The sequence below is a fragment of the Spea bombifrons genome, chromosome 1, assembly GCF_027358695.1.
Source record: "Spea bombifrons isolate aSpeBom1 chromosome 1, aSpeBom1.2.pri, whole genome shotgun sequence".
NCBI classification, from domain to species: Eukaryota; Metazoa; Chordata; class Amphibia; order Anura; family Pelobatidae; genus Spea; species Spea bombifrons.
This window is the reverse complement of record NC_071087.1, coordinates 136,910,772-136,976,542: the sequence shown is the minus strand read 5'-3', so window position 1 is coordinate 136,976,542 and position 65,771 is coordinate 136,910,772. Positions and strand designations below refer to the sequence as shown.

The following is a 65,771-nucleotide window of genomic DNA, read 5'->3' as shown; positions in this document are numbered from 1 at the left end:
TATTCTGAAATGTAGCAATATTCATTATAATTATTACTTGACATTTATTGCTACGGTTCCTTGAATTTATGCAACATAAAAGCAACCTTCCTCATAAACGTGCAGTTGTTCCTATAACCTTTCAGTGAGCTTTTTATGGGCAAGTGAATATAAAACGGTTGTAGAATATATAAAAAATAATTCAAATTAGTTTAATGTCAGAAAGACATGGCAGTAGGCAGACTGAATTGCAGTTCATTTAGATGATAACACATTCATTTGGACAACATATTATTTGTTGAACAAAGAGCATACTTAATCTAGAGTTCTACAAGGTATTATAGTAAAATGATGCAGTCTTAAATATCACCAGACAAGAGTACAATGTTATGGTACACCTGATGCTAATTTGTGGAACATAATAGTAACTTGTAGTGTTACATATGTTCATTATATGAGCAGATAAAATAATTAAATATTAGTACTAGACTTGTGCATTTAGATTTGTACAAAACGTATTTTTAACAAAATATGCCAATTTCATGCATTTCGTACAAAAAAAAGGAATGGCAAAATCTCAGAATATAAGATTTGTCTTTCTGTATCTGTCCAACAACCATTTTAACTGCTTAATATATTACTGTCTATATTTTAATTAATTTACGACTCTTTCATTTTCTCTCCCTTCCAGTACTTATAGGTATGTGTACTATTTAATTATTAAATGTCCCTTTTGTGACCTAGCATTGTAGCTGCCCTCAGAGTCATGTGATCTATACTTGTAATGCTGAGTTTGTGTGATATTTAGTCGTTCTATACCTGCATCGTTGTGTTTCCATGTGTTGTTTACTTGATCTATACCTGAACTACATGATTGAGGAAAAGAGAGGTGTGGTACAGTGCAGAAAGGGACAAGGGAACTCTGGGGATGATGATGGGGAGGGGGCACCACAGGGTTTCAGGTCAGTCGCCAGACCCGCACCATTCATGTGCTATGCGATCTGCATTGTATTGTGCTCCTTTTGGGAAAGACCAAGGAATATAGCTGTGATGTGCGGCAAAGGCTTGTTGAGTTTCACAATATTGGAAGTAGCTATAAGAAAAAAGTAAAAGCATTGGAAAAACCAATCCAAAAAACAAACTCAACTCCTTGAACTTCAAACTGGATTGGGTTTTATTGTCACATGAAACCGAAATAGAGCTTTTTGGCTTTTTCTGTCCGAGGACCTGGACATTTTGTTATAGGACACACGACATCTTGGACTCAAATATCACCTGACTGCCTCTGCCATAAAACTTAAAATGGGCAGTGTTTCAGCAGGGCAATGATCCAGAACATACATCAAAATCAACACAAAAATGGTTTACTGACCATAAAATCAAGATCCTACCATGGCCATCCCAGTCCCCTGACTTGAACCCCATAGAAAACCAGTGGGGGGAGGGGGGCTTAAGAGGAAAGTAATTTATAAACATATGAGTTCATGCACATATATCTCTTTGAAATGTGTATGTGCATCACAGGCTAAACTGTGAACCTTGTAAAGCGTCTGGCCCACACGTTTAATAATGTTTGTGGGTGGAGCGGGAGCCGCATGTCTGAAGTTGCCGTCACAAGCAGGAAACAATGCACAGTCAGGCAGAGCAACTCTGAAGCCTTCAGCTGGTTAGGCTGGCAAGCTGCAATATGCTAATATAAATATGATGACTATAATGATACCCCTTCATCTGGCTCACCGTCTCTTCTGATCACAACATGTGTGTAGGATGAAAAAAGTAGTGTTTACCTCTTACCTCATATTTCTCTGTTATGCTGGTCTGTTTGGCAGATGTGTAAATAAAGCTTTTATGAATAATTTGATCTACTTAATCTCATAAACCCATAAGTAAAATAATATAGTTATTTTCAATATGGTGTTGTATATAACTATGAGGCTGTGAAGTCTACAAATATGTTGCAGGATCTCAAAAACTCATAACTCTAAACTACTATGCCACGTAATAGATAATAACAGACCAATTATGTTCTTATGCAAGAACAGGCATCAGAACAATATTTATTAAACTAATTCTAACAAAGCAAGTAGCATTGTAAATGAACCCACATTGCATGGTATTGGTATCTTCTCAGATTCAAAAACTTATTTTAGTTTAATGTATTTATACATTTCTTTAATTAAAGTTATATAATACAATTAAAGTAATTAAAACATCAATGTAATTTTCATGATGCATTGATAAAAAGGAGTATAAAGGACTGGCTGTGTTGATATGTAGTGTGTATGTATAGCACAAATGGTGTGTGAATGTACAGTGACAGCGGTTGAAGCCTTGGTGTTGCATAACTGATGTTGAAATGGTGCACAAAACAACAAAATATACAAGTAGGTGCTCTGTATCCACGCTTAATATACAGAGAGGAAAGGGTGGAGCTTAAAGAGGAAAAAGTGGCGCCTCAAGAGGAAGGGGTAGAGTTTATAGATGAAGGAGCGGATCATAAACAGGAAGAGGTGTGATCTGGGCAGGAAGGAGTGGGCCAAATGAAGATTAGAGAGTGTGTGAGCTTACTCAGCACAAAACCTAAATCAACCACCTGACAAGCATTAGATACATATAAGTCTGCTGACGCCATTTTAACTTGTCAGTAGTAGCCACACACTGATGGAATTTCCTTCCTTACTCTGGAGTGGTCAATTATTGTTGTTTATTTCTAATATTTGGAAAATGTTGTCCTATACTAAGTGGCTGGATGTGTCTTTACCTCTGTTGCTGCTGCAGCTCAATCTCCTGCCCTACTCTGAGGGATGAATTCTTGTTAGTTCTTTTTTTTAATATTTTTAATATATCTTTTTAATATTAGACAAAGACAGCATGAGTAAGCACAAAATGTAGCTATTACATAATTATTTTGTTTACTGAAGGTGAATATTTAATCAAAACCTATATCACCCATGTGAAAAAGTAATTACCCCCCTAAACCTAATAACTGGTTGTGCCACCCTTGGCAACACCTGCAATCAAATGTTTGTGATAACTAGCAATGAGTCTTTTACATTGCTTTTGGGCAGAATTGGTTTCATTCAGCCACATTGAAGGGGTTTTTGAGCAAACTGTTTTTTTTAGTTTGTGCCACAGCCTCTCAATTTAGGTCAGGGCTTTGACTAGGCCAGAACCTTCATTTTGTTTATTTTGAGCCATTCAGAGGTAGACTTGCTTGTGTGCTTTAGATCATCGTCCTGCTGCATGGCCTATGTTTAATCTTTAGGTCAAGAACTGATGGCCGGATATTCTCCTTCAGGATTTTCTGGTACAAAGTAGAATTCATGGTTCCATTAGTTATGGCAGGTCCTGAAGCACTTTGACTGTTGGTATGATATATTGTGGAATTTTGTGTTAGCTTTACACCAAATGTAACAGGACCCATATCTTCCAAAAAGTTCTACTTTTCACTCATCAATACACAGAACTTTATATCAAAATTGTTTGGAATCATCAGGATGTTTTTCGCAAATGTGAGTCTTTGTGTTTTTTGGTTAGCAATGGTTTTGCCTTGCAACTATCCCATGGATGTGTAGAATACCATTTTTGCACGGTCTTTCTTATTGTTGAATCGTGAACACTGACCTTTACTGCAGGAAGTGAGACCTGCAGTTCTTTATATGTTAATCTTGGTTATTTTATGACCTCCTGGATGAGTCATTGATGTGTGTCACAGAGCTGGCTAGTCCGACCGACTACCTCTGCTGTCTTGTGCTCCCTTAGCCTGGGACAACACACTTTCCCCGGTTCCCCAGTCACTAGCCGAGACTCAGTGTAGGGTAAAACCAAACGAAGACTGATTTATTTTGGACACACAGGGCTGGATATATCCAGCAAAACACACATTAACATAAAACAAGATATTGGGACACAAACCGCCCCCTTAATCTGCCTCCCAGAGACAACAGGGGCAGTAACGAGATTAACGATAGAATAGGTGGGGGGAGACTGATTTATACAACATTAAACTGAAACAATGGCGGTCACTCCCTGGTGGCAGATCCTGGCTGTCTGCTGGAGATAATCCCCTCAGCCAGTGATGATATGATACTGCTGGGGGTAGCCACAGAAGCCAGGGCCCATAGTCAATAGGGAGGAGGCTGGCAGTCAGGCCTCTCCAGTGGTCCCAGTGATGGAGGCTTCCGTCACAATGTGCACTTGGAGGGATTTTAGTAGGATGACCTCTCCTGGGAAGGTTTACCACTGTTCCAAATTTTCTCCACTTGTAAAACTTGGTGCGCTAGAGTCCCTTTGTAGCAGTAGAGATACAAGGCTTTGTAACCCTTCACAGTCTGATAGATGTCAATGACATCATCATTTCTTAAATTTCTTTAGATTGCTTCTTGAGACATTTTCACCTACTTAATTTGCAATACAGATTCTATTTAAATGATGTTTAGATTCAACAGGACTGGCAGTAATCATAGCTGGGCAAATTGAACCCAATTACCAATTCAATTTGGTTAATCGCTTGATTTAGTAACTAAGGGGGCAATTACTTTTTCACACGGTTCAAGGCAGGGTTGGATTGTTTTTTGCTTCTATACGTGAAGTAATCAAAAAACTCTTACCCTCCCAGTAGAAATATTTATTTGTTAAAAACCCCTTCACTGTGCCCCAACTGAACAGTTTCAATTAAAAAAATCATGTATTACGTAGGTGAGCATTTTACTGATATAACTTACTAAATGATGGACTACACATATAAAAATTTTCAAATTGTGTAGGTACACTAACATAAAAAAGTAAAAATGGTTAAAAAAAACAAAGAAGTTTTGACCGTTAGGGTGGAAAAACACTGTTCATGAAGAGGATACATTCCTTAAGACTTCTTGAAAGTCATCTTACCAATTAAAATATTCACTAGACTTGTGCATTGTGATTTGTATCAATTGCAAACGTACCAAATTTTGGTAAATTCAGCGATTCGTACGAAGCCCTGAAAACAAGATCAGACCCCACACAAATCAGATGAAAGTGAAGCAAAAACCTCTGAATTTTCATCCAAACTTTGTGAATCCACATTTACTCACACTCTCACACACACTCTCATTCTTGTTCACTCTCTCACGCTCTCTAAATTTTTCCCTACCTTCACTTCAGCATCTTCTTCTTCATCTTCTATCTTCTACGTTCAATTCTCCTCTATTTTTTTTATTAGAAGAGATTACAAAGAGAGTCAATTACAGAAGGGGCAATGGTAGGCAATGTTATATCTCAGATTCATAACATTACAATGAACCAGTAATGCAAAATAATATAACCAAATGTGATAGGAGTGTCAGGCTCACACAATTATATAGAAATGTAAAATACACTAGCATTATATACTTCCGAGATGCTTTTGCCTTTTTTTGTATTGTAGTATGCTCTTCCAGAAATGGTAAAAAGGAAAGAAAAAAAAAGAAGAAAGAGTGAGTTGAGTAGGGGGGAGAAAGGGGTATGATGTATGTAAGGGGAGACATAAAGGCTCTGTGTATAGGCTAGAATACTCTTCCACAATGAGAGATTGATGGGATAGATTATGATTTCCAATGTTGCACTAATAGGGTCTTCTCTTCTGTTTTCAATCTTCTGTGGACATAACCCTGTTGGAACGTCCACCAAAATGGTGGTGCTTGCAGTGACGTCCTATCCCGGATCATCCAATCGGGGGAAAGGACGTCACCTAAAGCCCATCTTGTGGAGACATCCTCTGGATAAATGGGCCAAAACTAAAGCTGAAAATTTTGTTTTTTGGCCGAATTGCACGTCTAAATGCATTATGCTGGGTCAGCCCACACTGTCCTACTATGCAGAGTAGATTTGTGGAGTGAAAATCATGATTTAACTGCCAAGTGCTATTTTAGTGAATAAACTAGAGAGAAACAAGGGTATGTATTTACTAAAATGTGAAGGACATTTTAGAAGCACAATATCTAATACTTTACAATGCTTTATTCAGGAAATATATGCATTATGTTCAAATTTTTACTTTTTTACTGGGCGACCTGCGAAAAGCATGCCGGTCATACTTAAATCTCTCTTAGGTTACCTGACAGAATCAGTTACTTAAGTTTAGATACATGTTAGTGACATTAGGCAGGGTACTTAGGAGTTTAGTACTAGTGATTCTCCCCCCCCCCTTGGTTTCCCGCTCTTTTCATTCGACAAAAGTTGGTGTCAATATTTTACTGACAGGCCCAGACATGCCTTCCACGTGCCTTCATCATGTAGGGGGGTAATTGTTTCTAAGACTTTTACATTTAGTAAGGCTTTATTTTATTTTGTGTTAGTGGCAAAAGGCAGCACAATGAAAGATTTGGGTTTATGCACAAATATAATTTTGTATATATATATGTATAGAACTAAACTGAATATATATATAGTTTAGGACTAATTTCAGAAAGATGTAGTGCAAATTTTCAATTTCATCCTAATATCACAGTTAATTAAACATTCCCCAAGGTTTTAACTAATGTTAGACATTCTTTTTATCCTGTTTTTGAAATGTAAAATGTTAAACGATTTACATTTTGGAATAATAAAGTAATAATTCTCCCATATACTGGGCTCTCTGGGAAATAATTTGTGACCATCTTGCAGTGGATTAAGCTGTCATTTACAGATAAAATGTAAATGTTTCAACAGCAATGGCATTCCATCATTTTTACACAAAGCAGATATTGAGTTGAACAATCCTGTGTAGAATGATAGTGATTCACAAATGTGACATTGAGTGCTTGTGAAGGATTTTTATTATCCTATACCAACACTGACATGCCAATCAGAAAATTAAGCAATAATTCAAGCATATGAAGGTTGTGGAATAATGTTATGTTTATATTAGTAACGGTGCATCTTCTTGGTTTCTCTACACATAGCTGATTCATTTACAAGACACAAAGATGCCGTATCTATTTTTCTACAATGTGTTATATATATTTGTGTTTGCATATGTATTTATATATTTAGCTATTGTGATCTATAGAACAAAAAGGTCAGCTTTGATGGGCATATTGAAGCCTCCGAGCGTCAGACTAAAACTCCTGTCACCCAAGGGTTAATCAGTAAGTATATTTTCAGGATTATTAAAAAAAATAACAACATGCTATTTACTCTAAACCATATAATAGACGTTATAACACATAATTATATTTGCCTAGGAAACTTAAGTGAATTCACTGTTTGTTTTGTTCTGTACAAACTATCTGATCATTCTGTATTAAGGTGTTTGGACCCCTCTGGGGATTTGACAAGTTATAATGGAATGTAATATTTAAAGATTCATATAAATAATTACTATACACTGTGGAAGTAAAATGATTGCTTTGGAGCTGCATAAAAAAAAAAACCCAGAAAGAAATAGTTATTCTATGTTTAATCAGATTATAGTGACTGCATGTGAAAAAATGTTAAACTAAAATATGAAATGTATTCAGTAGACTTTTTGCAGGTATTGAAAACACATACCTAGTTCTAAAGTTCTAAAGGTAATCCAAAAGGAGGCAAAAAAAAACCCTACTTGAGGCAATTACCAATTCTTATTGTTCTTACCGTGAAGAACCCTTTTCTATGCTGATGCTGAAATCTCCTTTCCTCAAGTCTCAACTGATGCCCCCGTGTCTTTTGTAGAGACCTTTTGGTGAAGAGTTTACTAGAAAACTGTTTATACTGACCTTGTATGTATGTATTTGTACAAATCTTAGACGTCTCTTTTCAAGTGTAAACAAGTTCAGTTTTTCTAGTCTTTCTTCATAACTAAAATTCTCCATTCCTTTAATTAACTTTGAAGCCCGTCTCTGCACTTTCTTCAGCTCTACAACATAAACTGGTTCTCAAAATTGCACTGCATTGTCAAGGTGAGGCCTCACCATTGTTTTATAAAGAGGTAAAATGATATTTACCTCTCGTGATTTAATACTCCTCTTTATGCATGCCAATACCTTACTGGCTTTTGCAACCACTGACTGGCACTGCACTTTGTTGCTAAGTCTATGGTCTACAATTATACCTAAGTCCTTCTCATTTTTGGTACCAAGGTGCATTACCTTACACTGATTTATATTGAATCTATTCAATAGATTTTGACCAAAATTTTCAATTATGTGTCTAGCAACACAATATATATGCGGAATTGGTATCAAGATGATTTTTAAAAACTTATCAGCCAGTGTGTTCCACACCTTTCTGACAATTGGTTAAATTAATATTGCTTTGGCAATATACTAATACTGTATTTAATGTTATGTTGTTTTCTCCTGTTAAAATATCATTTAGCTACAAACTGCAATGCAATTGCCCCGTATGTGCTGCTTTAAAACTTGGCATGTATGCATGCAAACCAATGATTAATCAATTGAGTTTTTATATTGTTCTCAGCTGATATAAAGTACAGAGCAAAGGAAAATAATTTGTGAGTTGTTTTATAGTCTTTGTACCTATTACCCAAAGCCACAAATAACTTGCTGCTTGTAAACCTTACACTCTGAAGGTCATCACCGTTTTTTTTAAATATTTCCCATCCTGTCATTGCACCCATAATTCATGGTTTCTTGTTTAATATTGAAATCGTTTTAATGTTTGTATTGTCTTATTCCACTTTGTTTTCAAACCCATAGGGAGTGATCAACCAAAATAAAGATGGGCATAGGGAGTTGGCTCCATCATAATTTCTTTTTCTTGCATTAATATTTAATTAAAAAAAATTCCATCATAATTTCTTCTGCAGCCAAAGACAGTAAGTGCAAAAGGTCATAAGGCAAAAAAGGGGCAACAACTCCCACTAGTGCCCAGCAAATCTATCCCCCACCGAGCCTTCAACTTTGTCCTCCGAGGACAAAGATGCGGCACTTGGTAGTCTGTCTTTGAGTAGCTTTATTGTCCATCCAAAATGTGTCAATACATATGACGAGACATATACAAGATACTTTAAGTTGAACAGCTTCCAAGCAGAAGTGGTAAAGGCTAATGTAGTGAAGGAATTTAAACATACCCGGAATAGGCATACTGCTATTTTATATCTAACACTAGACCAAGGACAGGTTTGGATCCATCAGGAAAAATGGGCAGACTAGGTGGGCCAAATGGTTCTTATCTGCCATCTAACACATATGCCCCAGCTGCCTGGCCAGTATAATGTGAGATGTTCACACTCAAGTTGTTCAGTTTTATTATGATCTAAAATTGGTTGGTTTTACTTAGCTAAATGTTACAATCCAGAATTGAAAAAATGCAAAATGTCAAACAGATTTGTGTACAGCTTGCATTAAAATAATTAAGTGAACCAAACTGACCTGTACCAGTCCCAATCTTGTTTTAGATACAAATGGAAAACCGTTTTACAAGTAGAATGCACTTATACCAAATTGAGCGCACAGCAGTGATGTATGTAATGTTACAGATGATTAGAAAGAAAAAAGCAATAATCATCTGATCTACTGATGCTCTCAAATTCCATTAATGGTGCTGTTCCACCTATTTATCCAAATTTAACACTCTCTGTCTAAATGTAGCATAAGAAAGACCACGTTTTATGTAAAAAAAAAAGTGTTTTGCATTATTCATAATTTTCAAGGGAATCTTAATTGTTGTGTGACATTTTTCTTTATTAAGTGATTAAAACACCAAAAGAAACAATAAAGTAATATATTTGCTAAGGTCAAGGGATGGTTTGTCTAAGTTAAACAGCATAATTTAAAGTAAAATAACCCATTAACAATGAAGGAGGACTGATAATGTTAACACAAGCAGTTGATATTTCACACAATCTTGACTCATTTATAAAGAGGACCTGTAAAGTGTATGGATGCTATTGCCACCTGTGCTTCTCTTTTTCAAAGATTGTGGGATCAATTGTGTGGGGCAATTATACAGGGGTGGCTAGGGCAACAAGATCTTTAGGCAGCATTTAAACTCTGGGTCATTGTTCTGCCCTTTACCATGTTTCTTGGTGGATGTGTGCTGAATTGATTGGAATATGCACACCAAGCATGTTGACAGACTCCTATACTGGTTTAACTTAAACATTTTTGGGTTACTTCCTTTGGTTTTTCTAATATTTTTATTTTTCATAAATAGACACCAGATTGTCTAGAGTAACAATGACCTTAGGTAGTATCTCCATTATGAGATAGTCCCTTTTTGTAAATTTGGTTGCGCTAGGACCGCATAATGAAATCAACACAATATTATGCCATACGGTATATTCAATTTGCACTTTGGAATTAAAAGTGGTCCCAAGCATCAATAGAGAAATAGGATAATCTTAGCATGTCCGGCAATGTGAGGCACAGAAGAGGCACAGAAAATCCACACCATATTTGGGTTTATCTTTAGTGAACACAATTTATATATTTTTGTAAAATATATAGTGCATATTTTCGCAGATCTACTCTCTGTTGTGACTCATGGATTCTGGAATTTTTTGTCTCAATATAAATATAAATCCAAACTGCCTCAGTGATTAGGAACATTGCCGGCTTGGCCACAAAAAACATATTCGTTCCTGAATAATAGTTGAAGCTTTAGCTTTAAGGATTTTCAATGCAAACCTCACACTGTTTCTAAAAATGGTTTAATTGCATTTACCTTAAACCTAAGCCACATCATTAAAGCTACCTATGTATAAGATGCTATGCTGTCAAAGTCCTGTTCCTAAAATAAATTCCTTTGTGTCATGAGGTTCGTAATTAATGTCAGAAGGCAGCTACTGTAATATTGTTAGCCCTATTTTAATGAGAATAAATCACTGTGGTGATAGCTTGGCATATTTTAAGTCTGTAGATCTATGTGACTCAGGAAATTATTCCAAAAGCTTCATCAAGCAGCAAACTGACAAGACAAATGCTACGTGGCAAGAAGTTTACATTATAAGACATTCAGGTGAATGATCACACGACTGAGGAGGAACCAACGCCTCCCATGTAATTTGGTTGTCGACGGAATTACTGTTGAAATTCATCTAGCAATCTTATTGTTTGTTACATGCTACATGCAACATTTACTTTGTTTCCTCATTTAATTGTGCCAAGGCTGGGAAACTATGGGATGATTTATAAGGCTGTTAAGTCACAAAAAATGGGGATAAAACATTACGAACTGCAATTGTGGAAATGTGTCATTGATTTGGCTTAAAATTTTTCCAGAATACGAGTCAAACAAAACATTATGAGGATGAGTAGGTACACACACAAGCCATGGAGCATCTCATGTAGGGCTTTTGTGGTCTACAATATTATATTTTGTCATACTTTCTGTCCATACTCAATGGAATAAAACCTGGTAACCTACTTGAAATGGTGCCAGGACTTACAAGTGAGACAGACCTGTCAATAACTGTCGAATCACCACGGACTCATCCCTTCACTGGAATTTTCACAGCATATTTTTCAAACTTCACCAGATAATGGTGCTTATCAAAGACTTTAACCATGCTGATGTGTCAGGATTTACTTAAAACTGCCTGCATTCAGTGGTGTAAGTTATATTTATTTAAAGAATGCCAACAGATTCTATAGCACTATTACAGTAGGGGGGCAGTGAAAATGAAGAAAAACATTAAAACTTACAATAATATCAGGACATATCAAGACATACCAGTACAGAAGGAGAAGCTTACAGTCTGTTACATTGATGTACCTTAACAGTCAGGAGCAAACATAGCACTATGAGGATATTTTTACAATGCTCCAGTCCAGGGGAAGAACTAGAACTAATCAGCCAAGGCAGAAATACTCAAATCAGTGGCGCAATAATAATAATATCGATCAAATCATCTGTAAACCCTACAGGCTTGGATGAACCTCCTACTTCCCTACCTCTGGGTTTCAAGTGATCTATTTTGTCTTTTAATTTAATAACTACTCCCTCCATAGAAATGAAGGAATATACAGTGGCACAGATTGTGGTCCCTGTCTCTCCTTTAGTTTTTTTTCTGAGCGTTTTAATGCAAAGGGCATTTGTTTTTTTTTAACTCTCCCATCCCTCTGGGGATGGGGCTGAGAGGGAGCTATGGGGCTGGGTCCATGTGTCCTATGGGGTATTTTTATACATTTTAACCCCCTCACTGCACATTGGGGTAGTTGTGGGACCCCTTTTTCATTTAGCCATCTAGGAATGGGAGGTTAAGTCATCTCACATGCTGATGCCTCCCCTCCCTAGCAGTTACCAAAATTGACACAGGCACTTGCATGCACTCACAAACAACTCAGTGTTTAGTAAATGTGTAAACTATTTAGCATGCACCTGACTTTTTAGTGAATAAAGGAAAATAAAAACAAATTTGGGGTAATTGAGATTTTAAACTAAAACGTATTGTATTTGTGAGCGTATCAATCGTCATTGGATGAGCTCACAAATATGTAGACATCAACGCAGTTTCCTTGTATTACTTAAAAAGGCAAACACTGACATCTAGTGGGTGTATATGAGCAACAGGCTGTGGTTGCCAAAATTCTACAAAAATTGTTCTACATTATATATCGATCTTATCTGCAGACCACTTTGTTACTGTTAATAAAAGCAGCTAGAAAGCAGCATAACATGACAGCATGTCAAAGACATTCTAGTTCAGTATTCTTGGTAAAATGTGTATCTAGCTAAAAGCTGTAAAAACATTTAAATGTGTTACTATTTTTATATTAACATTTTATTTTCACTAATTGATTGTTAGTCCGTAGATAAGATTTCCATGTTGATATGGGTACGCCTATGATTTTTTTTATTGGTTTTGCTCTTTGAATAAATAAACTTCCAGGTGTTTCATAGTGTCTTTGAAAACATAATGAACTTCATGCTATGCTGGATGTGTTTAAGTACAATTAAGTACTACTGCTTTTAGTAGGACAAAGAATTCCTCTTTGGACCCTAAATCTGTCTGTCCCCATTCCTCCCCTTGTGTCCGTCTCCCAGGCTCCATTTAGTCTCTCTTCCCGTTACATGCTGGTTGCAAGGTTGAAAGAGATGCATACATTGTTCTCGGCTACACATAAAAGAAATTCCTGAGACCCCATAAAAGCACACCCATATACATGTTTTATATGCAATGTATACAAAGGCAGTTACACAGACTACTTACTGTACCTGTATGTCTATATTTTATATTTATTCACTGTTCAAGTAATTGACAAATGACAATGACCTCATGAAAGTTTCATATAAGTCATGGTGCTAGGTTAGTATCATACTTAAGACAATAATCTCTTACAATGGGAAAATGTTCCTTATAGCTGGACCATTCCATCAGTTTATTTGTAATTTAATGCAAGATACCCAATGCGTTCTTTAAACCAGAACTTTCAGGATGTAAAACATTAGTCTGTACACAAAATCAATGCTATTGAACAATGTGGCAACGCTTCTCTTTTATTATCCATTTAGAAACAAAAGGCAATTAAAACAAACACTTGTGGTAAACTCAGTTCGGTATTTCTCATTTCCTCACTGCACTTATTGTAACGCAGTCTATTTAACTCATGAACAGGCCTTGGAACTGTTCAGGGCAGACTACCTAGAACTCTCCCCCTTCTAGGGGAGTGGCATCATGAGGGGGCAGGGTTATCCCATTGTATGGGTGGGGCTAGACCCAAACAAAATTGAGTGTGATTAGAGTGGGTGTGGCCAAACACCACACCCCTGCCCAGAGAAAGAGGGAAGTGACTCAGTGACCCAGGGAAGCAGGGCTTCACCTGGAGACTCTATGTCAAACCCTGGTAACAGTTATGCTCATGAGGTGGATCTTCAAACTTGAATGCCTGATGAGCCAGTCCCAAGTGATATAAGAACATATAGACACCTCAGAAATGCTGATGGCCCTAGAGAACCCCATGTGTGCTACATCTAGCAGACCAGTGTATTAAACTAAATGAGCTAATATTCTTGCCTCTTACTAAATGATCCATTATTAGACTGCGATTTCCTTGCGAAACTACTCACAAACTGTATTATAATAATAAAAAATAAATCCCCTGTACACTCAAGTCATCTTAAGTTATTAAAATAGCATATTTCTACCAAATGTGTTTTAATAAGAGGTAGCTGTATTATGAGTTGTACACATTATAGGCCTAAATTTGAAAAGGCAATTACTGCAAAGTAATCATTTTGTCATTTATGACAAAATTACTTACTTTCAAAGTACTCAAAGTGTCATTTATCAAAATCACACGAATAACAACGGTTTCATCATATACAGTGATTCTTAATGCTATCAAGAAGCTGTTTTATTTTGTGTGTGCTAGATTATTGTAGCTAAGAGCGACCTTGATAAATGATACACCGGTTGCATTCACACGGTATGCTAGTTTAAAAGGTTAATATAACCTTTGAGTAAAATTCTGTACAGTGTTTTAAAACTTTTCAGTAGAACATTTCATTCATTCCAGCAGAAGGCTTTTTCTTCCTCTTTGTAAATTGTGCGCATCTTTCTTCCTTAAATATTTCCGAAACCCTTGACATCTGATTCTTCCTGTTTTGTTAATGAAGACAATTATTTACACCAAACATGTCCATTATTGCTATTCGATAATTCCTGAAGTGGTCGCATGTACGAAAATTCCCGTATTCAAAGGGACACGGAAGAGATAACCTTATCGTTATCGCTGTCCTTCACAGTCTCTGCATTGCCTTGTGGAGGTTTGTAAACAAAATATGCCACAAACAGGAAAAGTATAGTTATGGCTTTGCTTGCAGCACCTAAACAAGACAAAAAAAGCAGAATAAACTTAGTGCACAACACTTTGAGGGGAGCATGGCTATGGGGCAAGACTTTCCAGAGACAGAGAAGATGCATACTGTTTTTATTTACATAATTTTAATTTGTAAACCCATAATCTGCTGTTTATATGTACATTATTGTAACTTTTAGGTCTCTAGAACAATGTCATGATACCCAGCAATACATACCAGAGCTCTTAGGAAAGAGAGCATCAGGGAAAGAAACAACGATAGAGTGATTTGTGTTCTTGAGGGTCTCCTAAACAGGGGTACTTGGCAGGTATGAATTTTTTGACTCTTGACGTAATGCTATCTGTCTAATTAGGGAAGCCCTGTGGTGTTTTGCAAGCTTCCAGCCCTTGGGGACATTTATCAGTAAGGCCTCCAATTGAACATCATGTGTGGCAGACAAAACCGTGTTATGCACCGTGTTTTTGTAGGAGGAGAAAACAAAACTCTGTAATGTGTCATATGGTAAGGGATGAAATGCAAATATTGGTACCTACTTAAGGAAACATATGTTTTTATTCAGAGAGGCCTTAAATATATTTATTTCTCCTTCCACACATTCTTAAAATTTTAACCAGTTTCTTTTCCAAATTATGAAAATGCAAAATATATGCATTTTTGTAGCTGTTTTTCCTCCTTCATTTTGATCATTAAAATGGGTAGATATAGATGAAATGAAACCATATTGTTGGGATTCCAATATAAAATAGAAATTAAAAATTATGAATATGAAGTTTAAATTCAGAACTGCATGTTTTAGCCTGCATCTTGTTCAGGCCAGACTGGCAAACCTGGCAAATGCCTGGCAGGCTTGGGCCTAATGGTCCTGTAATTGTGTGGCCACAAGCTTGATACACATCTGCACAAGTGTAAAGGAGGCCTGCAAAAGTAGCTTGAGCTGCAAGTAGCATAGACATGTGCCTATTGTATCTAAGGATTAATTGATCACCGGGGAAATGATTGAGACATGCAGTTAAAAGAAATCAACAAACCAAATTAGCATTTCCACTATTGTTTGAACTACAGCATGAAGACTTTTTTTGTTGCAGTTATTACTTACTGATGGCAATCAATTTATATGACGTGTCTGGATTGTCATATGTCCAGCAAGCTCCCTTCGAACCACATTCATTTATGTTCCATAACATACAGCTACTATCTATTAGAACACCAAATGTAATCGGTCCAGGTATAGAACCTTAAACGTAAAAATAAAACAAAATCCACAGTTAAAAAAATATAAACAATCCCATTTTACAGTTTTCTCCCCTTAAGCACAATGGGTTGTCCTTAAACCCATTAAAAACAATGCATTGTACATGTACGGGCTTCGTCATGAAGGGGTTAATGATATAATTTATATTATTATTGTTGTTGACCAAATATTCTCTCTCTAAAGTATTCCAGAACAGCCTTTGCCACTGATCTAGATCCAAATTGTTCATGTCCTCACAGTCCATTAAAAGCTTGGATTTTCAGGGTAAATAAAAAAAATAATCAATTTAAATGTTATGTATAAATGGACACTTTTAAGAAATGTAGAATTAATGTAAAACTCAGTGTATGAAAGTCTAAGCAGCTGCTTGCTACTTACCCAACAATCGAATGAATGACCACTGCACTCCAAGGGCAAATGACCTTTGTTTATCTGGTACACATCTAAAAGAAAACCATTAGAAATTATTTCTCATTCCTGTACAGAAATGTTGAAAATATGGATTAAGTGAAAATTACCCAAACAAACACAATAATCACAAACAAAAAATAAATGAAAAACAAAATGTAAAAGAAACCAGAAAAATAAAAAAAGTTGTATTAATTAGAAACAAAAATACTGATTAAAATATATAGGAGTTACATTTATGATTCATGATTTTTTGGGGGGAATTTAGTTCTAATGCTATCTGGAATTTATGGAGAAAGTACTAAGATAGAATGTGTTATCCCTTAAGAGTAACTAAAATAGGAACTATTTCAAGCACATGTAAAAAAATGGATAGAGCATGTTTTCTTGCTGGCCAAACCATCAATAAATTAATACATATCACCTAGATATTGGCAGGGTCTTTACATTTTGAGTGTACTTTGCCAATAGATTTTCTGAGACCCCGTCCGTAACATAAGTAATACAAACAACAACAATACATAAAATGAAGATATAGTTTTTATTACTACTTACATTGCTACTTTACTGCTACATATTTGTATTCATGGAAAATAAATTACAGTGATAACTTTGAAGAATCAATTTCATGGTCTAAGAGGACCCTTAGCAGTTTCTTAACTTGCTTACACAGGTAATTAATCAAATGATTTTAAGTATATCACCAGCTATTTGCTACCAAATAAATAAAAAACTTCTGTAATGGTTCTATTAGTAAAATATAGGGATCAACATTTTCATTTTGTATTTCTTACCTTATGATAGCCATAGTTATTGGCGTTGCAATCATGAATGTGCTAACAACCACAAAGAAGAAAAAAACCATAAATATTATCAAACTTGTACAGGTGGTTTCACATTTTCCAGGAGTAGCCACAGACATATTAAAACTGCCTTCAAATTTTGCTATTTTTCGAACTTGTTCTCCAATGCAAGAGCAATTGCTGTAAATCTATGAAAAAGAAAGAAGAAAAAAAAGAAATTAAGTTGTGTCTGTGCTGTACCTGCCAGAACATTCTTCCAGTTTTAGATGTAAAATTATACACTAAGGCATATGAAAGAATGGCATATTGTATTAATAATGTACTAACCTCACACAAAAGCCTATACTTTACTATAATAATTTGACAGACCTGACAAGGTTTAAACTATTTTAAAATGTGTCCTCATGTTTTGTTACCTTTTACATTTGTACAGAACGCTAGTAAATAGGTTTGATTGCAAAACACTGTACCAATTACATAATTGTGTCAAATTAAGTTTTACCAGAAATACTACATCATAAAATGTATTTTATTGAAGATGCTGACTGATGATGACATCATATATCCTAAAATAAGGCTTCAAGAAAATAGAATAATAGAAATGTAATGGCATATTTGGAGTTGGTTATGCACTTTAACATAAATGAAGCACTGATTGCTTCCGAGTGAAAATTCTAAATGATCTACTTAGTCCCGGGGTCACATCTGGCAATGCTGGGAAAGCATGCGCATGCACAGATACAGTTTCAGGTAAATATCAGAATGGTTGTGACTATTATAGCACACCGTGATGCCCGTGATGCCTCTTCAAACCCCAGCTTATGGAGCATATTCAATTCTGCATGCCTTATCATTTGACCTCTATTTATTTGTTTTATTCTTAGGTTTTATTCTTAGGTCACAGTTCACAGTAAAACAGCCAGACCAATATAACTTTATAACAACAATAATAATTATAGATAATGGTCAATTGCAGATACCTTTGTACTACCGTCTAATGTAGTAGAAGTACACCCTGCGTAGCACGAAGAAAAATACTGAACTCCATCAGATCCACAAACTGGGTCATAAAACGAGCGTTCACATGAGCAGTTGCTATTACATGGGGCTGTTATTTCCCCTATTTTACCTGTTCTAAAATAAAGCACAAAAAGGAATATTAGTATGGTGGAAACATATACACATAGTTAATTTATATTTGATATAAGTTTGCAGTATAACAAATTAATCGTTTAAGAAGAAGTCATTCTTGAATATGTACAAATACATTATTAGCAAACCACTGGCTAGCTTGATCTGTGAATTGATAAATTAAATAAAGATTTGGTATGACTGTCTCTCTAAATGCTGGCAACTGCAAGCAAGGGATTTCTTCTGCCCTAGTCATCACAGCGAGACATTCGCCTATGAACACTATGTATAGAATTGTTTTGTCTCCTACTACAATACTATACAATAATAAAATAATCCGCTGTTCACTAATTGTGTGTAAGATGGCAGTATACAACAGGGAGCTTAAAAAAAGACATTCCTGTTGCAAATAACCTGAGACCGCAAATAGCCATGAGGCTATCCCGAATCTAAGACAGGATCAAGGACTGATTAAACTCTTTACATCAGGAAAAATTCTATGTTTCTATGTGACATGCTTTACGAGCGTGATTCCACAAAAATAAGGCCTATCTCTGCACAACTTTACATGGGCCTTTGCTGCCATATACTTACCCATTATATAAAATGGACACTCCTGCAAATGGGTCATTCCCACATTTAGCAAAGATAAAGACAGTCATCAGTGCAACTGACACAAAAGACATTATTATTGAGAACCGAATTATATTTTTGCATTCAATCTTGAATTTAGAAATAATGATGCCTCCTATAACTTGTCCAATGGCTGCTGCAGGGATAAGAACACCACCTAAAACAAAACAAAGAAATCTATTTATTTCCTATGGGATAACCTATTTAGTCTTTAGTATTTATTATAGATTTGTTGGAGAAGCTATATATTTCCATTTGTGCCCTGGAAATATCAGTGTAAAGCATAAATGATATATAATTGTGAACAAATTAAGGAACACACTGTATGTTCACTTCCCCTATCATATAACAAGGGCAAGATATTGTCAATTGAAGATGTAACCAACTGCTTAAATATATCAACATGTATTACATCATCTACATCAAGTTGAGCACTTCTTTCAGAGACTGGTCCTTTATAATCCAGCGTTATCAATGAGCTGAAATGTTAATCTCTCCTGCAAACTCCAGTCTTTTAGATTCTGAGTAAATGTTTGTTTACTCAATAGATTGTGGTAAGATCTGCTGTAGGATTACATTACATTTATTTATAAAGCGCCGGCAGATTCCGCAGCGCTGTTACAGTCAGTATAACAATTTCACATACAAAAACACATACAATAACAAACTGGTGCAAAGGAGAAGAGGGCCCTGCTCTTGCGAGTTTATAATCTAGTCGGTGGTTGAGGGGGAAGTGAGACAATAGGAGAGGACTGCTTGGATGGGGATGAGTTGATCTGGTTCCGATGATGTGTTGAAGCTGTTGATTGTTCAGATGGCTTGATTATGATGGTTGGGAGTAATGGGAAGGAATGTTGTACGCTTCCCTGAACAGGTGGGTTTTCAGAGAGGTTTTAAAAGTTGTATACGAGGTAGAGAGTCTGACGGAACGGGGAAGGGAATTCCACAGGAGGGGTGCGGTGCGGGTGAAATCCTTCTTTCTGCAGTGGTACTTGGTATGTAGTTTCCCTCCAGTTTAACTCCAGTGTAACTCTAGGAGGACTTTAGCATACCTCAGAACATCAGGTTACCTGGATCTCTCCTTCTTCCAAGTGGGTAGTTTTGGGAGGGGTGGACTAGGAATGCAAGGGGCACAGATGTGAGATGGGTGGGGCTAGCCGTTGATAAGGAGGTGGCTATCCTCAGATAGTACTGGATTGGTTAGGAGTGGGCAAGGTTAAACACTGCTCTGGCCTGGAGAAAGAAGTGGCATGGAGACTCAAGGAAGCACTGCTTCATCTGTAGACCCTGGGTGAAACCTGGAGAGGTCCTGGGTATGGATCTTAGCAGTACAGCTTTTCCATTTTAATTATTGCCAGTATAGCTTAAGATGAAAAGGCTGATCTGACATGTTCTCTGTCATGTTTTAACCTTTTTGTAAGTTATAGCAGTTGCATCCTATTCTCACTTGTTGCCTAACTGAGATATATTCAGATATGCACTTCATGTGGCCTGTCGCATTTGAATCACACTGGTACTTTTACAGAGCACATGATTGACCTGAATGGAAATGAATCATGAATGAAATTATATTGCCACCTACCTCCTAAAATTGCAGAAAAACTTGATGTCAATGAAAACTGATTTTCAATAAATTTGGGGAGGAAAGTTGCAAATCCAGTGGTAATCAAGGCATCAGAGCAGCTGGCAAATGTTAAGGATAAAAGAACTGGGTTTTTCAGCATTAACTATGAGAAAGACAGACATGTTGTTTAGTAGGGCAGATATGGGTAATACCATAAGTCATAAAAACAAAATCGAACACCATCTGCAATGTCTTTCAAAAAAGCATTAAACACAGAGGCAGGTGTCTAAAATGACAAAGACAAATCCCTTCCTCACAACCATTAGGTAAAAACTCTTAAATCGCTTCCTCTAAGTCAAGTAGAAAAATAACTCTTAAAGCAAACACCTTGAGGATATTAACCCCTTAAGGACAATGGGCGGTCCCAAAACCCATTGAAAACAATGCATTTTGAGCCCGTACATGTACGGGCTTTGTCATTAAGGGGTTAAACTTGTGCGGCCGTATATGGCATGAAAAGGGGCATTATATGCTCACTATGAATGACCCATGCAGAGGGAGCAGAAGCAATGACCATGCCAATGTGTATGTTTACATCAGGGTCAGTAAATGACTGCTTGTGTGCTTCAAATTGAACAGACAGTATGAAGGGGGATACACATTTTCCAATTGCTTATTTTTTAAGAAAAAAAAATGTATCTTTAAATAATTGCGTAAAAAAGGAGTGGTTTTCAGCTTTCTGTACTCATGACAGACTTCAGTGTGGCTGATTTTAAATGTAAGAGTACATACACTGTATGAATCATTAAGCATTAAATACAATATTTATATTTTGAGTTTTATGAAAGTTCATCCTTACCATCAGTGCCATAGGAAAATCTTTGAAACTTTTGCCCAGATTTTTTTCTTCTACGATACTTTCACTTCCATTGTTATGTGCTTGGGAAATCCTTTGAGACTGAATTTCTGCTGTGCCTAAGGGACATGGAGAAACCTTGGCGTTATGGGATTATTAACCAAGCACATCCAACCAAAATAGAAAACCCATTGCTATGGGTGAGATTGAATTAAAATGTGCTATACATAGATGAACAGGCTATTTACAGAAAATATAGTGAATATTAAAAACAAGAACTTTGGACATTTAAAGTACAGATAAGCAATATAACTTTCTATGTAGTCCTGATCAATGATAATGTGTGTCAAATGTATGGTCTGTCTGTAAACTATATTTTGGTCTGCTATAGAACAGGGCCAGTTGGTTGGGTTGAGCTGCGTCTCCTGATAAGAGTGGGCTCTTTTAAGAAGACTCACAAGATAATCTACATCCTCAACTACCTAGTTGTATATTATATACCCTATATAAGGCATGATTGTGGAATACAAAAAACATGTAATTTATATTTTCAAGACATGGATGATTTATTCTTTTTGTTATAAAATACATACCAGGCAAATGCTTAGGGAAACACGAAAAGGGAGCAATCAGCAACCATGTTACCAAGCCGCAAATTAAAAATGCAATCCACCATGCACCAAGCCACCTTGGATCGCTTGGGGTAATATTTGGACTATAAAGAAGAAAACAGCATTGTTACTGCATTAAGTTACTGTATTATTATATTAAGTAGTTAATACAAAACCTATTTCAGCCAGAGGATAAGAGCACCATTAGATATGCATGACTAGACTTGATCTCAGTCATATGTGGTCCATTTATATTAATAGCTGATACTGTCACGGCACAGCGTACAGAGGAGACGCCGTAGTCAGGTAGGACTGCAGGGATGGTCCAGAGAGCCGAGGTCAGGATACCGGAGAGCAGGATAAACGAGGAGCAAGCCGAGGTCAGGATACCGGAGAGCAGGATAAACGAGGAGCAAGCCGAGGTCAGGATACCAGAGATCAGAATAGTCAAAAACAAGCCGAGGTCAAATACAGGAATCAAGCAGGAAAACGCTATCTGGGTGCTAGCACAGGGCATAGACGACCATCAGAAGGCGAAGTCTAAGAGTTCTGAAATCTCTTATATAGGCACAGGAAGTTTAGGCACTAATTGGATGTTCCCCGCCAAATTTTCAAAGTGCCGTTACGTCACTTCCTGCGGCCATCTTGTGGTTGGCGATTTCGTAATCTTTCCATATAGGTCGAGGTAGTACCAGCCGGCGCCGCTAGGTGGCGTGAAGCAGAACGAGTCAGGACTCCAGAGAAGGACGCGTCTCCCGGCTCCAGCTGCTGGGAGGATCTTGTGCAGGTAAGTGGTCTCCCTCTTCCTCGCGGCGGCTGCGGCTGCTGTGTAGAAGCGGGAGGTCTCCCCCTTCTCCGCGGTGGCTGCGGCTGCTGGGTAGACGAGGGAGGTCTTCCCCTTCTGCGCGGTGGCTGTGGCTGGAGCTGCCGTGCGGAAGCAGGGGGTCTCCCTCTTCCTCGTGGCAGTTGCGGCTGGGGCTGCCGTGCAGAGGCGGGGGGTCTCCCCCTTCTTCGCGGCGCTTGCTGCTGCTGGTCCGAGGCGGGGGGTCTCCCCTCTCTTCGCGGCAGCAGCGGCCGCCGGACCGAAGCGGGGGGTCTCCCCCTACCTCGCGGCTGCTGACACGCGGCTGGAGCCGTAACAGTACCCCTCCTCAAAGGGGCGACCTCTGGGCGACCCCTGTTAGAGCAACTCTGCCCTCTAGCCAGGAATGCACGTACAAGGTGAGGAGCATGAAACCGAGCCTCCGGTACCCAGGAACGATCCTCTGGGCCAAGTCCCCTCCAATGAATCAGATATTGGAGACTCCCTTGTTGCCTGCGAGACTTCAGGATAGCTTGAGGAGTACGTCCAGAAATATCAGTGGCCGAAGTCTCCGAAACAGAGGATCTGGTCGAAAAGCGGTTGCAAACCAGCGGCTTCAATAGGGAGACATGGAAGACTCTAGGAATACGGAGTGTCCTAGGCAGAGAAAGTTCATAGGCGACAGGGTTCACCCGGCGGACAATCGAGAAAGGACCGATAAAACGTGGTGCCAGCTTCATGCTGGGTACTCTGAGTCGCAGGTACCTTGTAGACAACCACACTCTGTCCCCAGGAGAATAGGCAGGATTCCTAGAACGACGTTTGTTAGCTTGGAGTTCCTGTCGCTCACCCGCCAATTCTAGAGCCCTCCGCACCGAAGCCCACGTAGACTGGATAGTCACCAACCGCTCCTCCAGTACTGGATCAGTAGAAGTAGGGAAGGCGCCAGGAAAGGGTTGAGGGTGAAGACCATACACACAATAGAAGGCGGATTCTCCAGTGGACTCTTGTACCGCATTATTGCGAGCAAATTCAGCCAATGGCAACAGGTCAACCCAATCGTCCTGATGATGGTTAATGAATATGCGCAGGTACTGTTCGAGGTGCTGGTTAGCCCTCTCTGCTGCGCCGTTGGACTGTGGGTGGTATGCGGAGGAAAAGGCCAGGGTGACACCCAAGGCTCTAGTGAACTCGCGCCAAAAACGTGCAATAAACTGAGTGCCACGGTCGGAGACAATCTCAGTAGGGACTCCATGGAGGCGGACGATCTCCCGCATGAATAAGTCAGCCAACACCGAAGCCGTGGGTAGTCTCCTCAAGGGTATCATATGCGCCATCTTAGAAAAGCGATCGACGATCATGAGGATGACAGTATATCCCTTGGAGTTGGGTAAATCCACGATAAAGTCCATGGCAAGGTGAGTCCAGGGCCTTGAAGGACGAGGTAATGGATGGAGCAGCCCAGCAGGGAGATTTCTAGAAGACTTGTTGGCAGCACACTTGAGACAGGAGCGGACAAACAGGGCAGTATCCCTGCTCCATTCTGGCCACCAAAATGTCCTGGACACGAGGTCCTTGGTTCGTGCTAGCCCAGGATGGCCTGCAGTTCTGGAGCCATGGGACAGACGAAGCACATGGGTACGGAGGTTAGCAGGAACAAAAAGTTTCCCAACCGGCAACGACGCTGGAGCTTGGGCTTGTAAACCAGAAATGCGATCAAGCAAGGGAGTCCGGCAACGAAGGTGTAGCGCAGCGAGAACCTTGGTAGTAGGTATAATGGGCTCAGGCGCACGACCCTCCTCCTCTGGAAGCACATGTATCCGGGAGAGGGCATCAGCCTTGACATTCTTGGAACCCGGACGATAAGTCAATACGAATGAGAATCGGGAGAGAAACAAAGCCCATCTGGCCTGTCGAGGGTTTAGGCACTTGGCATTCTCTATGTACTGAAGGTTCTTGTGGTCCGTTAGAATCAACGTAGGAATCTGCACACCCTCCAGTAGATGACGCCACTCCTCCAGTGCCAGGATAACAGCCAGCAGCTCCTTGTTCCCCACATCATAGTTCCTCTCTGCTGGGGAGAATCTTCTGGAGAAGAATCCGCACGGATGGAGAGGACCACTGTATGAGATTCTCTGGGACAGGACAGCTCCGACTCCGGCTTCAGATGCATCGACCTCCAGAACAAATGGCAACCGAGGATCAGGATGACGCAACACAGGAGCGGTGGTAAATTTCGTCTTGAGCCGGGAAAAAGCGGAAATGGCCTCAGGAGACCACTCCAGGGTGTTCGCCCCTTTCTTAGTAAGGGACGTTAAAGGAGCCGCAACCTTGGAGTAGTCACGGATGAATCGTCTGTAATAGTTCGCAAACCCCAGAAAACGCTGCAGGGGTTTCAGGCCCAAAGGTTGAGGCCAGTCTCTGATGGCTTGGACCTTGGATGGGTCCATCTCGAAACCAGAGGGTGTAATGACGTATCCCAGGAATGTCACCCTCTGGATCTCAAACTCACATTTCTCGAGTTTAGCATATAGTCCATGGAGCCGTAGTCGGGACAAAACGCGAGCAACCTGGGTACGATGAGACTGCAAATCCGAAGAGTATATCAGAATGTCATCCAGGTACACCACTACAAACTGTTGGAGAAAGTCCCGGAGGCAATCATTGATGAATTCTTGGAAGACTGCCGGGGCGTTGCACAGCCCAAACGGCATAACAGTATATTCGTAATGTCCCGAACGAGTATTGAAGGCAGTCTTCCATTCGTCGTCCGCACGGATCCGGACGAGATTGTACGCACCCCGGAGATCCAGCTTGGTGTAAATAGTGGCCCCACGTAGCCTATCGAAAAGTTCAGAGATTAGGGGAATAGGGTATGTGTTACGCCTGGTGATCCTGTTTAGCCCACGATAATCAATGCAGGGACGAAGCTCCCCGTTCTTCTTTTTTACGAAGAAGAAACCTGCGCCCGCAGGGGAGACAGAGCGGCGGATAAATCCTCGGCGAAGATTCTCCTCTATATATGATTCCATAGCTTGGGTCTCCGGAATGGAGAGTGGGTAAACCCGCCCCCGGGGTGGCATGGTCCCAGGAAGCAAGTCAATTGGGCAGTCATAAGGCCTGTGTGGTGGTAGCTTCTCAGCCTCCTTCTTATCGAAGACGTCCGCGAAATCCCGGTACTGTGCAGGCAGAGAGGAGGTCTCCCTCGAAGAGGCTGTAACCGTGGCATGCTTAAGAGGGGTGAGGCAATGTGCTTTACAGGACGCACTCCAGGCCGTGATCTGAGTCGTAGTCCAATCAATAGCAGGATTATGTACTTGTAACCACGGAAATCCCAATATAATGGGAATGGAGGGTGAGCGGATGACGAGAAGTTGCAATCGTTCCTTGTGTACGATCCCGACGGCAAGGTTGAGTGGGGCTGTAGAGCGAGAAATCTGGTCAGGATGAAGCGGTCTGCCATCAATAGCCTCAACAGCTAATGGTGCGGGCAGGGATAGGGTGGGAATGCGTTGCTGCTCACAAAACACTGAATCAATAAAGTTGCCGGCAGCGCCGGAGTCCAGGAAAGCCTCAGTGTCAACGAATCCAGCATCCCAGACCAGACGGACCGGAACAGTCATGCGGGTGGTGAACCCGTCGGGGGAATAGTTTACCACACCTATAGTAGGTTCCCCTGGCCTACCTAGGTGCGGGCGTTTCCCGGCCTGCTAGGACAGTGTCCGATGAAATGACCCGAGAGTCCGCAGTAAAAGCATAATCCCTCCCGTCTCCGCCTGTTCCTCTCTCGTTCGGAGACCCGAGTGGCTCCCAACTGCATGGGTTCGTCAGACGGTTCATTCGAGGGTTCGGCAGATGAAAACTGAGGCGAGAAGCGTGTAGTAGATCTCCCACCCTTGTCGCTTGACTTCAGACTCTCACGTTGGGCTTGTCTTTGGCGGAGACGCAGATCAATCTGGGAAACATACGAAATCACGGAGTCTAGCTCCATGGGTAAGTCTCTGGCAGCAGTCTCGTCCTTGAGGGTCTCAGAAAGTCCATTCAGGAAGGCGGCCACCAATGCCTCATTAGTCCAGTTCACCTCTCCCATCAGGGTCCGGAACTCTATAGCATACTCCAGAAGCGGGCGGGACCCCTGACGAATGGTAAAGAGTGAATTAGAAGCGGTGGCCCTTCTACCCGGAGTATCAAACGCAGCACGTAGACTGGAAACAAATTCAACATAGGAGCGCACCGTAGAAACGTTCCTCTCCCAGAGCGGTGAAGCCCATGCCAAGGCTTTATCCGTGAGGAGAGAAATGACATATCCCACCTTGGCACGTTCAGTGGGAAAGGCGTAAGGAGACAGTTCAAAGTGTATCTCACACTGATTCAGGAAACCCCGACAGGTTGCCGGATCACCACCGTAACGTTGGGGTGGAGGCAGGTGAGCAGGAACCGTGGCTACTGGTAACGGTGGTGGAGTAGGAGCCGCCACAGGTTGCGGTGCTTGCTGTGCAGGATCAGTACGCTGAAGCAAAGTCTGAAGGGCTTGAGCAAATTGATCCAGACGGTGATCCATCTCGTCAAGTCGAGCCTCAGTGGACCCTTGTCCTACCGAAGCGGGTCTCATGATGGCCTTCTGATTCTGTCACGGCACAGCGTACAGAGGAGACGCCGTAGTCAGGTAGGACTGCAGGGATGGTCCAGAGAGCCGAGGTCAGGATACCGGAGAGCAGGATAAACGAGGAGCAAGCCGAGGTCAGGATACCGGAGAGCAGGATAAACGAGGAGCAAGCCGAGGTCAGGATACCAGAGATCAGAATAGTCAAAAACAAGCCGAGGTCAAATACAGGAATCAAGCAGGAAAACGCTATCTGGGTGCTAGCACAGGGCATAGACGACCATCAGAAGGCGAAGTCTAAGAGTTCTGAAATCTCTTATATAGGCACAGGAAGTTTAGGCACTAATTGGATGTTCCCCGCCAAATTTTCAAAGTGCCGTTACGTCACTTCCTGCGGCCATCTTGTGGTTGGCGATTTCGTAATCTTTCCATATAGGTCGAGGTAGTACCAGCCGGCGCCGCTAGGTGGCGTGAAGCAGAACGAGTCAGGACTCCAGAGAAGGACGCGTCTCCCGGCTCCAGCTGCTGGGAGGATCTTGTGCAGGTAAGTGGTCTCCCTCTTCCTCGCGGCGGCTGCGGCTGCTGTGTAGAAGCGGGAGGTCTCCCCCTTCTCCGCGGTGGCTGCGGCTGCTGGGTAGACGAGGGAGGTCTTCCCCTTCTGCGCGGTGGCTGTGGCTGGAGCTGCCGTGCGGAAGCAGGGGGTCTCCCTCTTCCTCGTGGCAGTTGCGGCTGGGGCTGCCGTGCAGAGGCGGGGGGTCTCCCCCTTCTTCGCGGCGCTTGCTGCTGCTGGTCCGAGGCGGGGGGTCTCCCCTCTCTTCGCGGCAGCAGCGGCCGCCGGACCGAAGCGGGGGGTCTCCCCCTACCTCGCGGCTGCTGACACGCGGCTGGAGCCGTAACAGATACAATGTATCCTCTACACAAAAATGTAAATAAAGGTATTGGCACAAACAGCATCTGTTTTAGAATCTGCTGTGATTTCGCATGGAAGATTATTTTTTAAATGTTGGGCTTTTATTAATATTTTTTTGGAAGGCTCTTTTTTTGTGGCAAATTTTAGGACTCATCTCTCAACATAAATAGATTGTTACTAAAGAGCAAGATGACCCCCCCCAATTAAAAAAAAATTACTCCCCTCACATCATTGTCTTATTAAATATCCCCAAGAGGCAGTAGGGGCAGGGGCCTCATTGACCATTTGATCTATCCTCCTAAACAGAATGCATAATGCTTTAAGAAGGGGTCCACATGTTAACAATATAAAATAATCAAATTGAAAGCCTGGCAAATAAAGCAAAAAAAAAAAAAAAATACTTACTTTATTCCTTTGTCAAAATCAATATATAAGTTTAAAAGCTGCCCTCCTATCAAATACCCTATAGCTGGACCCACTACAGACATTCCATATGCAATTCCTAAAACAAACAAAAAAGTACAAGAGGTTTTGATGGGATTAGTATGATTTAGTATTTTACATATTATACTATATATATTTATATAATTTGATTTATTATGTAAATATGTTTACAGTTGAAGCACCTAGAACACTATAGGTGCACAAACACCCAATGAAAATAGCAAAAAAAAGTTATAGACTGTCCCATATTTGGCCTTTACCAAAAGGTCTTCTTCCTCAAAAAACTGTGGTCCGAAAAACCCTATATGAGGAATTTAGAGATGGAGGAACCAGCTAGGTTTAGTCTTGTGTTACCCCATGGGATGGGGGATAAAAGGAGAGTGAATGGGCTCTGTGTCTCATGGATTTGCTATTCTATTCCTTTCCAGCCCAGCAGAATGTAGAGGAGGCAATTGTTACATCCTTCCTATAGTTAACATGGGTCTACAGGACCCTGCTTTTTATTTACTTATTTTAACACTGAAGTTTAGCAGTTGGAATTTTAATGTTAAATTTTGTTAATTGAAGGCAAAGGAACGAAACCTCTATTGAGTATGGTCAGTAAAGTTAGTGAATAGACCCCTTTATTCTATTTCTGCAGTGATCAAACATTTATTATTAAATATATGCTTTAATGATTTGTTAGTTAAACACTAACTAGCATGACAATATAAAAACACATAAATACTACCTATGTATAATGATGATTTGTGTGTCGGAAGGCTATCATCAAAAAAGGCTGTTCCAAGAGTGTACAGTGGAGTTCCTCCTACGCCCATAAGCAGCTGACCCAAAATAAACACATAAAGGTAGTTGGAGAGTGAGGATTTTTTCTTCCCTGTGCATTCTAAGAGACTGCTGTTAGTTCCTGAGACTTCACATACATCTGTAATTGAAAACAGCAGTTAAACAGTTAATGTAAAATTCACATTTCCGGTATTCTGAGGTATAGTGAAGTTTGAAGTTTACTGAAGTTTGTAACAATATCGAGTAGTTATTGTCTATACTGTTGGGTGCGATCTCTTCTATATTATGCTAGCTGATGTAGTAAGAGCTGGGTATACAATCAATCGCTGATCACAACTTTGTATCTGAAGCCGTGAAGTAAGAATCTTCACAGAAGATTGTCACAGCTTTCATATAATATATATATTATATACAACCAGAGATGTAGGTCTTACTGGCATCATAATATGGTACGCCACCCTAGAGACAAAAACTTAGATAGTGGGGAAAGCATAAATCTCCCTTGTAACTCGCCCATTTTGCAGGATCATACTGGGGAGCCTTATTTGCCTCAGGGCCTCTTAGCACAAGTAGATCAAATTAAACAATGTATATGATTTTTGGTTCAGCAAGTTGGGTTTGGTGACGTTCTGCTAAGCTTATCTTTTATGACACACATGGGACATCAGAGTTGCTTAAGGGAATCACTTTAATAAACTAAATTGACACATTTTTTTAACCTGTGAATATTGAACATAATAGTTACATGATAGACATTTCAAAAAGGTATGTCTATATATGTTGAAGTACCCCTGCTTTATTAGAGCAGATTGTAACAAGGACGTTATGTCCATAAAACAGAAATAAAAGATTAAGATAACTATACAAGATTAAACTTTCACTAGGTCTTCTAATATGACTACAAATCTGTTCTGGAAACTCTCCAAGCACTCTATATAATAGAAAACAATTGGCTGTATTGTTTTGAGATATAAGTATGGGAAAGATTCTGAAAACTATGGAACTTAAGGATGACTTCTGCCAAATGTATACCTGTTAGTTGAGCTCCATGTACCCCGAGCACTAGATTCTCAGTCTGATAAAGATTAAATATGCTATATAACAGTATTGCTCAGAAATTGTGTCCTAGAATAGCATGTTTGACATTAAATGTAGTGGCTATTAAATTTCATTACAGAAATGTTGCAGTCCAGCATGTACAACCGCACTTAGATATACAAGCACAGTAAATATATAGTGTAAGAACCGTGCAGTAGCAGTAAAAAAAACAAAAACATAAATATGGATCATGTTGAAATATCAGACATAACTTTTAAACTATTCATTAAAATGCTTCACATTGTAGCAGAGTGTCACATGAAAAGATATGATAAAATATTTACAAAAATGTGAGGGGTGTACACACTTTTGTGAGATAACTGAACTAATCTGACCTTCAGACAGCTCGGTAATAGCAGAATCTATTCAGAAGTGAAACAAGGAGTGAATATAACAAGAAAAAGCGTATTAGCTACTTACCATTAAATTTGCTTCCATACTGGTATACTCCAGTAGAGAAATGAGGTAAAGAAAACACAATTGATCCTAATCCAATCATAAAAGCTGAAAAGGCGAGCCATCTTGGTTTGTGTCCTCTTTGTCCATAAAAAGAGACTACAAGTGACAAAAGGCAAAAGGCGATGTCGTAGCTTGCAGAAATCAAGCCAGTTAGGGAGCTGTTCAAGTCATAACGTTTCTCGATTGTGGAAATGACAACATTTACTAAACCATTTACAGCAGTACCTAAAAGAGAAAAGAACAAAATATAATGGCATCAAAATCTTAAACCAACTGTTTATATGTCAATATGTATAGCTTGAAACATTTAAATAATAAAGAGATGTAAGCAGGAATGTTTATTTCAAAGGAAATCAAATGATAGAACAAGAGGTCACTCATGCCTTAATCAGTTCTTGATCTTGTCTTAGATTCAGGGTAGCCTTATGTCTATTACATGCATGTTTAAATTTTCTTACTGTATTAGCATCTACCACTTATGATAGGAGACTGTTCTATTTATCTACCACTCTCTCAGTAAAGGTAGACTAAATAACGTGAAGCCAAATGACATTAGTTATTTGTCTTTACGGTCAAGTAAAAAAATAAAATATAAAACCAGGATTATCTGGAATCTGGTCTGATTTATAGCCGAAAGGTTGTGCACATGATATTATCTTGTGTTGTAACACAAGAGTATGATTATGATTTCAGGTGATTTCACCTGCAATCCATTCTGTTCTCAGATTACATATTTGCAAGCACAATAGCCAAACAAATGTTCCTGCTATTAGTTTTAGTCTTGGAATAAGTTTTCCTCATATCAATGCCAAGTTATCTCTCTGGGAACAAAATGGACATAGCAGCGGATATTATGTAATGTCGATTATAATTACCTGTATCTAGCATTAAACTTACAAAAAAAGTCAAGTACATGACCTTGCTAAGAGTAAAGAAAACACTTAGACAACCCTGGGACAAACAAAATAATTTTGACATGAGACACACATACAATGAGTGGATTAAAAGTAGCTAACCCCTAAAATGTAAATCAGGGCTTTCAAGCTCCAGGCCTCGAAGGCCCAAACCAAGCCAAGGCTTTCACGATATCCCAGGGTGAGGCGGTCATGGACCAAGATGGATGTTGTGATGTTCAGGGAGAGTTGGGGATGGGGTGGAAAGGAGGCAGTGATGAGAGAGAGAATGGGGAGAATGTGGAGAATGAGACCTGTGTAGAGAAGTGTTGGGGGGGGAGTAAGAAAGGTGACATTTCTGAAAACGAATATGTACAAATAAAGAAAAATACTGGTTTGGTTTATTTAGAGGGAATTCTCATTAAACTCAAACATTGTACCTTAAAGGGGATCTGTCACTTATACTTACTAATTAAAGCCATTTATAAACGTGTTGATTTAGTAGCCAACACACCATTTCACTAATTAGTGTGTGAGGAGAGAACTTGAAAAGATTGTGCATTGTGTATTTTTCCTCAGCATACCATCCACCATCCAGTGTACTAACTGAAAGTGTGAATCAGAACAGTGTTTATGCTGTTTTACACCATAGCTACAGGATTACTTTGAATAGGTTGCAACTTTTAGACTCTTTGCATTCTGCTGTCTGACCTGGTTAAAAACCAGCCTCTCAACAGATGTATTGCCACATGAAAGTTTAAACTTTGCATGCTGTATTGGGTTGGGAACAAAACATGGTTATCCACTCAGTACTTCCAATGCCCTCACAGGAGGTGGGTCTTTGTTTTATTGGTCTGTTCTCAGTCATGAATCAGTCCTATTGCATTTCAATTGGACTCCAGTGTACAGGACTCATCTGGCATTTCACTCCCATGTCCACCCAGACCTGTTCCTTAATCATAGTCATGCTCCCTATCCCCAGTGCTTGTTCATAAGATGAAAATATATACCGGATTCCTGGTATAGCAGTATAAGTTGAAATACCTGTTTAACTTGAAAGGTTTCGATTCAAAAGAATGTTCCTCCTACTGCTCTTCACACCCCCTCCCTGGTTTCTTGTTTTTACCAAGGATGCCCTTGAAATGGGACACTGTCAGGATGGCTTCAGACACAATGTGATTATTTAGCATCAACCATCAACGGAATGAATCTTGTAGCTCGACGTTATGCATTAATGTGAACCACAACACGCACGTCTACTAATAATCCAACCAGATGGAGATGCGTCACTGTCTGACCTTAAATTCTGCTATGCATTTCTAGGTCCTACTGTTGTCTGAGACCCTCTGGATTGTTCAAAGTTTTCTGCTATTCTTGCTACTGGGCTATTTTCTCCCCATAACTTTTACATAAGAACAATGGCAACAATGATGTTGCTTTTTTCCCCAAATACACCATACATGTTGCTTAAAAAAATAGGGACCTTCTATAGCAGACCACTATGGAATGCCGCCCTCTCATGAAAAAGGGTAGTCAAGGGCTGGGGGGGGCATGGCAGGAGCTGGTGTTGACTGGTGGGGATATGGCAGTGGTAGATGGGACATGGAAGAGGCTGATGTAGATAATAAAGTGGCCGAGCCGGACATGGCAGAGTGTGACGAGGGAACAATACAAGGGCTGTGGATGGGTCATGGCAGGGCCTGATGAGGACAATACAGGGGCTGAGAAGGAGAGATAGCACTGGTTGATGGGGACAATAAAATGACTGATGGACACCGAGTGCTCATTAACATGCTAAACATTTAAACGTTTGAATTTTAATCCAAAATTGATTTTATTGCTATATGAACACGTTTGTCTTTCTGCCTTACACCGCCGGATTCTTCAGAATTCTCCTGCGAAGTACTATATACTGCTGAAAGGGTTAAGCATCCACAATAAATATAATTATTATATCAAAGATATATTACAACAGTTAATAACACAGAAGAGGGGACCTATCAGTGCATATATATATATATCTATATATATATATATATATATATCTATATATATATATATATATATATATAGATATATATAGATATATATATAGATATATATATATATACACTGTACACATGTTGTACAGGACTGTTGTGGTGTTTTATAGTTATTTATATAAAAGTATTGTGGTTGGTGGTTATACAGATGTCCCAAGGAAAAAATATTGTTGTCCTTGAGTATAAATGACTATATAAAGTAATGTAGGTTAGCAGTGACAAAAGACTGGTTTCTCTATGTTCTGCTTTTTTTCTCATTTTCTTCCAATAAACCTCCTTTATCTGAAGACCTGGAGGTCGCCATTGTTGTCAGTTGTGACTTTCTCTTCTTAAACACAGTGCTGAGCTGATGCTTCATGGCAATGCTAAAGTTAATAACTTTAATTAGTCACAGGGTCATTAAGATTAATGAGTGATTAAGTATGGGTCATTTTCTTGCTTCCCATAGACAGTATGATTAGGTGGGCAGGGATAAGAGATCTAGGACATATGCAAATATCTAACATACAGCTGCCTTAAAGCAATATATGATGCAAAAACAACAAGTGTTTAAAAAAGGAAACACAATGATTGTGTTTAGTATAAAATGACCTTTTTTACTTTATAATTAACAGTGTTAAGAGTGCATGATATTGATAAAACAAAAAAAAACCCTAGTGGTGGACATAAAAGAAAATGTTGTAAATGCCCCTCTCGGAATCAGACTCTCGATCAGCCCATGTTGCAGCTAGTATTTTGATAAGGATCCACGAATAGTAATTTTGGAGCGTACCACATAAAATATCTGTAGTTCAAATGATTTCTCATTTGCAGGGCAGGCGTCTGGGGTGTGTGCGAGCTGTGCAGCCACACATGGCACGAAAAGGAGCTAGCTACGGCTCTGGAACAGATTAATGTGTCGATGAATTGTGTGAATAAATTAGAGAATTAATGAATTAATGTGTGGATGATTTGCTTGAATGATTTATGTGAATGAGTGAGAAAATTAATGATTGTATGAATTAATTGAGTAAAAGTGAATGAGTGAGTGACTGTATACGTGCTTGTGTGTATCATAGATGTATACGTGATTTGGGGAAATGCAAAGATGGCACAAGCAGGCTGTTTGATCCTTGGGGACCAAGATGGCACAGTCAGGGTGTTTATGGCACAAAGATTTCATAGTGAGGGCTGTTTGGGGACAAAGATGTTTTACACTGGGCTGCTTGGGGACAAAGTTGGCGCAGGTTAGGCTGTTTGGGGACAGAGATGGCAAGTCCTATGTGTGTGATCTGGGTGCTGGTCAGGTTCTATCTGGGCAATGTGGATGCCAGGGCTGGCCTTTGGGATGTGCAACCTGTGATCCATGCCTGTAATTTAAGGGATGTTTATCTATACCTTTAATGCTGAGTTTATATGTGATTTCCAGTTGATCTATACCTGCAAGGCTGGGTTTGTGTGTTATTCTGATGATCTATACCTGCTATCTTTCCATACATTATTATTGTATACCTGAAAGTACTGGGTTTGTATGTCTTATTCTATAACTACAGTGCTGTTTCCATGTGTTTATTTGATCGATACCTTCAGTGGTTCACATGTGATTTTCTATTGATCTATACATACAAAGCTGGGTTTGTATGTTATTCTGTTGACCTGTACCTGCTATGCTATGTTTCCATACATTATTTATATATACCTGCAAATAGAGGGTTTGTACAAGATTTTTTCTGCTTTCTTTTTTTTGGGGAGCGGTCAGAGGAGTAGTCCGCACAGGGTGCCTGAACACCTAAGGCCGGCCTTGCTCATTTGTGTATTTTCTTGTACCTGTAATAAAAGCTTGGAACTTTTCATTTACATTTTACTAACTCCCCAAATGTGAAGCGGACAATGCTGTGGTGAGCGTCTGTGTTTTCTTGCACATAGCTTAAATATTGTGAAAATTCAAACAAAAAAAGTACAAGTGCAAATGTAAGTATTTCTGAATGTAGAACTCTACATATTCATTTCAGAAATGCAATGAGTGGTTGGAAACATTTTTCTTTTACTTTGTAGATGTTGTAAGAGAAAGTGTGGTGCAGTCATAAAGGGAAGATGCATTAGGCCTCCTTTGGTAAAGTGCAGCCTGTTTTTGCCTTACTGATATCTACATAGGCTATACCAGGGCTAGGCAACCTTCGGCTCTCCAGGTGTTGTGGACTACATCTCCCTTGATGCTTTGCCAGCATTATGACTGTAAGAGCATTATGGGAGATGTAGTCCACAACACCTGGAGAGCTGAAGGTTGCCTACCCCTGGGCTATACCAACTGCTGCTCCCTGGTCTCTTGCTTTAGTCACTCAATCAAAAAATATAAGTTAGTTTGACAAGATTTCTCTGTAGTTAACCCATGCTGTTTTTGATCATACAAGCCTTTGCCAAGCTAAGGTAAAACTTACTGGTCTGTAGTTGGCTGAGTATTCCCTGCTACTTCTTTGTGAAGTCATACTACAATTACTAACTTCCAGTCTTCTAGAACAACTCCTGTCAGTAATGACTGGTTAAATAAGTCTGTTAGGGGTTTTGCTCTGGAGCTATTTAAATAACTTCGGGTGCATTCCATCGGGTCCCATGGAATTGTCTGTTTGTACTTTGGAGAGTACACGTAGAACTTCCCTCTGTAAGAACTTACAAATGTGGCTTTCCCGTGTCTGTCTGCTCTTTCGACAGCAGGGGCGTCGGCAACATGTTATAGAAGCCTCCTTCTCCATCTTGCTCCTGATCATGCTGCTGAGGTAGCCGGGCACCACAGTACTCGCTCGCTACCTTCTCTGCATAACCGGCCTAATGGTAGACCGAATCCGGACCTACTCTACAGTGCTACAGTGCTACACGTGATAATTTATCACCCTGGATAACCACATTTTCATCCTGAACTGTTTAGATTGTTTAGATTTTAATGTTGGACTTCAGTATCACTCTGCCTTTTGTTGGTGTAACATTCCTGCGTTGCTCCAGTGACTTTTTATGATATTGATTTTTGACCTGGCTTGTTTTCACCTCTGTCCACAAGACTTCCCTGCTATTGGTCCCAGCAACCCGACTTCTCCGGCCTTGCTCTTTTGTCTCTGCACCAGGGATTCCACCTACTTTACTGTTACACTTCCTCTGTAAACACACTTGTTTTACATGTCACTCTACTTCTCTTTGCTAACTGGGGTCCCTCACCTTCACCTTCCTCTGTAAAAACAGAGCAGAAGTATTTATTTAAGCAGTCTGCTATATATTTATCCTCATTTATATAACTTTCTTCAATTATCTTTAGTTTAATTATTCCTGGTTTATGTTTTTTCATTTTCACTAATATATATCTAAAAAAACGGCTTTATCACCCTCTTCTGTTAACTTGGCAATTTTCTCCTCTGTGTTTGTTTTGGGGCATCTAATATTGTGTTTTGCCTCCCTTAACTTAGCTTTATATTTATATCTTCCTCATTTTGAGGATGTTTACAGTTCCTGAAAGCTACCTTTTTTAACATATGTGTCACATCTGTACTACAGTGGTTTAGTTTTTTTTCTTCCAGTATTCCTAACTTGTTTAATGCAATGTTCTGTTGCCTTTAGCAGAACATCTCTTAAATAGTTCCATCTCTCCTGGACTCGTCTAAAGACGTCCAGACCATCACAGACTCACCTACAAATATTCATATTTTACAAAAATCAGCCTTTCTTAAATCTAAAACCTTAATTTTAGTGCAGTACAACTTATCTTGTATTCATATTAATCAACACAGACTGATGATCGTTGGAGCCCAAACACCAACAATGGCATCTGAAATAAGGTCTCCATTTGAAAATACTAAATCCAGAATACCCTCTTTCCTTGTTGGCTCATCAACAAATTGCCTAAGATAAAGTCCCTGTACAGAATTTAGGATGTCTCTACTCCTGGCTGACCTAGCCGTTTGTTTTTTCTAGTCTAGATCAGGGAGATAAAAGACCTTCAAAATAATAACCGATATGCGGCTTTTGTATGGATTTGGCGCCTTTTGTGACATAAATATTTACATGATTATGCCCTACATCATGTGCAATGCAATAAGTGCTGTGCTCCAACCTGCAGTAAGCTTCCAGGCTGCAAGAACTAGATTCTCAAATAGCAGAGAATCATGGGTAGATGAGGGAAATATAGAAATAAATGTTATGTTACTATTTATCGAGTTTTTGTTACACATGTTACAAACATAGGACAATAACAAAAATATATTAAAGTGTGATGGGAGGCATAAGAGTGATTTTAGTGCAAAGTTTGTCATGTTCTAATAGAAACTTAACAGAATGTTCCTGCTGACCATTCTATTTCTTTGGTATAGTGATAGTACCACTTTTGCCAACTTTTCATCAGAATTACTTTTTATTCATAGCCCAACGACTTGAGAACAATGCTGATAAATAGATGTACTTTTGCATAACGTTTGTTGTTGTAACAAAACCTTCTGTTTCAACATATTTTTTTTAGAAAATACAATGTTTGTACTAGCTGTATAGTGTCTTTTTGTGTGTGTTTAGGTCTAGGATCCTTGCCCAAGACACTAAAATGCAGGGGGAAAAAATCATCAGCCGTCCCCTACAATTCTGTACAAGTCATATGCTCTTTAATGGTAGCACCCCGGTTTGGAGTAATAACATGTAATCATCCAAGTTCAATTAAATGTATAGGCCATTTTAGTGACCAAAAATCATTAAAAGAAAAAAATATCATTTCTTTAGCATGTTACGGTCATCCCTATTAACGAAAGCATACAACTAGTAAATGTTTTATTGGCTAGCTGAAGTATAATGGATCACAAGCTTTCAAGACTACCTAGTTCTCTTTTTCAGGCATATCCTTTAGTTAGCCAATAAAAGTATCATCTTTACCAAATTTGCTCTTTCTAGGACTAACACGCTACAACTCTATACCTTTGTCAACATAAAAGATACAACTCATATTAAAAGGACACTCCAGTCATTATATGCACTTTAATTCATATGATAGATGTGTGTCCTTTACATTTTCATAGTCTCCATACAGAATACATCATAGCATTTGTCCCTTTGCTCAACCCCCCCCCCCCCCCGCTACTTTCTGTGGGTTCTGCTAAGCATATCTTCCAGCATGAAATCCACTCACCACCATTCGGCTCCAGTGGTTCAGACCACTGTGCACATATGTTGAAAGCGCTCTCATTGATTTTAGTTGGGGTACTTTCCTGCCACTCATTGGAGAATTGTTGGACCGCAGAGGAAGAGTTGCAGTTTATACCACATGTAAGTGCTTTATTTTTTTCTTTTTTTTCTTTTTTTTTTTTTAAGAATATATATTTAAATACTCTAACACTGCTTGAATAAGCATTCTTCATTAGAGGGGCTGTCAGGGACGCTAAACTGCCCCTTAAAACACAATTACATTTGGAGAGCAGGTAAACATCCCAGCTCAGTATTTATGCAATATATCTCTATATATTCTATATATTCGCACAATTAGAAGATAAATTGGGATGCTTAAATACATTGTTTCTGTTACAGTTTAACAATATATATAAACAATATATATTGTAATATAATTAGAGAATATGCACTCTGACATCCTCTTGACAGGTTGGCACAGGTGGATCTTGTCTGCTGAGATGAGAATAATAACAGTAACTTTTGACTTGATAAAGGGAAGTTGATACTCTCCAGGGGCTCATTAAAATAGGAATAAAAGGTATTATTTTATATTGCAGGATCCTATCACAAATGCAGTGCATACACAACCCTGTATTTGCAATATACAGTTACAAATGTCGTTATAGAAGTATGACAAAAATGTAGGAAGTGCTTTAAATTACACCACAGTTTGCTTAACAGAATTACTTAGTATTTCCTGTGGTTCACTATATCTAACAGGGACATCTATATGAACAGAAGCCCAGGGATAGTACAGCATACACTGACAGCAGTAACAGTGGCAATACCTTAAACTAGTGTGTTCTGACACATTGATGCTACTGTTCCATTTGTTTACATCTATACATGGGGAGGGTTACTGGAAATTAACCCTGTGGCTGCCATACCTTAAACTTCCCGGCACCTAAAGAGTGTAGGATTTCATGCACTTCTATCGGGACTGTCACAAAGTTGTCCCACTAAATCTTTTTGTTTTGTAAATAATTAGTATTTACATTTGATTACAGAAATATTGTTTGTATACAAATAAAAAGGGAATAATAATACTCACCTTGCATTACGGCCAGGAGGCTGTACATCACTAAATACCCCTTAGGGTTGTTACAGTATTGGAGGCAGCTTGGAATAAAGCTGCCCCATCCGCATGGACCTTCTTGGAACTCCTCCAGATCTTCCATAGGAAGTTGGTCGCTCTTTGGCCATTCTGAAGGTGGAGGCTGTGTTGTGCCATTGCTCTTCTCGATGTGCTGCAGTCCCACTTCCCCAGCAGCAGTGAAGCTTGGGTTATCGATGCCTTCATCCATTGCATACGCCTGACAGTTCAAGCTCTCAGGAGGATTGAGCAGCTTCTTTAAGTGGTGGAGTAGAAAATCTGACTGCTTATCTGTGCATGGCTGAGATGTTCCTCTCTTGGTGCTTGACAAGTGAAGCAATACAAGATCATCCCCTTCAGACATTTGTTGAGTCACTAGAAGGTGGGGTCACTTTTTTTAAAAGTTTTCTTGGCTGTACATTTAGGGGTGAACTCACCTGCCAAAGCAGGTAACTCCTCTCTCCCTCCTCTCTCCCCCCTCTCTCTCTGCTTTCTCTCCCTGCCTTCCCCAATGAGTTTTGATCACGTGATTGTCTTTGAGGCAACACCTACTGTACCTGCCTGTCTGTCCCTATCTGCTATCTTTCTGTACTGATAACACACATCCTTGGATAGACAGTAACTAACCCTCCACCTATTATGAACTACAACTCCCATCATGCTCAGTAAAACAAAAGAAGTACCCTATTGCTTTGATAAGCACCAAACTTTTTGAATAATGTGTTGTGTATAAAAACATTTAGGTCTTAAAACTGCAAATCCCCTCCTGTCTATATAAATTTGACATCTTAATGATTTCTAATAAAAAAGTATTGAAACCATAGTTCTGAATTGTTTATGAGATTACTAAAGATAAAGCACAAAAAACAACTAATTATTAGTTTGTATTCATATTACCCAAGCAGAAAGTGGAACTGTGTCTTCTGCTTTACCATAAAGGTGTATTCTGTATGCCAGACTTTCTCTAAAGAGACAAATATCTACCTAATGTAATTAAGCAAATTACTGTTTAACTAGCTTAACTGATACTCTGGCATACTTTTAACCATGTGAACATTTTATTGCAATTCGACTCTGTTAAGAACCTTTCCTCTTGATTTATACACTACATTTATTAGGTGCTTCTAACCTAAAACCATATACAAAGACATTTAACCCTTGAGTATCACACCTCTGACACTGAACATTTTTTTATGTTAACGATAAACCTGTCAATCCGGAACTGGTACTCAAAACAGGAAAATCACTGTTCACACTGTAATTCTGCCTATTTCTTTGTCATACATAAAACTGGAGCAACCAACTCAATAAGGCTCTAATATCAATATAGATAGTAGATACCGGCTTAATTGTGCGGATCGGATAGATAATACGAAACATAGAAATGTAGAATGTGACAGCAGATAATAACCATCAGCCAGACAAGTGGGACAAGTGATCATTAAAGAGGCAGATAAGAGGGACAAGTGGTGTCAGGAGTCACCCAGGCCCCTATACTGGCAGTCACAGTTGTAAACCCTGCATCCATGATCGTTATGCCCATGGGGACAATCTAGTCTAAAAGTACTTAGTACTTTGTCTTAAATCCAGGATAGTTTTATGCCTATTGTATGCATGTTTAAATTCCCTCACTACATTGGAGGGGGGGCAACAGGGCAATTGCCCCCCTCCCCCGATATAGACAGAGGCATACTGCTGAGGCTTGACAGGGTAAGTGTGTTGCGTTTGTGTTTGCCTGGGTATGTATGTTAGTGTGTGTCTGCCTGGGTGTGTTAGTGTGTGTCTGCCTGGGTGCATCAGTGTGTGTCTGCCTGGGTATTTTAGTGTGTGTCTGCCTGTATATGTTGGTGTGTCTAGGTATGTAAGTTTGTCTGGGTATGTGTGTCTCTGCCTTGGCATTTTAGTGTGGCTGAGTATGTGTGTTAGTGTCTTCCTGGGGATGTTAGTGTCTCCCTGGATATGTTAGTGTGTCTGGATATTTAAGTGTCTCAGTATATTAGTGTGTGTGTGTGTGACTGGGTATTTTAATGTGTGCCTGTCTGTTTGTTACTGTCTGCCTGAGTATGTATATGTGTCTGGGTATGTTAGTGTGTGTCTGGGTGTGTTAGAATGTGTCTGCCTGAGCATGTTAGTGTGGTGTGGGCATGTTAGTGTGTGTGTGGGCATGTTAGTTTGTGTTTGAGTGGATATGTATGTGTGTGTCTGCCTGGGTATGTGTGAGTGTGTTTGGGTATGTATGTTAGTGTCTGTTTTGGTATATATGTTAGTGTATGCATGTATGTGTTTGTGTCTGGGTATGTTAGTATGCAAACATGTATATCTATGTATGGTATTGAAAATGTATGTATGTTAGTGTGTAAGCATGTGTCTTTGTATATGTTAGTGAAAGTGTATCAGTGTGTGTATGTTATTGTGTGTGTATGTATAAAGATGTTTTTGTGTTTGTTAGTATGTGTGTGTCTGGTTGAGTTAGTTTTAGTATTTGGGTATGTTTGTGTAGGTGTCTGGGTGTGTATGTTTGTGTGTGTGCGAATATGGGTTAGTGTCAAGAGTCTATGTGTGTTAATGCTGAGTGTCTGAATGTGTGTGGTAGTGCCAAGTGTCTAGTCGTGTCTGGTTGTCTAGTGGTGCGAGTGTGTTAGTGTGAGTGATCCTCTTGAGGTCAGGCTCTGAACCTGCACTTACCTCACTGTATTAGCCTCTACCACGTCTGATGGGAGGCTGTTCCGTATCGACCACCCTCTCAGTGAAGTACAATTTCCATACATCTAAATCTCTGACCTTCTAGTTTTAGATTCTGACCACTTGTTATAACACTAATCCTCTGATATAAACTTCTCTCCTATACTGTGTTAAATCCCTTTAAGTATTTTTTATCACATCTCCACTCTTTCTTATTTACTCCAAACTATACATATGAAAATCCATTAGACGTTCCTGATATTTTCATCCTGCAAACCATTTACCATTATAGTAGCCCTCCTCTAAACTCTATCCAAGATGGCCAGATGGCAAGTCTAGGCCTGACCATAACCACTTTTGTAGGTTTATCTGAGCAGAGTTCTACTTACCTTTTGTTTCTGTAAGTCCAAATAGTTATGTTGTAAGAAATTATGACCCTGTTACAGGATTATTTTTTTAGGGAATGTGTGACGAATAAAGCACAAATACAAGCATATAAAACATGGATATTTATATTGAATTAGGTCACTGTTACAGGTTGTAAAACATAACATACACAAAACATTTGCCAATAACACAAAAAAAGAGATACAAATTCTTGGGAAACCTCTCTCAGCTCACAGGCTTCTCCCAGACACCATCTTACGCAGCTTCGTTCTGAGTCTCCTGACCCAGAACACGTCTGTTTGATGTGCTTTCTTTTCTTAGACTCTTCTGACTATTGCAGTCCCTAACTTGTCATTCCAGAATTCCTTCTACCTCCCAGAAAGTGGTTCACCCGACCCATCTTTCCAGAGATTTCCTGGATGACCCAATTATGGAGAAGATAGACAGTCTATGTAAAAACAAACACATCTAATACATCTTCTGCTTCAGGTGTCTAACCCCCTGGGGGGTATCCCACCTCTGTTGGAGCCTTTGTTCCAAACCTTTTGTAGTGCAAATGACCTTACACCGTAAAAACCAGATATCTCACCTTACAGAAACTAGACTTGTGCATTCGTCTTCGGGCGAACATGAAAACGAGCACGAAGAGGCCGTTTTTTTGTTCGTTCCGAAGGAACGTAGAACAGAATACAGTGCCGGCAAACCGTAGGCGAAGACGAAGACTCACAATCACGAAGAATCGAAGATTCTTCGTGATCGTCTTCGTTTTTGCCGCGCAACCGCCAAAATTTCAAACAGGAGTGAGCTGATCCTCGTCTGTCCAATCAGCTCACTCTTGTGACGTAACGCTAAGGGTCTCGTCCAATGCCTGTGCTGCTGTTTTTTGAATTCTGAAGGCGCCTTTATAAGACCAGAGCTTGCCTGAGAGATCCATTCATTTTTCGCTGTGACTGCTTTGGCAACACTGCTGTGCTGCATCCGAGCGTTACAGAGAGAGATTGTTCTGTTCTGTGTGAGACTGGTAAGCCTTTCTCACAGTGTACTTCATCCTCACTTCAGTGCTACTTAATATAATTAATTTAATAATAATAATTTGATTAATTTAATTTTTTTAAAATTAATTTGTCATCAACTTTAGTGTAAGTGCTGTTGAGTTGACAGTGCACCCAGTGCCTCAGTGGCACTGGGGTGCCCTTGCCCTGGGCTGGCACTAGTGCCTATTGCCTGTCCTGCTTAAATAAATTAAATAGAATTTATAAATTACAATTTAATAGAATCTATAATTTAATAGTTCATTATAATATATATATATATATATTTGTCAGTCATATATATATATATACTATAGTATACTAGTGTAGAGGGTACTGTAGACATTCATCTACTAGTGTCTAATTTAAAATCAGTAATATTAATTAATATAATTAATAATTGAATTCATTATAAAATATATATATTTGTCAGTTATAGTTAGTAATAGTATACTAGTGTAGAGTGTACTGTAGACATTCAGAACATCTACTAGTGTCTAATCTAAAATCAGTAATATCAATAATTCTCTAATTCTTTCTTATCTTAATAGTTAATTAAATTAGCTATAAATAAAAGTAATAATATTAATTAATTACTACTAGCGTATAGTTCAGCTAATCTTATTAGTACTGGTGCTGCAGCTCTATAGTTTGTGCTTTGTTTTAGCAACAGTAAGAGACCAAGTCAATTTTTCTTAATTAATCTTTCATTTTATTTCATTTGTTTTGCTCACCTCAGTCCATCAGTGAAGTGAACTTGTTGGGCTAGTGAGTGCAGCCGCATAAGTGCTGTGTTTTTTTTTGATCAGCAAGCAGTGACGTTAACTGTTTTGCAAAGATTTTCTCATTTATTTTACATTTTATTTCAATTTTATTAAAAGTACCCTTAGTGTTTTGCTCACCTCAGTCCATCAGTGAAGTGAACTTGTTGGGCTAGTGAGTGCAGCAAGCAGTGAAGATAACTGTTTTGCTGTGACATTTTATTTTATTTCTAATTCTTTTCAAGAAAAATTGACTGTGACGAGCTGTACTAAGCAAAGCTTCAAGCTACTAGCTGTAGTACTAAAATAATTCTAATCTTCTTTAATCTTAATCTATAATATATTATAAATAATAATATTCTAATTCATAATCTATAATATAAGTAATTCTAATTCTAAATTCTAATTCATAATCTATATTCTTCTATCTATAATACATAATATATAAGTAAATTAGTTCTAATCTATTAATATTATATAACTTAATATTAATTAATAAATCATATACTGAATCTGATTTAACCTCACTTTAGCTTAGTGGGTTTGAGAGCGTCTGCCTAGAGGTAGACTTATAGTAAGGAAATATAGCTTTAGGCTAGCATAGTAGTAGGCTAAGCTCTTAGGCCCGTGTAAATTCAAATTAAAAATAAAATACTGCTAGTTATTAAATAGTTAATCTTGAGTTAATAATTTAAATAACTTTAGGATTTTGGCAGATTGCACACAGCACAGTGCAGTAGTGCATAGTTTTACTTTTTAAGCAGTAGCACTGAAGAGAACTTCCTCTAATTTTTTTGTCTTTAATTCGTTTTTCCTTTTTTTTATTTTTATTTTTTTATTTTTTTTTTATAGTTTTTTAAACACTACACTACACTACACTACACTACACTACACACACAACACAAAATTTGAAATGGATCCTCCTTTTGGGACTAAGGAGGGACAAGCTCCATCTACCACCACCACCACCAGCACCACCACCAGCACCACCACCAGTTCTAAGATGCAGCCTTTGCGTCAGTCTAGTCGGCCAAGTAGGCCAAGCTCTCGCTTATCATTTGGGGAAGCATTGCTTGAAGGATCATCAAGTAAAGGAAAGGCACCAAAAGCAGGCAGTAGTAGTGCGGCTAGGCCCACAAGCTCTATGGTTTTTTACGGAAAGCCTAAAGCACCAGAAGCACGTTCAAAGTTAAAGGGTAGCACAAGTAGTACCAGCCCAGTGACTAAAAAGAAGTGCCTTTTGCCCCAAGCAGCATCTTCCCCATCCACCAGCAGCATGCAAGGTACCAAGCAGAGCCAAATTAGCAGCAAGACTCAGAGGGGTCCCAAACCAAAGCGATCTCATTCCTTTGTAGGGAAAACCACCACCACCACCCCCACCTCTACCGCCTCTACCACCACTAGTGCTGCGCCTACTGTTCCCACTGGTACCGCCACGCCATGTCCTCCTAGTACCTCTAGCAAGCCACCAAGTCCTTACAAAATTTTTGTAAAGACAGTTAGAGAGAGGGCTACACATAGTGGAACTCCACCTAGCGAGGTAGCAGAGGAGCCTGAGACTGAGAGGCCAAGTGCAGAGTCTATTCTTCCTGCTCGCACTACTACTAGTCACGAGTCTCACGACGATATCAGTCTTAGCTCCAGCCTAGCAGGAATTCCATTCGATCTGGCTAATGAAGAGCTAGACTATGAGCCAGAGGAAGTAGAGGAGATGAGTGGTCAGGAATCAGATTCCTCAGGGAGCAGTGTCCAAATGACTAGTGCACAATTTTCCCCTGAGCCTCCACCTTCTCCGCTACGATCATCACCATCACCACCACCAGCAGCAGCAGCAAAACCTAGCAAATCTAAAGCAATTAGCAGTCCCACTATGGCCAGTACTGTTACCACCAGTCCCACCACCACTAGTTCTGCCTCTGTTCATCCACCCCGAGCAGTAAGAGCAGCACCCAAGGCACACTCCAAGGCTATGCGCGCCCCAATTTGGGAGCACTTTGAAAATGTTGAAGAAGGGCGCTATGGAAAGTGCAAACATTGTGGGAAGCTAATAAGCAGAGGGAAAGTGTCTGGCCATTTTACCAGTGCTAGCATGAAGCATCACCTCAGCACTCAACACAACGCTGTGCTATTGGGGAAAGATGCAGAGGTAAAACTTAGTGCAGGCAGCATAGCTGGTGGCCGTGGAAAAACCCCAACAGCTTCTTCTTCTGAGCCAATAGCAGCAGCAGCAGCAGCAGCAGCAACTAGTGCTGGCAGCCAGAGACCAAGGCAGGTTGGAGCACTGCATGCCCAGCCCACCCTGGAAGAATTTGGGGCATTCCACTCCAAGAGAACGATGCCCAAACAGCAGGCCAATAAAGTAACGCGACTTATTGGTCAGTTCATTGCTGTTGGAGGGGCATCCTTCTCCATGATTGAAGGGGAGCCTTTCAAACAATTGATGGCGGCTGTGGCTCCACAATACACAGTTCCGTCACGTTCCACTTTCAGCAGGAACATTGTCCCCTCGCTGTATCGGTCCTGTGTTGCAGCAGTGAAAGAGGAGCTTTCCAAGGCTGCTGGTCAGTGTGTTCATTTCACTACAGATTTGTGGAGTGCACCTAGCGCCCAGCATGCCTTTCTTTCTTTGACAGCACACTGGTGGCAGCCCGGTGTGTCTAAGGAAGTTGCTGCAGCAGGCTACCGATCATTCCTTCTCCATGCAGAAGTGATGGATGAAAAGCACACTTCCCAAAATATTCTGCATGTGATTAGGAAAATGTTTAGCCTTTGGGTGGGAGCAGAGGCGGGCACCAATGTTGAAGTTGGTTTTGTGGTAACTGACGGAGGTGCCAATATGGTGAAAGCGCTGCGAGATGGTCATATTGTTGGTGTGCGCTGTGCAGCCCACATCATCCATCTTGTAGTGAAGGCAGCAATGTCAGAAGGAACTAATGTGGCAGCAGTAGTTCTGTCCCGCTGCAGAAAGATCGCTGGGCACTTTCACCATAGTGTTAAGGCTAGCCAACTTTTGAGGGAAGAGCAAGAGAGGTCAGGTCTTCCCGTACACTGCCTACGTCAGGATGTCAGTACACGGTGGAACTCCACGTTAGACATGCTAGAGAGGATTTTGGAGCAGCAGAGGGCAATCCATAATCTTGCCTCAGAGCACAATATAGGGATTACCTCTCCATTGAATAGGGAGGATTGGACAGTGATCGCCCAGCTAGTGGCAGTCCTTAAACCATTCAGGGATGCCACAGAAAATTTAAGCTCAAACACTGCCAGTCTGGCCCAGGTAATCCCAGTGTTCTCCCATCTAGGCAGCAAGATGGATGTGTTCCTTGGAAACCGTGAGGCTGTTCAAGGTGGCACTCTACATCCTGACGTAGCAGCCATAGTCAGGAAGCTGAAGGATCTGCTAAAAGTACACCTTCGCAAGCGAATGGAAGAGAGTCCCGAAATGATGCTAGCGTGCCTTTGTGATCCAAGAATTAAGGGAAAGCTAGCTTTGAAATTCAATGTTCTCAGTAGCTACCGGGAGCAATTGGTCAACAAGGTGCGTGACTGGCAGCGTAAAATGGGAATGCTGTCCGAGGAGGGTGAGGTGCAGGAGGAGGAAGAGATGATGTGGTCTGCTACCCCTAGCAGCAGCATCAGCAGCAGTGCCACAAGCAGCACAACACAGCTGAGTGGAGCAGCTGCGTTTTGGGAAGAGGCACTTGGCAGTATAGTTGGACCATCTGACAGAGCTAGCAGCAGAAAGGAGAGTAGTGCTGCTGAAATGGTCAAACTTTACCTCTGTGAAGTTCCTTCTGCTCCTAATGTTGATCCTCTTAGCTACTGGGATGAAAAGAAGAGTGTGTGGCCTGCACTCTCATGGGTTGCGCAGCAGCTTCTATCATGTCCGCCAACCACTGTTCAAAGTGAGCGCGTGTTTTCTATGACTGGAAACATACTGAGTCCACAGCGCTCACGCATGGCACCTCATCTGATGGAGCAGATTGCCTTTCTTAAATTCAATCTGCCCAAATTGGGTTACCCAGCTCTTAGCTTGGAAAGTTAAATTTTTTCTCTCTAATGTTTAAGGTAGTTTCTCCCCCTGGTTGCACTTGCTGCGGTGTGGCAATGCCTGCTACCTCCGCTGGTGTAGCCAATTTACGCTAGGGCCTAGTGTCTGAGCTCTGTAAGTCCGCTCCCAAACGCCTAGGACTGACAGTCTTTGGATGCTTTGCCCTGGGGTGAAACAGGTGAGTGGGTCGTCAATTGCCCACTCATTCACCTTTTTCCGTTTCCAACGCTGCTGCTGGTGGTGGTGCCAGTATCTTTTGCCAGTTCGCTTCCTGGCTGAAATCATGCCTCAGATGTCCCTAATGGAAAGGGTAGTTTCTCCCCCCTGGTTGCACTTGCTGCGGTGTGGCAACGCCTGCTACCTCCGCCGGTGTAGCTAGCTTATGCTAGGGCCTTGTGTCTGAGTTCTGTAGGTCTGCTCCCAAACGCCAAGGACTGACAGTGCTTGGATGCTTTGCCCTGGGGTGAAACAGGTGAGCGGGTCGTCAATTGCCCACTCATTCGCCTTTCCCAATTCTGCTGCTGCTGGTGGTGGTGCCAGTGTCTCTCTTCAATGCCAGTTCGCTTCCTGGCTAGTGTCATGCCTCGAATGTCCCTGATGGTAAGGGTAGTTTCTCCCCCCTGGTTGCACTTGCTGCGGTGTGGCAACGCCTGCTACCTCCGCCGGTGTAGCCAGCTTACGCTAGGGCCTTGTGTCTGAGTTCTGTAGGTCTGCTCCCAAACGCCAAGGACTGACAGTGCTTGGATGCTTTGCCCTGGGGTGAAACAGGTGAGCGGGTCGTCAATTGCCCACTCATTTGCCTTTCCCAATTCTGCTGCTGCTGGTGGTGGTGCCAGTGTCTCTCTTCAATGCCAGTTCGCTTCCTGGCTAGTGTCATGCCTCGAATGTCCCTGATGGTAAGGGTAGTTTCTCCCCCCTGGTTGCACTTGCTGTGGTGTGGCAACGCCTGCTACCTCCGCCGGTGTAGCCAGCTTACGCTAGGGCCTTGTGTCTGAGCTCTGGAAGTCCGCTCCCAAACGCCAAGGACTGACAGTTTTTGGATGCTTTGCCCTGGGGTGAAACAGGTGAGCGGGTCGTCAATTGCCCACTCATTCGCCTTTCCCAATTCTGCTGCTGCTGGTGGTGGTGCCAGTGTCTCTCTTCAATGCCAGTTCGCTTCCTGGCTAGTGTCATGCCTCGAATGTCCCTGATGGTGAGGGTAGTTTCTCCCCCCTGGTTGCACTTGCTGCGGTGTGGCAACGCCTGCTACCTCCGCCGGTGTAGCCAGCTTACGCTAGGGCCTTGTGTCTGAGTTCTGGAAGTCCGCTCCCAAACGCCAAGGACTGACAGTTTTTGGATGCTTTGCCCTGGGGTGAAACAGGTGAGCGGGTCGTCAATTGCCCACTCATTCGCCTTTCCCAATTCTGCTGCTGCTGGTGGTGGTGCCAGTGTCTCTCTTCAATGCCAGTTCGCTTCCTGGCTAGTGTCATGCCTCGAATGTCCCTGATGGTGAGGGTAGTTTCTCCCCCCTGGTTGCACTTGCTGCGGTGTGGCAACGCCTGCTACCTCCGCCAATGTAGCCAGCTTACGCTAGGGCCTTGTGTCTGAGCTCTGGAAGTCCGCTCCCAAACGCCAAGGACTGACAGTGTTTGGATGCTTTGCCCTGGGGTGAAACAGGTGAGCGGGTCGTCAATTGCCCACTCATTTGCCTTTTCCAATGCTGCTGCTGCTGCTGCTGCTGCTGCTGCTGCTGGTGGTGCCAGCATCTCTTCTCTGCCAGTTCGCTTCCTGGCTAGTGTCATGCCTTAATTGTCCCTTATGGTAAGGGCAGTTTCTCCCCCCTGGTTGCACTTGCTGCGGTGTGGCAACGCCTGCTACCTCCGCCAATGTAGCCAGCTTACGCTAGGGCCTTGTGTCTGAGCTCTGGAAGTCCGCTCCCAAACGCCAAGGACTGACAGTGTTTGGATGCTTTGCCCTGGGGTGAAACAGGTGAGCGGGTCGTCAATTGCCCACTCATTTGCCTTTTCCAATGCTGCTGCTGCTGCTGCTGCTGCTGCTGGTGGTGCCAGCATCTCTTCTCTGCCAGTTCGCTTCCTGGCTAGTGTCATGCCTTAATTGTCCCTTATGGTAAGGGCAGTTTCTCCCCCCTGGTTGCACTTGCTGCGGTGTGGCAACGCCTGCTACCTCCGCCAATGTAGCCAGCTTACGCTAGGGCCTTGTGTCTGAGCTCTGGAAGTCCGCTCCCAAACGCCAAGGACTGACAGTGTTTGGATGCTTTGCCCTGGGGTGAAACAGGTGAGCGGGTCGTCAATTGCCCACTCATTTGCCTTTTCCAATGCTGCTGCTGCTGCTGCTGCTGCTGCTGCTGCTGGTGGTGCCAGCATCTCTTCTCTGCCAGTTCGCTTCCTGGCTAGTGTCATGCCTTAATTGTCCCTTATGGTAAGGGCAGTTTCTCCCCCCTGGTTGCACTTGCTGCGGTGTGGCAACGCCTGCTACCTCCGCCAATGTAGCCAGCTTACGCTAGGGCCTTGTGTCTGAGCTCTGGAAGTCCGCTCCCAAACGCCAAGGACTGACAGTGTTTGGATGCTTTGCCCTGGGGTGAAACAGGTGAGCGGGTCGTCAATTGCCCACTCATTTGCCTTTCCCAATTCTGCTGCTGCTGGTGGTGGTGCCAGTGTCTCTCTTCAATGCCAGTTCGCTTCCTGGCTAGTGTCATGCCTCGAATGTCCCTGATGGTGAGGGCAGTTTCTCCCCCCTGGTTGCACTTGCTGCGGTGTGGCAACGCCTGCTACCTCCGCCAATGTAGCCAGCTTACGCTAGGGCCTTGTGTCTGAGCTCTGGAAGTCCGCTCCCAAACGCCAAGGACTGACAGTGTTTGGATGCTTTGCCCTGGGGTGAAACAGGTGAGTGGGTCGCCAATTGCCCACTCATTCGCCTTTTCAATGCTGCTGCTGGTGGTGGTGCCAGCATCTCTTCTCTGCCAGTTCGCTTCCTGGCTAGAGTCATGCCCAAAATGTCCCTAATTGTAAGGGCAGTTTCTCCCCCCTGGCTGCCTCTGTCTGCGGTGTGGCAACGCCTGCTACCTCCGCCGGAGTGGCCAGCTTACGCTAGGGCCTTGTGTCTGAGCTCTGGAAGTCTGCTGCCAAACGTCTAAGACTGACAGTGTTTGGGTGCTTTGCCCTGGGGTGAAACAGGTGAGTGGGTCGCCAATTGCCCACTCATTCGCCTTTCCCATTTTTCAATGCTGCTGCTGGTGGTGGTGGTGGTGCCAGCATCTCTTCTCTGCCAGTTCGCTTCCTGGCTAGAGTCATGCCCAAAATGTCCCTAGTGGTAAGGGCAGTTTCTCCCCTCTGGCTGCGTCTGTTTGCGGTGTGGCAACGCCTGCTACCTCCGCCGGAGTGGCCAGCTTACGCTAGGGCCTTGTGTCTGAGCTCTGGAAGTCTGCTGCCAAACGTCTAAGACTGACAGTGTTTGGGTGCTTTGCCCTGGGGTGAAACAGGTGAGTGGGTCGCCAATTGCCCACTCATTCGCCTTTCCCAATTCTGCTGCTGCTGCTGCTGCTGGTGGTGCCAGTGTCTCTTCGATGCCAGTTCGCTTCCTGGCTAGTGTCATGAATCAAATGTCCCTAATGGTAAGGGCAGTTTCTCCCCCCTGGCTGCCTCTGTCTGCGGTGTGGCAACGCCTGCTACCTCCGCCGGAGTGGCCAGCTTACGCTAGGGCCTAGTGTCTGAGCTCTGGAAGTCTGCTGCCAAACGTCTAAGACTGACAGTGTTTGGGTGCTTTGCCCTGGGGTGAAACAGGTGAGTGGGTCGCCAATTGCCCACTCATTCGCCTTTCCCAATTCTGCTGCTGCTGCTGCTGCTGGTGGTGCCAGTGTCTCTTCGATGCCAGTTCGCTTCCTGGCTAGTGTCATGAATCAAATGTCCCTAATGGTAAGGGCAGTTTCTCCCCCCTGGCTGCCTCTGTCTGCGGTGTGGCAACGCCTGCTACCTCCGCCGGAGTGGCCAGCTTACGCTAGGGCCTAGTGTCTGAGCTCTGGAAGTCTGCTGCCAAACGTCTAAGACTGACAGTGTTTGGGTGCTTTGCCCTGGGGTGAAACAGGTGAGTGGGTCGCCAATTGCCCACTCATTCGCCTTTCCAATTTTTCAATGCTGCTGGTGGTGGTGGTGGTGGTGGTGGTGGTGCCAGCATCTCTTCTCTGCCAGTTCGCTTCCTGGCTAGAGTCATGCCCAAAATGTCCCTAATTGTAAGGGCAGTTTCTCCCCCCTGGCTGCCTCTGTCTGCGGTGTGGCAACGCCTGCTACCTCCGCCGGAGTGGCCAGCTTACGCTAGGGCCTTGTGTCTGAGCTCTGGAAGTCTGCTGCCAAACGTCTAAGACTGACAGTGTTTGGGTGCTTTTCCCTGGGGTGAAACAGGTGAGTGGGTCGCCAATTGCCCACTCATTCGCCTTTCCCAATTCTGCTGCTGGTGGTGGTGCCAGTGTCTCTTCTCTGCCAGTTCGCTTCCTGGCTAGTGTCATGAATCAAATGTCCCTAATGGTAAGGGCAGTTTCTCCCCCCTGGCTGCCTCTGTCTGCGGTGTGGCAACGCCTGCTACCTCCGCCGGAGTGGCCAGCTTACGCTAGGGCCTTGTGTCTGAGCTCTGGAAGTCTGCTGCCAAACGTTTAAGACTGACAGTGTTTGGGTGCTTTGCCCTGGGGTGAAACAGGTGAGTGGGTCGCCAATTGCCCACTCATTCGCCTTTCCCAATTCTGCTGCTGCTGCTGCTGCTGGTGGTGCCAGTGTCTCTTCGATGCCAGTTCGCTTCCTGGCTAGTGTCATGAATCAAATGTCCCTAATGGTAAGGGCAGTTTCTCCCCCCTGGCTGCCTCTGTCTGCGGTGTGGCAACGCCTGCTACCTCCGCCGGAGTGGCCAGCTTACGCTAGGGCCTTGTGTCTGAGCTCTGGAAGTCTGCTGCCAAACGTCTAAGACTGACAGTGTTTGGGTGCTTTGCCCTGGGGTGAAACAGGTGAGTGGGTCGCCAATTGCCCACTCATTCGCCTTTTCAATGCTGCTGCTGGTGGTGGTGCCAGCATCTCTTCTCTGCCAGTTCGCTTCCTGGCTAGAGTCATGCCCAAAATGTCCCTAATGGTAAGGGCAGTTTCTCCCCCCTGGCTGCCTCTGTTTGCGGTGTGGCAACGCCTGCTACCTCCGCCGGAGTGGCCAGCTTACGCTAGGGCCTTGTGTCTGAGCTCTGGAAGTCTGCTGCCAAACGTCTAAGACTGACAGTGTTTGGGTGCTTTGCCCTGGGGTGAAACAGGTGAGCGGGTCGCCAATTGCCCACTCATTTGCCTTTCCCATTTCCTTTTCCATTTCATTATTTTCCTTCTGATACACAACCAACCAAACATAACACACACAATAACACATATAACACATATAACACACAGTGACATCACACATAACACACATACACACACACTTACAATGCACAAAACACAAGGACGTTTTCCTTGTTATTTGCCCTGGCCTTCACTCACTAATAGCATTACATTAACACTATAACTCACACTTCACCCTATAACATTTTTCCATCCACATACCTGCCAACAGACCCAACTTTTTCAGGGACAGTCCTGCTTTTTTCCAGTCCTGTCCCATCTAATTTAGCTAAACTAGGTATGCAAAATGCAAATACACATAGGTAGTTATAGCTTGGTAGGTAACGCTACTATAAACATTTAATAAATATAATCAAGTACTAAATAATAAATCTAACTTTAAAATACATTTAAATAAACCCCTATTTTTTTTTAAAAAAAAAACATTAAAATTAAATTATTATTATTTAGACATAATCCATCTTTAACCAAACCAGTGCACTGCTACTAATCTTAAACATAACCGTACATTAACCCTAAGCTATTTTTTAGTTCTTGTCCAACATTTTTCCATCAGCATACCTGCCAACACACCCAAGATTTTGGTGGACAGTCCTGCTATTTTCCAGTCCTGTCCAATAAGTAAGTTGGGTTGTTGCAAAGTATGCCATTGTAAATAGGTAGCAAATGTTAGGCATGTAAAGTGGTCCAAAATCAATTTAAAAATGTAAAATATTCCCTATTCTTTTATTAAACATCTATGGACAGTACACCTCGGTATGTGTGTGCAACTCTATTGGTCGTTTCGGCAGGGGGCTCGCCTGCCATCAACGAATGAAGTGCATTCTGCAGTTCTGCAATTCACTCGTTGATGCCAGACCAGCCCCCTGCCGAAACGACCAATAGAGCTGCACACACGTACCTTCACGGCAGCTGCTGCTGCTGTGATGTGTTATTAACCCCGTATTAACCCCTGCTAGGCAACCAGGAGGAAAACGAAGATTAAACGAGCACGAAGAATGTCCGCGAATATTCGCCCGAAGAGAAGACAGGAACGGGCGAATATTCGCGGAATACGAAGATTTTTTTTTCCCCGAAGACGAGCACGAAGACGAACACGAAGAGCCCCCTGGTGCCCAAGTCTAACAGAAACCCAAATCTTCCCAAAAACATTATGCAAAAAATGTAATATCACATTTGAAAGGCACCCTTCATTTCTTACAATGTAATGTTCTACTTGCTATGTCCTGCTGTACAGTGCTGTGGGATCAATCAATACATAAAAATGTGTACCAATGAAAGCATCTCAACTTCCTGGATCTGGATCTGCATGACTACTCTTCCATGTTGGATTACCCCCCTCATTTGCTAAACTTATTTGGCAGCCTTTGTAAGAGTAGGGAAGAGAAGATAACATCAGGGCAGGAAATTATTTGACAGGGGACCTTCTTTATATTTTATACCAGGAACACTTAATTGTCATGCGACATTAAAGCAGGCAGTCATTGGTTGCTGCTATAGGAACCAAACTGCTTCTTAAATGTTTCTGTGAGGAAAGAATAAAACAGATCTGCTAAGGTTTACTTACCTAACATACTAGCAAGTACAATAAGAGTTTTGTTGAACAACACGTGTTAAATACGCCCTTACTTTTAAGCAAAATACCTCCACAGCAATTATATCCATTGGCCAACAAAAACTCAAGTTAAATGTTGTATAATGCATTCAGTAAATGAGGCTAAATACTGCCTTTGTGATTTTTCCCTTGAACGCATTTACGACCAAATAGCAGTTGTGGCTTCCATTTAGGTAACAATTATTTATAGTTTCTGATTGTTTGTAGAATGTAAAATCTGAGTTGGCCCGATTAACATTTTTGGAGGAATTTTACACCACAATGACTTTAGTATCATTTGTTGTCCAGGGAAAAAAAAAAGTTACTTTTAAAAACACCAATCCTAGAATAGATTATATTTAATTACCCTTAAAGACAAAAGCCTTGCTTATAACAATTACAGGGACTAAAAAGTCTCAATTAACTCAAACATTTTTATTTTATAAATTGGGAAGTGGGGAATCCGATCAGTTGCATTGACGGGTTAAGCTCATATAAGGGTTTATGCACAGTAAGTAGTGCTATTCTGGTGCAAAGTGGTAAAAGTGCAGAAATTGTCAGACAAGTTGCTATAGTGATTGCCCCACATTTACTTTTTGCACTTTATACACATCCTAAATTAGCAGTTTGAAATATTAAGCTTAAATGCAGAGTGCCTCACATTGGCTTTGTATGCTTAAGCATGCAAATTTCCTTTCACTATGTAGGGGGCATAGTTAATTGAGTTAATTGAGACTTTTTAGTCCCTGTAATTGTTATAAGCAAGAATTTTGTCTTTAAGGGTAATTAAATATAATCTATTCTAGGATTGGTGTTTTTAAAAGAAACTTTTTTTTCCCCTGGACAACAAATGATACTAAAGTCATTGTGGTGTAAAATTCCTCCAAAAATGTTAATTGGGCCAACTCAGATTTTACATTCTACAAACAATCAGAAACTATAAATAATTGTTACCTAAATGGAAGCCACAAATGCTATTTGGGTTAAAGGTCCGTACGAACGACCAATAGAGTGCATGTGAGTCTATTGGTCGCTTGCAGGGGCCTCCTCTGGCATCAACCAATTGCATACCTCCCAACATTTCAAAATGTGGATGAGGGACACTTTTTTTTTTATCGCTCTGGCTGAACTTATCGATACAATTGCACTTTACAATGCCGCGCTTACATCGCTACTTAAAACAGACTACGGTGTATATGTGTGTTTATGGGCAGGTGTGTGTAAAGGCAATGTGTATGGGGAGGTGTATGTAAGGGCAGTGTATGGGTATATGTGTTTTTATGGGCAGGTGTGAGTAAAGGCAGTGTGTAAGGGTCCTGGGATAGTCAGCATTATGGTAGACACCTGGCTGGCTGAGAATCATAGGAATTGTAGTTCACAGCTAGCATCTGCAGCTTTACTGTTGACTGCACTAACCATGATGCTCAGCCAGCATCATGGAAGCAGTATGTCTGGCTGAGGCTCATGTGAACTGTAGTTAACAGCAGATTATATGACAGGTGTTAGTTGTGAATTTAAACTCCCACGATGCCTAGTCATGTGGACATGGCATGACATGTGGCTGAGCATCATGGGAATTGTAATTCACAGCTAACATCTACTGTTAACTGCACTTCCCATGATGCTCAGCCAGAATCATGGAAGTAGTATGTCTGGCTGAGCCTCATGGGAATGCGATGTGAATTTTAATATGCATGACTGTGCTGACAAAAATGCAGCATGTTTTAAGTAGTAATGCAAGCGCGGCATTGTAAAGTATTGATGAGTTCCGCAAGAGCGATTAAAAAAAAAAGTGTCCCACATTCACATTTTGAAATGTTGGGAGGTATGCAATTGGTTGATGCCAGAAGAGGCCCCTGCAGGAACCAATAGATTAGTTTGCACAGCCCTTTAACTCCTGGCGGGGAACCTACGGATTTCCGCTTCCATTAGCCCCTGCAATACTGCGTAGATAAGGTAGGCTAGATGGAGAAGGGAACAGGGAGAAAAGTAGACGAAGACGAACATGAAGATTCCTCGTGTCCTCATCTTCGTATACGTTTTGCTGCCGCCATGTTCGTATGTTTGATATTCGGGCTGAACAACGAAAACGCACCCTTCATGTGTGCTCCCCCGGCATAAAGCCTTATAACACTGGAGATTATGCCTAATTACTTTAAGTAACTTCCTTTGCCCAGTGTCCACACTTCCGAACAAAAACATATTTTGGGCTAGGACCCCACAAATATGTGCCAAGTGCACAATTAGGTCATTATAATATTGGATCAGATTAAAAATGTTGACATTTTGGACTACATTGTAGTCCTTTATCAAGATAAATCTGTCATGTAAAACTAAACACTCACCTAAACTAGATGTGTATCTACACCGGAAGTGATGCATCTAAAGGAAGAGCCCATACTAGCGATACCTACTACATTTATCAGTTGCTATGGAGACTGCCCACTACTAATCACACTATATCCCATTTTTAGTAAATCCACACATCATTATATTACACTTAATCCATGTCATAAATAAAAAAAAATAAAATAAATCAAGTTTTCATAAACAAATGCAAAATTCATCACCATGGCAGGGGCTGGCAGATCTTGTATGCGACCCCCCCCCCACACACAAAATAATGAATGTTGGCAAGAATACTTATTTCACAAATTTGTAAACTGTATGACAACTGGAAAAAAGTAGAAATCTGAAAAAATGAATCATTAACTTATAAATAAATTAAGTTTGAATAAATAAAATGTATTGAACAGATATGGTACAGCATAACTATATACTGTATAACTATATAACTATATAACTATATACTGACGGCAGTGCAGCATAACCCCTACCACTATATGGTAAGCCAGACATTGACGTGGTAGGCCTCTACCCCTAAAACAGCCTCCCGTGCCACCGCTGCCCCTAAAACAGCCTCCCTGTGCCACCTCTACCCTTACAACAACCTGCCTGTGCCACTGCTGCCCCTAAACTTCCTGCCTGTGCCACCGCTGCCCCAAATACAGCCTGCCTGTGCCACCACTGCCCTAAAGCAGCCTGCCTGTGCCACCGCTGCCCATAAACAGCCTGCCTGTGCCACCGCTGCCCCTAATCCAGTTTTCCTGTGCCACAGCTGCCCCTAAATCAGCCTCCCCGTGCCGCAGCTGCCCCTCAAACAGCCTGGTTGTGCCACCTCTGCCCCTGAAGCAGCCTGCCAGCGCCACCTCTGCCCCTGAAACAGCCTGCAAATGCCAACTCTGCTCTTGAAGAAGCCTGCTTGTGCCACCTCTGCCCCCAAAGCTACCTGCCTGTGCCACCTCTGCCCATCTAACCAGCCTGCCTGTCCCATTTCTGTCCCCTCTGAAGCAACCTGCCTGTGCCACCTTTGTCCCTGAAGCAACCTGCCTGAGCCATCCCTGCCCCTCTAAACACCCTGCCTGTCCAATTTCTGCCCCTAAACACTTAATTAATACATTCACTCATTTATTCATTCATCTATTCACTCTCCCGCACCCCCTTACCTCTCTTGCAGATTTCACTGGTCCGGGTGCCGGCCGATCATCACTGGGGCCGCGCAGACGCGGCCCGGCGGCCGCTTATTGAGGGCCTGCACCTCACTGCTGTGACCCCTGTGCACTGTGTTAGGAAACTCTTTTATTCCGCGTTAAGCGGCCGTCGCGGCACCCCCCCGGATGAGTGCCACTTGGGGCTGACTGCCCTCCCTCTACCCCTTTAGGTACGCTGCTGCACAATGGTCATATAAACTGCACATATGATCATTGTTCATTAAGTCCTTGAGGACCGCTGGGTGCTGATGCCGTCGGCCGGCGCTACTTTAATACTTTTTTTAAAAAATTTAATATGGCAAGCCAGATCGGCTATTAAATGAAAAAACAGAATAGTATTAAAGCAGCGCCGGCCGGCGGCATCAGCACCCAGCGGCCCTATGCGATGGCCGCCAAGTGATGGGAGCAGCGTGAGGGGTGAAAGCTCCGCCCCCTCGCACTCACCTTTCACCCCTCACGCTGCTTCCATCACTGTGCGGCCATCAGATTGTTGGAAATCGAATCTAAACGGCCGCTGGGTGCTGATCCCGCCGGCCGGCGCTACTTTAATACTTTATTTATTTATTTTTAATATGGCGAGCCGATCCGGCATATTAAATAAATAAAAAAAAGGATTAAAGTAGCTCCGGCCGGTGGCATCAGCACCCAGCGGCCGTTTAGATAAGTTTTCCAGCAGTCTGATGGCCGCATAGTGATGGGAGCAGCGTGAGGGGTGAAAGGTGAGTGCGAGGGGGCGGAGCCACTTCACTTGACTTGCCCCCCAGGCCTTAGGCTGCCAGCCCTCCCCTGCTTGAGGAGCAACTGTATCTAATGTTCTATTTCATTCCATCAACACCTCTCAATAAAGGGGGGACATGGTTGATAGCTATGAACCGAAGTTGGGATAATTGATGACGCTGGCTTAAAAAGTGCTTGGCCACAGTTCTTGAGTCTCTATAGGCAGTTCTTATAGAGGATCTGTGTCCCCTTATCTGATCCTACAGGGTTAAGTCCGTCTTGCCTATATAAGACAATGTGAGCAGTTACACCACACACTCTGTGGTACATGTTATCCTATATTTAATCTAAAGTATTTGCCTGTATGTGGATGTATTTAGTGAGTTGCCCAGGGCCGGCCCTACAATGGAGCCGAGTGGGGCAATTGCCCCAGGCGGCACTTTTGAAGGGGCAGCACTTTGCCACCCCAAGCACTTTTTTTTTAAAGCGGAGGAGAGAGAGGGGCGCCGAGTGGTTTTCGCTTACCCGCTCGGCGCCCCTCTCTCTCCTCTGCGAGCCCTCTAGCTCGGTCTCGGTGCAGGCTTGTAATGCTGAGTGCTGGAAGTGACATCAATTTCCGGCGCTCAGCATTACAAGCCGGCACCGTGGCAGAGCAGGGAGACTCGCCGCAGAACTGTGTAAAGGTAAGTGCAAAGGGGGGTAGATAATGGCATCGGCGAAGTTTAAAATGCCGCCCCCCCCATTTTTTTTTCATTTAAGGAAAAAGAGAATTACGATTAGTAGATCTAAAAAGATTTCTAAAGAAATTTGACATAAGTGTTAAATTGATTTTGGTGTAATGTATTCAATAGGGGGGCCATCATAGTTAGGGCTATTCAATACAGTTAGCCTATCTGCATCAATTCCACCTATATGCGGAATAATTGTATATAGACTAATCATGTCCATAGTTACAACTAGCCAGTCATCCTCTAGATGTTGCATCGCTTTAGTGCGAGAAAGGAAATCTGAAGTATCTTTGAAGCTGGTAAGTAAGGAATTCATTACCTCTTTCAGATAAAAGTCAAACCATTTGGCCAATGGTTAATAAAGGCTTCCTCTAGCTGAAATGATGGGTCTGCCTGGAGGACACTTATAATTTGTATGTAATTTCATAAGTATTTTAAGTACAGGGCATATAAGATGTTTCTCAAGTAAAAAATCAAATGTTGTTTCATCAATACATCACGATGACAATGCAAAATCTAACAATTCCTTTAATTTGTGTGACACTATCTTTGTGGGATCATAATTTACTTGTGTATCTCCATCGGATAATTGGCGTATAATCTCATAACGATACATTTTATAACTCCAAAACATCCCAGCACCACCCCCAACTTCACCAAGCAACTTTACCCACAGTGTCACCTGTTGCCCTAAATAGCTTGTGAATGCCACCTTTACCCCAAACAGCTTGTGAGTGCCCTTGCAAAAAGCAGCTTATCAGTGCCATCCTAACACCCAAATAACCTGCCTGTGCTATTCTTGCCCCAGCTTGTCAGTGCCTCCAAGCAGCTTATCTGTGCCAAATTTGATCCAAACAACCACCATTACTGCCACCATTACCCTCAGCTTGTCTGTGCCTTCTTTGTCCACTTGCCCCCTCCCTCCAACATACTCTCTGGCCCACATATGTAAACACACTTACATAAATTGCACATGCTAACACACACCTACATGTTCTAACACACACAATCCCTCTTACAGTACTCATGCTAACACACACTCCAGCTCACCCCACTTAAGCATGCATACTACTAGACCTGAAACAACGAATCGATAAAATCGATAATAATCGATAACGGGAATCGTTGTCGACGATTTCCGTTATCGATTAATCGATTCGTCGTTGGAGCGCTCGGCTCCTTTGACTTACCACCGCCAGCGTTCCCCCGTTTCTGCTGCAGAGCTCTGTAGTGTCCGTCTGCTTGAAGTTACGTAATGACGGATGTGACGCGCGTGAACGATGAAGATTTGAATAAAGTTTTGCGGTTGAACGTTGTAAGTGGAACGATTCGGTAGCGGAGGTACGTATGGAGAGAGAGAGAGAGAGAGAGAGAGAGAGAGAGAGAGAGAGAGAGAGAGAGAGAGAGAGAGAGAGAGAGAGAGAGAGAGAGAGAGAATATATGATTGCCGGGTGGGAAACTGATGGGGCAGAGTGTGGGTGGGTGCAGGGCATTTCATTAAATTATTAAATATTTTTTTTTATCCGATTAATCGATTAATCGAAAAAATAATCGGCCGATTAATCGATTATTAAAATAATCGTTAGTTGCAGCCCTACATACTACCACACACACTTACACATCCAAACTCAGACACAGTTATACATAAACTTCAATACACATATACATATACATCCATACTTACACACTTATGGATGTCTAATCCATGATCACACAAACTTATACATACATATCCATGCTCAAATACACTTATACATAGACATTCATGCTCATATACACATCTATAATCACATATACTCATACATGGACATTTATGCTCACATACAATTATACATAGACATTCATGCCCACATATACTCATACGTAAACATCCATGCTCACACACTTATCCATAGACATCCATGCCCAAATACACTTAAGCGTAGACATGCTTATACATAGATATTCATGCTCGCATACAATTATACATAGGCATTCATGCTCACATACAGGGCCGGCCCAAGGCAAAATGCCGCCTGGGGCGAATTTTAAAATGCCGCCCCCCCTTATCTACCCTTCCTCTCCCTCCGTCCCTGCCGCCCCCCCTTATCTACCCTTCCTCTCCCTCCGTCCCTGCCCCCCCCAAAATTATCTACCCTCCCCCCCCCCTTTGTACTTACCTTTCAGCAGTCCTGCGGCGAGTCTCCCAGTTCGGTCTCGGTGCCGGCTTGTAATGCTGAGCGCCGGAAATCTTCCGGCACTCAGCATTACAAGCCGGCACCGAGACCGAACAGGGAGACTCGCCGCAGAGGAGAGAGAGAGGGGCGCCGAGTCGGCGCCCCTTTCTCTCTCTTTAGCTAAAAAAAAAAAAAAAAGGGCTTGGGGCGGCGAAGTGCCACCCCTTCAAAAGTGCCGCCTGGAGCGGTTGCCCCACTCGGCTCCATTGTCGGGCCGGCCCTGCTCACATACACTTATGCATGCACATTCAAGCTCACATGCTTACCTCTAAACTCTCCTGAAGCTTTCAGTCCGCACTGCTTGCAGACTATGCAGGCAGCACTTGGTTCCTCTCTCCATACACCGGTTCAAAATAGTTTAGAAACTAACAATTTTGAACCAGTATGAGGAGACATAAGCAAGTGGTCGCAGGGGTCGCCCGGGCCCCCATTATAGAGACGGGACCTGTCTCAGTTGCGATTTCTGTGACCACTGTAGTTACACCACTGTTTTAAACAACATTTGAAGAAAAAGGGCTGCTGATGTTTTATGTATTGAAAAACAATTAGATATCTTAAACATCTAAATACAGCAATCTTTATTTCATGTTTACTTGAAATATATTCATATACCACATCATATAACTTGTTATCTTTACAAGATATGTATGTCTTACTTAATATAAACAATTACAGTTAACCTTGTAGGTAAGAGTAATCTTTATGGCTCTTTTAGTTGTCTTAGACCGGCACACAGAAAACCTTGTGTATACAGAAGAAAACTTGTATGACCCATACCACAAAACATTTTAAGTTAACAAGTAGTCTAAAAGTAGAGCCAAAGTCATTCAGAAAATTTGCTGAGAAACTGAACTACCAAAATAATAACATAAGATGTACTCTGAGAAAACATAGGTCCATAAGATGCCCTCTGAATCACAGCCTACAACAGACAAAAATTATTTTGATCAAAGTAGTTCTGTGAAGTGCAGCATATGTTCCATTTCTGTGGTTTAGTCAACAATAATTTGTTAATGTTTAGTAATAGTTAATCCTGTGAACTTCTATTGATTATTTGCTTAAAAAGCATCCAAAAATTTCAGATGATGTCAAAGTTCATGCATACACAGAACTAAACTTTTGAATTTGTACGAATTGCAAATTAAAAGAATTTTGCTAAATTTGGCAATTCATATGAAGCCCCAAAAACAAGCCCAGACCTCCTCAGGAATCACATGAAAACTAAGCAAAAAGCTTTGAATTTTCATTTAAAATTCATGGCCCCTCATTCAGCCGACCACTTCCTCTGGAGCTTCAGCTATCTTCCTTATCCAAAATTAATGTCATGTCTCCCCAACAAGAATTCCACCACTCTCCAGAGCTCTGCTAGTGTGGCCATAAACCACTTTACTCCGGAATAGTCTGCATAGTCCCCCATCTGAGGAAACCCCACATGGCCACTAGCCATGTCCCAAGATATAATGAGGCTGGGAGACAATATTTATGTTTTTAATCCGGGAGTGAACAAGTAGAATTGCCTTTTATTCATGGATATAAATAAAAGTACAGGAATTTAAGAATGCATGGTAGAGCCCTGCGCGGGACTACTTTTTTAATCCCGCTCCCGCCCGCTCCCGCGGATATTAATCCCGCTCCCGCCCGCTCCCGCAATGTAGGTGTTCCGCTCCCGCCCGCTCCCGCCACATTTGTGGCCAATCCCGCCCGCTCCCGCCACATTTGTGGCCAATCATGCCCGCCTCCTTACCTGATTTCCTGCGCAGTCCCGCGCGGCTGCCCTCGAGTTGTTCCCTCACGGCGTCTCTTCTCTTGCTCCGCCCAGGAACAAGGCGGAGTCACCGGAAGTGACGTCACATCACGTGACTCCGTTTTGTTCCTGGGCGGAGCAAGCTAGGAGACACTGTAAGGGAGCAGCAAGAAGGCAGCCTTGCGGGATTACCGGGACCCGCAGGTACAGTGCCTGACCGCCCGCTCCCGCCCGCAGCCCCAGCAAGACCGCCCGCGCCCGCAAGGACCCGCCTCCCAGTGCAGTCCTCTAATGCATGGGATAGGTATAATGCTATCCTGATCATAAGGCAAGGCCAGGGACTTTAGTCAATTAGGTTTGCTTTTCTACAGTGGACTAAAACCGACAGCCTTGATGTGCAAAGTGGTTCTTATCTTTGTAGAAGGTCCACTATTCAACTGTTGTTTAGCGTTGATATCAGTTTAAGAGGTCTCTCTTTGGTCTAGGTAGTAGGTAAGAGAAATGCCCTCCCCAGAAAGAGTATGGCCCATCTTACTTTTTTCTTACGGAAGTCCAAAATGTTATGTAATGTGATAAATGTTCATATGGGGAATATGAGGGTGCTACATAAATCAATATATAATAATAGTAATAATAATAGAAATGTGAATGTAATTACAAATCAAGCAGCCAGATTAATACTATATGACTTAGAAATTATAAAATAT

The 65,771-nt window shown here is 41.8% G+C and overlaps 1 protein-coding gene across 1 annotated transcript; it reads right to left on the bottom strand.

Moving 5' to 3' along the window:
* Positions 1–13,336: 13,336 nt before the first annotated feature.
* On the bottom strand, positions 13,337–40,719 carry SLCO4C1 (solute carrier organic anion transporter family member 4C1). The gene is made up of 13 exons (XM_053474578.1): positions 40,201–40,719; positions 31,007–31,270; positions 29,433–29,627; positions 28,664–28,760; positions 21,926–22,047; positions 21,336–21,451; positions 20,495–20,639; positions 18,874–19,069; positions 18,129–18,282; positions 17,140–17,336; positions 16,316–16,380; positions 15,782–15,919; positions 13,337–14,691 (listed from the first exon to the last, which is right to left on the bottom strand). Exons 1-13 carry the CDS (start codon positions 40,604–40,606, stop codon positions 14,561–14,563), a joined length of 2,226 nt encoding a protein of 741 aa, XP_053330553.1. The 5' UTR covers positions 40,607–40,719; the 3' UTR covers positions 13,337–14,560.
* Between the last annotated feature and the right edge of the window lie 25,052 nt (positions 40,720–65,771).

Coding starts and splice junctions, on each gene's coding strand:
- SLCO4C1 (XM_053474578.1), bottom strand. CDS start 40,606: ATGTCTGAAGGGGATGATCTTGTATTGCTTCACTTGTCAAGCACCAAG. Junction 16,381..17,139: donor ATAACTATGGCTATCATAAG/GTAAGAAATACA, acceptor GTTTTCTTTTAG/ATGTGTACCAGATAAACAAA. Junction 14,692..15,781: donor ATATAAATTGATTGCCATCA/GTAAGTAATAAC, acceptor TGTCTTGTTTAG/GTGCTGCAAGCAAAGCCATA.